Source organism: Salvelinus namaycush, chromosome 3 (genome assembly GCF_016432855.1).
Source record: "Salvelinus namaycush isolate Seneca chromosome 3, SaNama_1.0, whole genome shotgun sequence".
NCBI classification, from domain to species: Eukaryota; Metazoa; Chordata; class Actinopteri; order Salmoniformes; family Salmonidae; genus Salvelinus; species Salvelinus namaycush.
The window spans coordinates 85802980-85875068 of record NC_052309.1 but is presented as its reverse complement, the minus strand read 5'-3'; the positions used below and the strand labels follow the sequence as shown (position 1 = coordinate 85875068).

Here is a 72089-nt window from a genome sequence, read left to right as displayed (position 1 = left end):
GGTGCATACTGCCACATGCAGTGTGTGGTTTGAACAGATATAAAGGCAAGGTTGGCGATTCACTACCACCTGCAGTTATGGAATGTTCGCTCACAACTATAATTCATTGGCTGATCCCTCCTGGTGACCCGATTTGGAATTATGTGACCCTTCCTTAACCCATGTGAAGTACCACCCACCCAGTAGACAACTTCAAAATGGTGACAGTCTTCCATGGCAAACAGGCTTTTGGGCACAAGAGTCCTCTAGCTATTTCTATGGGAAGCACCAGCTGTCATTTGGGGGAAAAAACATAATCCACATCCCTGCATGTTCAAATGCCTTTATTCAAGTGCAAGCATAGATGTTATAGTTTTTGCTTAATACTTAAATAAGAACAGTGCTACATGTTGATATGCTTTCAGCAAATCAACAAAGGGTTATGATAAAATCAATCACATATATCTAAAACTACATTACCATAATTTCACACTCTTGAATAAAAGAAATTAGCAATTGATTGGGGGACATAATTATTAGATTTGTGGATGTGTGTTAGGAGCATTGTTGCATCTGTGCCAGGCAGTGCTATCAGATGTATTCTGGTCTCACCACAAAGCGAAATTCATACTGGCCTTCAGGACAGGGGTAGGACAGGGCCAGACTGATGTTAGAAGGGATCTGGGCCATGTCGTTCTTGAAGTCCTGGACGTGAAAGACATACCTGCCCTCGCATGTTAGGAGCAGTCGGTTGCTGAAGCGAACACTGTTGGTCTGGTTTTGGCTGAGGCTGCTTTGGAGAGAGAGCCTGGCAGTGGGGAAGGAAATACAGTTGGAACATTCTCGTTGGTTCTTAAAGACTCTTGCTGACCAACTGATGGGGTTGGTTTCCTTGGTCTGGTAAATCACACTATTGTGGTTTGGTGTTGTGAATGACTTGCTATATTCTGGCGTGGGGTAATAATGTTGGTAGTTATTGTAGCGACTGTTGTAATCATATCGCATATCTTGGCGTGGTGGCTCTTTGTTGGTTGAGTTGATGGTGACGCTCCATGGATCAGCAGTGTAGATCCTGGGATGGTAATCATGCTCTTCTTCACTCTCGCTGCTTTTGTGCTTCCTCAGAGTGTCGAAAGACAAGGCGTTGAACTGGAAGCCTCTGAGCATGCTGACACGATAGAGCTTCTCGTGGCTCCTGTAGAGGTCTGAGGTGAACTGCAGGTCGTAGAGCTTCTCGGCAGGGATCATCGGGAAGCGGATGTGGCCTAACAGGGCCGCCTGGCTCTCGGTGCCGGTGGAGTCACCCTTCTCTATGATCCAACTCTCCAGCGCTTGCAGAAGGAACCCCTCGTCCGGTACCACTAGGTCAGACCGCGCTAAGAGGGCCATCAGGAAGTCTGTGGAGAGGTCGCTCCAGGCCGGGGAGTTGATCAGAGCCTCGCAGTTCCAGGCCAGGTACTGGAGGCAGTTCTCCTGAAGCAGCAGGTCCCCGGTCTGGACGGAGTACTGGTACAGGGAGACCTGGGTGTAGAAGGAGGGGTCCTCAGGGAGGAGTACGGTGAAGAGCCTGCCGGTGTCCTGCATCAGCCGTTTAACCCCAAACATTGAGGCCAGCTTGTGGAGGCACTGGGCAGAGGAGACGGTCACGTCGATCTTGCGGGTGTAAAGGTACCTAGAGAACCAGAGCAAGGACATTTAAATAAATTCACTTGGATTCAAACATTTTCAGGAGATACCATAGATACAAAGGAACTTCAGCCGGTGGTGCTGGACCTCGAGAAAAACTGTATTTTAAGTAAGGCCCCATCACCCTGGATCTACACAGTTGATGCAAGGAGATGTAGATTCATCTCGACAGACTAAGTCTAAAATCATCTGACACATTTGGATTCTTGTGTATGTATTTAACCAATAAACATACAGTGTATCTAAATAGCACCTGTTAAGGGTCACAGAATAGTACCTGATGAAGCTGGTGACACAGGGGCTGCAGGCTTGGCTAATCTCTAGGGAGAGGTTACTGGACCCGTTGGTGATGTTGAAGTGTGGGTAGAGAGAGAGGATCAGTTTGTGGGTGCATATGTTCCTCTCCTCCACTTCCAACTTCCCCTCCCCATCTCCGTTCCCTGTGGGGCTCTGGATTGCAATGAGGAAGTCACAGTCGTCCCCACGGTCAAACAGCTCGCCCAGGTCATCTGACAGGCCCAGACTGTGGTCCAGGAAATGTGCTGTGTCACTGGTCAAATCTGTGCCTGTACAGTATGAGGAATACACGTGATTAGGACTGTACATGATTAGTAGGAATATGTAGGGCTGATTGTGTGTATTTTAGTTTCGGTGAAGTTTAAGAACATGTATTCATTCATTCATTCATCCCTTTATTTAACCAGGAAAAGAACCTTGTGTAGTTGTTATGGGTTAAAATGTCTGTTTCTTCCATAACCTTTGGTCAGACAGGGGCTGCAGACACACAGAGTGAATCTGAAATGTATTTTACTCAATTCCTTGCATCCTCTCCACTCACCTCCTAAGAACATCAGAGGGAATCAGGGAGAGCATTGGATCTTATCCACCAATGCTCTCCTCACTTCTCTCTGATGTTTGAGAAGGAGGCGTGGAGACTTTTCAGAAGGAGACGAGAAGAGAGGAGCCAAGGAATCAGGGGAAATACTATTGAGATTCACCCACAGTGTAGTAGCGTACCTCTCTCACAAACGACCCCTGCGTCCTCCTTGTGGGAACAGTCGGTCAACGCCCAGCCCTTGAAAGGACAGCTGGACAGGGACTTCTCGGTTCCTTTGCAGTCCATATCATCCAACCAGATTGGACCCGATCCTTGGATTGACAAAACAGAGGATAAACAAGGAGCAAGCAGAATCATGTGCAGAAATAAGCAAAATATTATATTGTGGTTTATTAAATTAAGTTAGTTGACTCTTTCTGTTGGTGCCGCCTGCCATTCCCACAAATCACTACCTATTTGAACTTGCTCTCTCCAAGATTCCCAAATTCCTTGTTGTCATATTGCTAACGCTTATTCAACCCTCTCATACTTTTACAAAGTCGCTAGGGGCTAGGGGGTTGCTGAGGTTTGATTTGGGATTCAGAGTTATTGACAATGCTATTAATACATATTTTTTCTACTGCGTCCTGGTGGCAAACTCATGCAATGAGTCATATTCATCAGGCAAACTGTAGCAAAAGGTTTCAAATTGTTTTGCTGACAGAACATGATGGACTGTGGGCCCACCTTCTCCGTGGCCGACGTGTGTAAAACATGTAAACGTGTTAACCCTCGCAAGGCTGCCGGTCCAGACTGTATCCCTAGTCGTGTCCTCAGAGCATGTGCAGACCAGTTGGCTGGTGCTTTTACGGGCATATTCAATCTCTCCCTATCCCAGTCTGTTGTCCCTACATGCTTCAAGATGGCCAACATTGTTCCAGTACCCAAGAAGGCAAAGGTAACTGAACTTAATGACCATCGCCCCGTAGCACTCACCTCTGTCATCATGAAGTGCTTTGAGAGACTAGTCAAGGATCATATCACCTCTACCTTACCTGCCACCCTAAACCCACTTAAAATGTGCTTACCTCCCCAATAGATCCACAGACGATGCAATCGCCATCACTCTGCACACTGCCCTATCCCATCTGGACAAGAGGAATACCTATGTAAGATTGCTGTTTATTGACTATAGCTCAGCATTCAACACCATAGTACCCTCCAAGCTCATCATTAAGCTTGAGGCCCTGGGTCTGAACCCCAACTTGTGCAACTGGGTCCTGGACTTCTTGACTGGCCGCCCCAAGGTGGTGAAGGTAGGAAACATCACCTCCACTCCGCTGATCCTCATCACTGGGGCCCCACAAGGGTTCATGCTCAGCCCCCCGCCCCGCCTGTCCTCCCTGTTCACCCATGACTGCGTGGCCAAGCATGTCTCCAACTCAATCATCAAGTTTTCAGATGACACAACAGTAGAAGGCTTGATTGCCAACGATGACGAGACAGCCTACAGGGAGGAGGTGAGGGCTCTGGGAGTGTGGTGCCTGGAAAACAACCTCTCACTCAACGTCAACAAAACAAAGGAGATGATTTTGGACTTCAAGAAACAGCAAAGGGTGCACCCCCCATATCTACAATTGAAAGCTTCCTGTCAGGCTGTATCACTGCCTGGTTCGGCAACTACATCGGGTGCTGTAGGCTCTCCAGAGGGTGGTGCGGTCTGCCCAACGCATTACCGGGGGCAAACTACCCACCCTCCAGGACACCTACAGCACCTGATGTCACAGGAAGGCTAAAAAGATCATCAAGGACATCAACCACCCGAACCACTGCCTGATCACCCCGCTATCATCCAGAAGGAGAGGTCAGTACAGGTGCATCAAAGCTGGGACCGAGAGACTGAAAAACAACTTCTATCTCAAGGCCATCAGACTGTTAAACAGCCATCACTAACACATTAGAGGCTGCTGCCTATAGCCATAGACTAGAAATCATTGGCCACTTTAAGGAATGGAACACTAGTCACTTTAATAATGGTTACATATCTTGCATTACTCATCTCATATGTATATACTGTATTCTATACTATTCTACGGTATCTTAGTCACCTAATGTTTACATATCTTACATTACTCATCTCATATGTATATACTGTATTCTATACTATTCTACGTTATCTCAATCACCTAATGTTTACATATCTTGCATTACTCATCTCATATGTATATACTGTTTTCTATACTATTCTACTGTATTTTAGTCCGTTCCGCTCTGATATCGCTTGTCCTTATGTATGTAGTCTTAATTCATTCCTACTTACATTTGTGTGTATTGGGTATATGTTGTGTAATTACTAGTTAAATATTACTGAACTGTCGGAGCTAGAAGCACAAGCATTTCGCCACACCCGCAATAACATCTACTAATAATGTGCATGTGACCAATAAAATTTGATCTGATTTGAAAATGAGCTTTCCTTATTGCACAAGATCTGATAGTGCCTACCCATTTGACTCTGTTTCGCACTGTTTTATTCTTCCATGTTGTGCCTAGTGAATACGACCCAGGTATTCCCTCCCTGTTTCAGTCCATTTTCTTCCATTTGGTGCCTAATGAACATGACCCTTGTAAGATACTCACCCTCTCCATAAGTCCCTCCAGTGACAGCAGATACAACACCAGGGAACTTCAGCTGACGACACACCACCTGAGCCTCGGCCAGGTCCCAGCCATCGTCACAGACGGTCCCCCATTTCCCCTCGTGGTACACCTCCACTCGACCCTCTGAGTCATGCTCACCCCCCACCAGCCTCACCTCGCCCTCCTGTGTGGGCTTTGTCGAGGACTTACCTGTGAGCACAGAGAGGGTGAGGATTTCAAGTTAGTCCGTTTAAAAATTGGACTGATGAGCTTCAACTGACAACGGATTTATGCAACTACGCAGTTAGCTTAAATTTCTATTAGGCTGCAGTACAAAGCACGAACCAACTTGTTCTTGTTTTGCAAACAGGAACTTGAGGAAAACACAAACATGATTGGCCTATTCCTGATTCATTGGAAAGTCTACTATAAAAACAACAGGTCATTGTCCTACTAACAGTGTCATTCACCAACAAACATGTGTAGCAGTAATTGTGACAGGTACTTGAGGAGTACACTGCGTGATTGGCCGATGCCTGATTCATTGGAAAGTCTACTATAAAAACATCAGATCATTGTCATTCTCAAACTAACATGACTTAATTGTGATGAAATGATAGGAGAATATCAGATTTCATTGTCCAACTGAACTTACCCTCATCCCAGATCTGTTTGTGCTGTATGGCCATGGCCTTTGGCATGACAATGACAGTAGGAGTTAACAACACAGTACAAACCAGGCTAAATGGAACTCACTGAATAGATTCCATGTTGCAGAGTCTAGTCCAGGGACATGGAGAAGCAACAGCATCCACAGAGTGATTCCACGATTCTGCATTTTCACCAGCCAGCTTGGAAAACTGACAAACAGATAAGCAATAGAAAAAGAGGAAAATGTGGCCTCCCGAGTGGCTCAGCGATCTAAAGCACTGCATCACAGTACTAGAGACATCACTACAGACCCGGGATCGATCCCGGGCTGTATCACAACCGGCCGTGATCAAGAGTCCCATAGGGCAGAGCACAATTGGCCCAGCGTTGTCCGGGTTAGGGGAGGGTTTGGCCAGGGGGGCTTTAGTTGGCTCATCGTGCTCTATCGACTTCTTGTGGCGGGCTGGGTGCCTGCAGGCTGACCTCTGTCATCAGGTGAACGGTGTTTCCTCTGACACATTGGTGCGGCTGGCTTCCGGGGTAAGTGGGCGGGTGTTAAGAATCGCGGTTTGGCGGAACATGTTTCGGGGGACGCATGACTTGTCCTTCGCCTCCCGAGCCCGTTGGGGTGTTGCAGCGATGAGACGAGATCGAAATTGGGGAGAAAAAGGTGTGAAAATAGGAAAATGGAAGAGGGATCATACAGTCCAGTTTTTGCCTTATGTTATTAACCATATGAAAGAGGCTAAACAGACATGTTGCCTCTGGGGGTCTCTTGAGGCAACAGGGGTCACCTAATTATAGCTCAGACACACCGGTAGGATTGTAAAACATTTGCCTGCCGATAGTACTCTGAGTGTTGGCTGGCAATCTCTTTTGTGTTCACACAGCAAAGACCTTGAAGTCGTCAGCGACTCCGTCTTATATTGCCCACCAGACGGTGGCAGTAGCATTGTTTGGCAATGCATGTTCGTGTGTGTTGCTTAGATTATGGTCTAGATTCCAATGTTAGCTAGCTAGCTAGCTGCGCTAATGTTGCTATTTTGTAGAAAGCCCTTGTTGATACTAGCAAGATTGCCACAGCTAGATAACTACCTAGCAAGATGACAAAAAACAATATAATTCACTCGCCATAAACCCATACTGCCAGTGCCAGCCCATAGCCAAATGTTTAACTAACTAGCTAAGCTAGTTAAAGTCCAGACCTAATCCCAATTGAAATGTTGTTGCAGGACTTGAAATGAGCAGTTCATGTTCAAAAACCTACAAATGTTGCTGTTACAACAGTTCTGCATGGAAGAGTGGCCAACATTCCTCCACAGCAACGTGAGAGACTGATCAACAACTACAGGAAGCATTTGGTTGGAGTCATTGCAGCTAAAGGTGGAACAACCAATTATTAAGTGTAAGGGAGCAATTACTTGTTCACACAGGGGCATTGGGTGTTGCATAATTTTGTTTATGAAATAAATTAAGTAAGTATGTAATTGTTGTGTTATTTGGTCACTCAGTTTCCCTTTATCTAATATTAGGTTTTGGTTGAAGACAAAAAATATTTTAAAAAGAAGAGAAACTTAGAAAAGGGGAAGAAAATGCTATCTTTTTCCTGCTTGTTGTCACTCCTGTTGGCTCACTCGTGTAGGGGTTTGTGCTCTCTGATTGGCTCAAAGTCAAGTTGATTGACACTGACAAGCATTGCGATTCGACAAGTAGAAACGTCAGGTTCGTCGCTACCGGGTCGGCACGGTAGGTATCGCTTTTGTTCTAGCAAGAGAAGGAACGGCCTCCCACTGTTATCCGCAGTGAGATTCTCAGTGTTTCATGGTGAAATATGCCCACCTCAACGTCCATGAGCAAAACCATTGGCATAAAGCTTTAATGTCTAACGTTATATATTATACCATCTTCCCCAACAATAACAACCACCATTAATTAATAGGTTAATAATTGCATATACTTTTTTTTGTACTAAAATAGCAAAAAATGTTTTCTACACAAAAATACAAGTAGATCTACAAGTAGACAAGTAGATCTGTATCTGCAAAAAATGATACCTTCATTCCTTGAATACCTTCATTCAATAAGGCAACTGAGTCATACAGTCTACAAGGCACTGTGCTATTTCCACTCCTTACATTTTATTGATACAATGTATGAAGTGGTCCAAACAATGTCAATTTTCTATACATTTTTTTTTCTATATATATTTTTTTTAACCTTTATTTAACTAGGCAAGTCAGTTAAGAACAAATTCTTATTTACAATGACAGCCTACCACGGTCAAACCCGGACGACGTTGGGCGCTGCCCAATGGGACTCCCAATCACGGACGGATGTGATACAGTAAATGTATGTGTACAAGAGACAATCAAGTATATCTTCTCAAATCAAACAGTATTGTTTATGCATCAATGAGGACAATAGTTAATTAGGCTTTTCCAGAGATAACATTCTGATTTTCAAATGTCTTACCTCGTGTCTGGCTGTGTGCGTTGTGGTTCTTTTACAACCCTTATTAAATTCCACTGCTTATATAGCCACAGGGGTGGAAGTAGTTGCTAATGTAATGAAAACTGCACTTCTGCAAATGGATTCTCTATGTTTCGTTTCTTGTGAAATCACAGGGGGTCTGGTTAGCATTTATTGTCATGAATCTTGCCCTGGAGGCAGCTAGGCAGAGTTGGCACTAGCTGGCACAGCCACAAAGTCCTTTGCCATGTTAATGATATCTGAGTGAGAGTGACTAACAAAATCAATGAGGTCCCCCTGCAAGTCAGTGCCTCTGGGCATGTTCCCTGCGTGCCTGGTCGGTATTCGGCCATGATTACTACAAGTTTAGACTAACTTACAAATCTACAAATTGTTAGCTGACATGGCTAATTGAGTGTAAGTGACTGAATAAAAAAGATTAAAACTGCTGATGCACAACCACATGTTCAACCTGGACCTGGTGTTTCTTTAAGTGACTGCTTTGGTCACTTATGCCTGGAGCTGGCTCTGCAATTTCCCAACCCCAATAGATAAAAGACTGACTGTACCAAGATACAGTGCCTTCAGAAAGTATTCACACCTCTTGACTTTTTCCACATTTTGTTGTGTAACAGCCTGAATTGAAAATTGATGCAATTTAGATTGTTTTGTCTCTGATCTACACACAATACCCCATTCTGTTTTTAGAAATGTTTACAAATTAATAAAAAATGAAAAGTCTGCAACCCCTTTGTTATGGCAAGCCTAAATAGCAATAATTAGTTCCATGGACTAACTCCGAATGCAATAATGGTGTTTAAAATGATTTTTGAATGACTACCCCATCTCTGTACCCCACACATACAATTCTGTAAGGTTCCTCAGTCAAGCAGGGAATTTCAAGCACAGATACAAAGACCAGGGAGATTTTCCAATTCCTTGCAAAGGGAACCTATTGGTGATGGATAAGCCCACAATGTCTGCTGTGTGGATCGAGCAGTCAACAAGTCGAGCAGTAATTTGAAAGAGTAACATGATTTTAGCGAGACAACTCAAAGGTCAAATCCATTAACGCCAAGATAATGGAATTCATTGCCCTTGACAATCAACCATTTTCTGACGCGGATGATGTTGGCTTTCGCCGACTGGTCGAGCACCGGTACACACTACCAAGTAGGTGCTATTTTACACTAAATAATGTGTGTAAATGACATACAGGTGTGTGAACAGGTGATCAGAATTCAGGTGATTGGGATCTGGAGAGTGAGCTGCATTCAGGGGATCTACGTGTTTGAGAGTGTGAGTTGGAAGCAGACGTTACATCACAGCTGTAATCACTACCAAAGGTGATTCTAACAGGGGGTAGAGTACTTATCTAATCAAAATATATTATTGATTTATTTTCCATTAATATTTGTTTCTTTGTTTCTTCCACTTTGACATTACACAGCATTTTGTGTAGATCGTTGACAAAAAATGACAACTAAATCCCCTGTTAATCCCACTTTGTAACACAACTAAATCTATGTTAATCCCACTTTGTAACACAACTAAATCCATGTTAATCCCACTTTGTAACACAACTAAATCCATGTTAATCCCACTTTGTAACACAACAAGATGTGGAAATATTCAAGGGATGTGAATACTTTCTGAAGGCACTGTATATCAAGGATTAGGTCAAACCTAATCTGGTCAAACTTTGACATGATAAAAACAATGGCTAACCCTCAATCCTAACCCTAATCTAAAAGTTAATGTGATAGTTACCTAATGCAGACAAATGCCCATCTTCTTTGAGGTTAATGTCTATGTTGATTTTGTATGATTCCCAAACGCACCAAATAAAAGACTCAGGGTGTATCAAAATAGATTTACTCAAAAACCACCAGTAAAACAAAACATTTGTTATAATAGGATGACATGAGATTCTGCTTTTGTTCTATATTCCTTCAAAAAACATTTTATTTTCAAAAAGGTTAGACGTAGGGTAAAGTGTTCTGGAGCATATGATTTAATGCAGTAAAACGTGAGGAAAACTGTTATACATTGGGGGGAAAAAACACATATCCATTATTTCCTGGATGTACCCTATCTGCATTTCATGAGTAAAATCACAGCACGTAACTGAAGATAAAGAAAAACCAGGCCGATAAACTTCTGTTGTACATCTGTAAAGAATCCTTTACTTAAATGGTCGTCTAACACTTTTTTGGTTAATACATGATTTTATATGTGTTATATCATAGTGTTGATGTCTTCACTATTATTCTACAATGTAGAAAATAGTAAAAATTAAGAAAAACCCTTGAATGTGTAGGTGTGTTCAAACTGGTACTCTATCTCTATGGTGTAGTCTTTTTTAAATTGTTAATACCATATAAGGCTAAAACATGTCGACTAGACTGAGAATCCTCTTTCATTTCCCTTTTATTCTATTGCATATCTGTTTGTCAGTTTTCCAAGCTGGCTGGTGAAAATGCTGATGCCTTGAATCACTCCTCTGTGGCTGCTGTTGATTCTCCATGTCCCTGGACTCTGCAACATGGAATCTATTCAGTGAGTTCCCTTTAGCCTGGTTTGTACTGTCTAGTCAACTCTTGTGGTCATTGTCATGCCAAAGGTCATTGCCATAGGGGAAGTTGAGCCACGTTTTATGTTCTGCATCACTCCATCAAGAGAAATATAGTTTTCCTTCTAACAACAATATCTACATATATTTCAGGATGTTGTGTATCCCTGAAAATAATCAGAATTCATGTAAACATTACAGTTTTGAAAACATAACTTTTTTTTAAACAAGCTATCGTGGCACAATTTACCACGGGTGTGGGGCAGTGTACAGGGTAAGTTAAGCCGCCTACAAATGTCTGTACTGAATGAAATATTACCACCACCTTTTTAAAACCACTTTTTTGGAGGGAACAAACTTTTTATTTAATGAGTCATTTTTTCAGGAGGGGTTTACAACTTACAGGTACAGCGATAAGTATAACATTCAAAGTCATTCATTCAGATATATTCATTTATTTATTTTTTATTTCACCTTTATTTAACCAGGTAGGCTAGTTGAGAACAAGTTGTCATTTACAACTGCGACCTGGCCAAGATAAAGAAAAGCAGTGCGACACAAACAACAACACAGACTTACACATGGATTAAACAAACATACAGTCAATAATACAATAGAAAAGTCTATATACAGTGTGCAAATGAGGTAGGATAAGGGAGGTAAGGCAATAAATAGGCCATAGTGGCGAAATGATTACAATATAGCAATTAAACATTGCAGTGATAAATGTGCAGAATATGAATGTGCAAGTAGAGATACTGGGGTGCAAAGGAGGAAAATAAATTATATAAATAACAGTATGGGGATGAGGTAGTTGGATGGGCTATTTATAGATGAGCTATGAACTGCAAAAATCTCTGAAGCTGGAGACTCATATCTCCCTCACTAACTTTAAGCACCAGCTGTCAGAGCAGCTCACAGATCACTGCACCTGTGCTTAAAGTTAGTGAGGGAGATATGAGTCTCCAGCTTCAGAGATTTTTGCAGTTCGTTCCAGTCATTGGCAGCAGAGAACTGTAAGGAAAGGCGGCCGAAGGAGGAGTTGGCTTTGGGGGTGACCAGTGAGATATACCTGCTGGAGCGCGTGCTACGGGTGGGTGCTGCTATGTTGACCAGTGAGCTGAGATAAGGCAGGGCTTTACCTAGCAAAGACTTATAGATGACCTGGAGCCAGTGGGTTTGGCGACAAATATGAAGTGAGCATATACATGGTTATATTTCCATTTCATATTTTCGCATATATTTTCTTGTATCTGTGAGCTGCCACTCAAAAGAAAAGAAAAATAATATCAATCAGAGAAATGCAATACAGATATAAAGAACAGTATCAACAGTTTAGTAATATTTTGTATGCAAGGAAAATAAAGAAAAAAGGCTCCCCCTCCCCAACCCATTCCACCCAACCCCTTCGGTCCCCATCCACCCAACCCCTTCAGTCCCCATCCACTCGGCCGTATCCTCCCTCACCACCTAGAAACCACCTCTTCCAGGACAATGGCAGCCACCATATTTCTCTCTATTCTTAGCCAGGGAGCAGAAGAGTTATGTCCATACCAGTTTATAATTGGGTGAAATGCTAGTGCTTGGAAACACAATTTAAAGTTTGGAACGGATACCTCTCCAGCATCATTCCCTCTCTGTAAATGTGTTCACTTAATCCAGGATCTCTTTCCATATAAAAACACACTGTGGATTTTATCCCAATAACTGAAAGGGGGACACATAGGAAGTATTGAGCTCACAAAATTCAACCAAGACAATATATTCATTTTCGCAATTGAAATTCTGCCAGTTAGAGCGACTGGGATGTTAATTTATCTACTGAGGTCTGATTTAATTGATTTGAGTGTTCTGTTTAAGTTTTTGGCAATGGTTTTATCTAAAGAAGGAAATATATCAATTCCTAAATATTGAAAATGGGAAACAATTAGGATTCCATAAGAAGAAATGGACATTTGTTGAGGGGGAGTAGGTCAGATTTGGTTAGATTTATTTTATAACTTGAGATGGAGCTGAATTTGTCTATGATCTTCAAAGTGTTTGGGAGAGATTGAGACACATTGTCTTTGAATAATTTTAATCATCTTTTAACACAGGCTTAACACCTAACAAATACTTCATACATTTAAAACACTTTTATCATAGGCCAGGCCCTGTTGCTACTTCATATCTCTGTGATAATGCTTTGCATTACACCTGGGAAGAAAACATTTCAATTTGCTCAACTTGCCATTGTCACGCCTGCTCCCTCTCCTCCCCCCTAGCGCTCGAGGGTGCCAGGCTGACCTGCATTACGCACTCCTGCCACCATCATTACACACGCCTGCCTTCCCTCGTCACGTGCTTTAGCGGTATTGGACTCACCTGGACTCACTCAATCACCTGTTTATTACCTCCCCTTTATTTGACAGTTCCCCAGCTCTGTTCCCCGCTGCTGCATTGATTGTCATATGTCCGTGTTACCCGTGTGCTGATGCTGTTCCTGTCTGGTTCTATGTCTGTTCCAGATGAAATGTTTGACTCCCTGTACCTGCTTCTCATCTCCAGCGTCATTCCTTACAGCCATTGGCTCAACTTACCCGGAGGAAAACATTTTGACTATATTAGCCCACAAAGCTACAAGGATACACTTTCATGCTAGGTTTACGACCTCATATTGAAGCTTATAGAGACCCCAACTGATGTATAGAACAATCTTAAAATTATCTACTTTGGTTTAGATACCACCATCAGGAAACCTCTAACACAATACATTCATTTGACTTGGTGAAAAGGGTTTGGACCTAACTTGCTTTCCCCATGTGGTTTCTTTCTTCACAGACTCCATGAAATTATGACCTCTTCCTAAATATTTGGTAAAATTATTAATTGTGTGTATGGTTTCTTAGAAACAAGGGTGGCTCAACTTACCCCATTGTCCCCTACAGCACAAACAGATCTGGGACCAGGATAATTTCAGTTGGGCAATGGCCCAATGAAATCTGATATTCCCCTTTCACCATTCATCACATTTAAGTCGTGTTAGTTTGTGAATGACACTGTTAGTAGGACAATGGCATGATTTATGTCTTTAAAGAAGTCTTTCCTATGAATCAAGCATCGGCCAATCATGTAGTGTTCTCCTCAAGTTCCTGTTTGCAAAACAAAAACAAGTTGGTTCATGCTTTGTACTGCAGCCTAATAGAAATGTAAGCTAACAGCGTAGCTGCATAAATCCCTTGTCAGTTGAAGCTCATCAGTCCAATTTTTAAACGGACTAACTTGAAATCCTCACCCTCTCTGTACTCACAGGTAAGTCCTCGACAGAGCCCACACGGGAGGGCGAGGTGAGGCTGGTGGGGGGTAAGCATGACTCAGAGGGTCGAGTGGAGGTGTACCACGAGGGGAAATGGGGGACCGTCTGTGATGATGGCTGGTACCTGGCCAAGGCTCAGGTGGTGTGTCGTCAGCAGAAGTTCTCTGGCGTTATATCTGCTGCACAGGAGGTTGGTGGGACCTTAATTTGGGAGGACAGGCTCGTGGTAATGACTGGAGCTGAATGAGTGGAATGGTATCAAATACATCAAACATATGGTTTCCATGTGTTTGATGCCATTCCATTTGCTCCATTCCAGCCATTACTTTGAGCCATCCTCCCCTCAGCAGCCTCCACTGATCTGCTGTAACTGGATGGACATATGGAGAGGGTAAGAATCTTATAATGGTCATGTTCATTAGGCCACAAATGGAAGAAAATGTACTGAAACAGGGAGGGACCACCTGGGTCATATTCACTAGTCACAAAATGGAAGAAAATTGACTAAAATGCAGTGAAATGTTGAGGTATCATCTGACCTTGCACAATAAAAAATCTTCCTTTTAATTTTCTGTTGCACAACATGTTGAAACATTTTACTACATTTTACTATCTAATGAATATGACCCTGGTGTGTCCTTACATGTGTTTGCCACCAGAAGGCAGTGGAAACAATAAGTAAGCCACTAACTCTGGATCCCAAATCATCCCTCTACCCCCTAGGGCCGTCAAACTCAACTCTGGACCTCGAAGCCAGTTCTACTGCTTTTATTCGTTGTTCAGGGACTGATTTAGACCTGGAACACCAGGTGGTGCAATTAATTATCAGGTAGAACAGAAACCAGCAGGCTCTGGACCTCATAGGGTAAGAGTTGAATACCCCTGCCCTAGGGACTAGATATGAGAGGATTGGATAGATGTTAGCAATATGATCACAAGAAATGTGGGATACTTGGAGGGAGCAAGTTCAAATAGGTAGTGATTTGTGGGAATGGCAGGCGGCACCAGCAGAAAGAGTCAATTAGTATTTTTTTGCATATTTCAAATCAAATGTGATTTGTCACATGAGTCGAATACAACAGGTGTAGACTTTACTATGACATGCTTGCTTACGAGCCCTCCCCAACCATGTAGGGTGGAGCTATATACAGGGAGTACCAGTACCAGATCAATGTGCAGGGGTACGAGGTATTTGAGGTAGATATGTAAATGAAGGCAGGGTAAAGTGACTAGGCATCAGGATAGATAATAATAAGGTATTTGAGGTAGATATGTAAATGAAGGCAGGGTAAAGTGACTAGGCATCAGGATAGATAATAAGGTATTTTAGGTAGATATGTACATGAAGGCAGGGTAAAGTGACTAGGCATCAGGATAGATAATAATAAGGTATTTTAGGCAGATATGTACATGAAGGCAGGGTAAAGTGACTAGGCATCAGGATAGATCATAACAAGAGTAAAATAAAGAACAGAGTAGCAGGAGCATATGATGAGTGTTAAAGTGTATGTGTATGTCATTGTGTGTGAATGAGTGTGTATATAATATATAGTCTTGTGAGTAGAGCCAGTGCAAGATAGGGTCTGTGCAGATAATCCAGGGAACCATTTAAATAACTATATTATTTAGCAGTCTTATGGGTTGGGGGTAGAAGCTGTCTCGGAGCCTGTTGATCCGAGAGGCGGTGCTCCGGTACCGTTTGCTGGATGGTAGAAGAGTGAACCGTCTATGGCTTGGGTGGCTGCAGTCTTTGGCATTTTCCGGGCCTTCCTCTGACACGCCTGATAGAGAGGTCCTGGATAGCAGGGAGCTCGTCCCCAGTGATGTACTGGGCTGTCCTCAACACCCTCTGTAACGCTTTGCAGTCGAGGGACGGTGCATTTGCCATACCAAGCAGTGATGCAGCCAGTCAAGATGCTCTCGATGGTGCAGCTGTAAAACCTTTTGAGGATCTGAGGGCCCATGCCAAATCTTTTCAGCCTCCTGTGGGGGAAAAGGTGCTGTCATGCCCTCTTCCCGACTGTGTGGTTATGTTAAGTCCTTAATGATTTCTGCACATGATTCCGCTTGCTCCTTGTTTATCCTCTGTTTTGTGTATCCAAGGATCGGGTTCAATCTGGTTGGATGATATGGACTGCAAAGGAACCGAGAAGTCCCTGTTCAGCTGTCCTTTCAAAGGCTGGGGGTTGACCGACTGTTCCCACAAGGAGGATGCAGGGGTCGTTTGTGAGAGACGTACGCTACTACACTTCGCTGTGGGTGGATCTCTAAAGTATTATCTGTGATTGCTTGTCTCCTCTTTCCCGTCACCTTCTCAAAATTCTACCTGTCTCATTCCCAAAACATCCGAGGGAAAAGGAGAGCGTTGGTGGAGAAGATCTGAGGTGCTCTCCTTGAGGTGCTCTCCTTGATGTTTTGAGAAGGAGGCAAAGTGAGAGGACTCAAGGAATCGAGGAAAATACCTTTGAGCCCTGTCTGACCAAGGCCTCTTTCTACCAATCTGGATTCCCTGTCTGATCAAGGCCTCTTTCTACCAATCTGGATTCCCTGTCTGACCAAGGCCTCTTTCTACCAGTCTGGATTCCCTGTCTGACCAAGGCCTCTTTCTACCAGTCTGGATTCCCTGTCTGATCAAGGCCTCTTTCTACCAATCTGGATTCCCTGTCTGATCAAGGCCTCTTTCTACCAGTCTGGATTCTCTGTCTGACCAAGGCCTCTTTCTACCAGTCTGGATTCCCTGTCTGATCAAGGCCTCTTTCTACCAGTCTGGATTTCCTGTCTGATCAAGGCCTCTTTCTACCAGTCTGGATTCCCTGTCTGACCAAGGCCTCTTTCTACCAGTCTGGATTCCCTGTCTGATCAAGGCCTCTTTCTACCAGTCTGGATTCCCTGTCTGACCAAGGCCTCTTTCTACCAGTCTGCATTCCCTGTCTGATCAAGGCCTCTTTCTACCAGTCTGGATTCCCTGTCTGATCAAGGCCTCTTTCTGCCACAAATCTGTGTAACACTGATACTCAGGGAGAAACAGACATTTTGAACCAATAAAAACTAGGCACAATGTTATTTTACTGGTTAAATGAAGGTTAAATGAATGAATAAATGAATGAATGAATACATGTCGCTAAACTACACTGAAACTAAAATACACTCTATCAGCCCAACAGGGAACGGAGATGTGAAGGGGAAGTTGGAAGTGGAGGAGAGGAACATATGCACCCACAAACTGATCCTCTCTCTCTACCCACACTTCAACATCACCAACGGGTCCAGTAACCTCTCCCTAGAGATTAGCCAAGCCTGCAGCCCCTGTGTCACCAGCTTCATCAGGTACTATTCTGTGACCCTTAACAGGTGCTATTTAGATATGTTTATTGGGTCAATACATGATCCAGAATGTTGTACAGTATGTCTTAAAGGGGAAGTTCAGTATTTTACAATGTAATGTATGTGGGCGGCAGGTAGCCTAGCGGTTCAGTGCTGGGCCAGTTACAAAAAGGTTGCTGATTCAGAATCCTCGAGCCGACTATGTGAAAAATCTGTCGATGTGCCCTCGAGCAAGGCACTTAACCATAATTGCTCCAGTAAGTCGCTCTGGATAATAGCATCTGTTAAATGACTGAAATGTAAAATGTGTGAAGGATACTCCTATGACTCCCATTGACTTTTAACTAGCGGTGGTTAAAGTATAGCTGACATTTGTAGTGGCTGTTTAAAGGAAACCGAACCAGGGATTATAGTTCATCCTGGCCCATGGACTACTTTTCACCCTTAAATTGTAAAATACAGAATTTACCCTTTAAATGGACCTTAATCCCCAAAATCCAAATGTGTCAGATGATTTTAGACGTCAAAAGTAGTCTGTCGAGATGAACCCACATCTCCTCGTATCAACTGTGTAGATCCAGGGTGATGGTGCCTTACTTAAAATACAGTTTTTCTCTAGGTCCACCACCACTGGCTGAAGTTCCTTTTTACCTATGGTATCTCCTCATTTATTTATTTTTAATACAAGTGAATTTATTTAAATGTCCTTGCTCTGGCTCTCGAGGTACTGTTGCTTTACACCCTACTAACATCAGTCTGGCCCTGTCCTGCCCCTGTCCTGAAGGCCAGTATCACTTCTGCTTCCTGGTGAGACCAGAGTATATCAGACAGCACTAGCTGGCACAGATGCAACAATGCTCACATTTTTAAATTACGGTACTGTAGTTTTGGAAATGTTTGATTAATTTGCATGTGAATCTTAATTTCATCAAATAATATCAAAATGTATAACTATTCTTACTTTAGAATTATGAACATAACAATATCAACTATAAAATGTATGCTTGCACTTGAATAAAGGCGTTTCAACATACAGTGATGTGGATTATGCTTTTTCCTTGATCACGGCTGGTGCTTCTCTGTATAGTACTTACCCTCCTCTAAAAGCCCACATGAACCATGTCTATCTAGGTCTACTGTGCTTCTCTGTATAGTACTTACCCTCCTCTAAAAGCCCACATGAACCATGTCTATCTAGGTCTACTGTGCTTCTCTGTATAGTACTTACCCTCCTCTAAAAGCCCACATGAACCATGTCTATCTGGGTCTACTGTGCTTCTCTGTATAGTACTTACCCTCCTCTAAAAGCCCACATGAACCATGTCTATTATTCCTCCACTAGATGGGGTCATTCCTTCAATCATATTCAGTTGTAAATACTCCTTATGGAGGCTGAAAGAGGAATTGGGTAAAAAAGCATCTTTCCTCTTTGACCAAACTACTCTTTGACCCTATATGAGACTTTCAGGTTCTAGGAGCACAGAATTAGCACAGTACTGGATGCCTGGATACTCTAAAAGATTAGAACCATAGAAATATAACCACTAGAACAGACCTGTCAAATTTCCATGGTTTGAGGAGCTTTATCCATTCTGGTAATTATATTTCTATTATTGTAACCTTGTCCACTCCAGCAGCTGTGATCAGTCCAGACTGACTGTGATCGCTGCAGGTCAAGCAAACATCTGTCAATATGACGTCAGCCGTAGATGCTGTTCAGTGCTCCAGCAGGGTTGGTTAGCTCAGCATCACAGAGCCACTCTGATGTATTTTTAACTGTCGTGGGAACAAAGTTCAATAGTATCTCTGTTTATTACAGAACCAATGAATAAGGGTGGAGGCTTGACCACTTCACAGCATGTCTGTGGAGAGAGACAGACAGAGAGAGAGAACAGCTCTGCTATAACAGTATTGTTATAATGGGAAAAAGGTTGTTGTTTTTGTAGACATTGATGAAAACACTTTAACTTGTATTCAGAGGTTGGCAGTTTGAAAACGGGGTCATCTTAAGGTCAATACCCTTCTAGAGGATTCTGACTTAAATAAGGCCACATAAACCTAGTTTCAAACTCTTTGTCATCATGGAATTTTTTTATTTAACCTTTATTTAACTAAGCAAGTCAGTTAAGAACAAATTCTTATTTACAATGACGGCCTAGGAACAGTGGGTTAACTGCCTTGTTCAGGGGCAGAACGACAGGTTTTTCCATTGTCAGCTCGGGCAACCTTTTGGTTACTGGCCCAACGCTCTAACCACTTGTCTACCTGCCGCCCCTATTTCAGTTACCGTCATGAGTGAGTAGTATCTCTCTCTATTTCTATCAGTCACTGTCCTCTAGTTAGTATCTCTCTCTATTTCTATCAGTCACTGTCTTCTAGTTAGTATCTCTCTCTATTTCTATCAGTCACTGTCCTCTAGTTAGTATCTCTCTCTATTTCTATCAGTCACTGTCCTCTAGTTAGTATCTCTATTTCTATCAGTCACTGTCTTCTAGTTAGTATCTCTCTCTATTTCTATCAGTCACTGTCCTCTAGTTAGTATCTCTCTCTATCAGTCACTGTCTTCTAGTTAGTATCTCTCTCTATTTCTATCAGTCACTGTCCTCTAGTTAGTATCTCTCTCTATTTCTATCAGTCACTGTCTTCTAGTTAGTATCTCTCTCTATTTCTATCAGTCACTGTCCTCTAGTTAGTATCTCTCTCTATCAGTCACTGTCTTCTAGTTAGTATCTCTCTCTATTTCTATCAGTCACTGTCTTCTAGTTAGTATCTCTATTTCTATCAGTCACTGTCTTCTAGTTAGTATCTCTCTCTATTTCTATCAGTCACTGTCCTCTAGTTAGTATCTCTCTCTATTTCTATCAGTCACTGTCTTCTAGTTAGTATCTCTCTCTATTTCTATCAGTCACTGTCCTCTAGTTAGTATCACTCTCTATTTCTATCAGTCACTGTCTTCTAGTTAGTATCTCTCTCTATTTCTATCAGTCACTGTCCTCTGGTTAGTATCTCTCTCTATTTCTATCAGTCACTGTCCTCTAGTTAGTATCTCTCTCTATTTCTATCAGTCACTGTCCTCTGGTTAGTATCTCTCTCTATTTCTATCAGTCACTGTCCTCTGGTTAGTATCTCTCTCTATTTCTATCAGTCACTGTCCTCTAGTTAGTATCTCTCTCTATTTCTATCAGTCACTGTCTTCTAGTTAGTATCTCTCTCTATTTCTATCAGTCACTGTCTTCTAGTTAGTATCTCTCTCTATTTCTATCAGTCACTGTCTTCTAGTTAGTATCTCTCTCTATTTCTATCAGTCACTGTCTTCTAGTTAGTATCTCTCTCTATTTCTATCAGTCACTGTCTTCTAGTTAGTATCTCTCTCTATTTCTATCAGTCACTGTCCTCTGGTTAGTATCTCTCTCTATTTCTATCAGTCACTGTCTTCTAGTTAGTATCTCTCTCTATTTCTATCAGTCACTGTCTTCTAGTTAGTATCTCTATTTCTATCAGTCACTGTCTTCTAGTTAGTATCTCTATTTCTATCAGTCACTGTCCTCTAGTTAGTATCTCTATTTCTATCAGTCACTGTCCTCTAGTTAGTATCTCTATTTCTATCAGTCACTGTCTTCTAGTTAGTATCTCTCTCTATTTCTATCAGTCACTGTCTTCTAGTTAGTATCTCTATTTCTATCAGTCACTGTCTTCTAGTTAGTATCTCTATTTCTATCAGTCACTGTCCTCTAGTTAGTATCTCTATTTCTATCAGTCACTGTCCTCTAGTTAGTATCTCTATTTCTATCAGTCACTGTCCTCTAGTTAGTATCTCTATTTCTATCAGTCACTGTCCTCTAGTTAGTATCTCTATTTCTATCAGTCACTGTCCTCTAGTTAGTATCTCTCTCTATTTCTATCAGTCACTGTCCTCTAGTTAGTATCTCTATTTCTATCAGTCACTGTCCTCTGGTTAGTATCTCTCTCTATTTCTATCAGTCATATATTGAATCTTAAGACATCAGTCAGGAAGTTAAAGCTTGGTCGCAAATGGTTCTTCCAAATGGACAATGACCCCAAGCACACTTCCAAAGTTGTGGCAAAATGGCCTAAGGACAACAGAGTCAAGTTATTGGAGTGGCCATCACAAAGCCCTTGCCTCAATCCTATAGAAAATTTGTGGGCAGAACTGAAAAAGCGTGTGCGAGCAAAGAGGCCTACAAACCTGACTCAGTTACACCAGCTCTGTCATGAGGAATGGGCCAAAAGTCACCCAACTTATTGTGGGAAGCTTGTGGAAGGTTACCCGGAACGTTTGACCCAAGTTAAACAATTTAAAGGCAATGCTACCAAATACTTATTGAGTGTATGTAAACTTCTGACCCACTGGGAATGTGATGAAAGAAATAAAAGCTGAAATAAATCATTCTCTCTACTATTATTCTGACATTTCACATTCTTAAATTAAAATGGTGATCCTAACTGACCTAAGACAGGGAATTTTTACTAGGATTAAATGTCAGGAATTGTGAAAAACTGAGTTTAAATGTATTTGGCTAAGGTGTATGTAAACTTCCGACTTTAACTGTATATCAGTCACTATCCTATAGTTAGTATATCTCTGTATTTCTATCAGTCACTGTCTTCTATTTGGTATATCTCTGTATTTCTATCAGTCACTGTCTTCTATTTGGTATATCTCTGTATTTATATGTCACTGTACACTAGTTAGTATCTCTCTGTATTTATATCAGTTACCGTACACTAGTTAGTATCTCTCTGTATATCTATCAGTCAGAAGTGTTCAATGACGTTACTTGGCAACATGCAAGCCCCGACAGTCCTGGGAAGGGGGTTCACCTCTTACATCACTGACACGTAATTACATCTTACATTACACCCGCGTTATCGAGAGTGAGTCACATAGAAACCTGAGGGGTGGGATTGTCAGGTGGTGTCACGGCCGTCGTAGGGAGGAGACCAAGGCGCAGCATGCATACATTCTCTTTATTTTAACAATGAATACTGAACAAAACTAACAAAAACAAACTGTGCCACTATACAAAGATTGCTAACAGGCAACTACACATAGACAAGAACCCACAAAACCAAAAGGGAAAATGGCAACCTAAATAGGATTCCCAATCAGAGACGACGATAAACAGCTGCCTCTGATTGGGAACCAATTCAGGCCACCATAGACCTACAATTACCTAGACATACAAAACCCTTAGATCTACAAAAACCCTAGACAAGACAAACAAGCATACCCACCCTCGTCACACCCTGACCTAAACAAAATAATACAGAAAACATAGATAACTAAGGTCAGGGCGTGACAGGTGGAGGAACGGGTCGTGTTCAGTTGCCAAACGTTGTTGAATGCTGCACATAGAAATACCATGAATAGAGCCTACTCTATTCCTTGTTCTACATGTCGGAGAGGCATGTTTGTTCTACATAACATATTTCTAACTAAAAGTTCCAAAACGTGTCCTACTGAAAAAGGCAATGTTTTAAATGTCATGCCCATATCAAATCATATAAAAAAGGTAATCTTACTAAACTATTCCTGTAAGAGATCCTGTGTGTAATAATGAATATGACACATCTAAATTCTCCTAATCCATAATCCAGAAAGTAGACATGATGGTTTAGTCTGGGGAAGTCCGTGGAGTGCGTGAGCTGGTAAGAATTATTATTACAGCTCATGTTTACAAACATCTGTCATATACTGTGCAGTGCATCTCTGTTGAAACATGCCGACTCTTTGAAGAAGAGGCGTTGTAAGACTGTTTTGATAGGAGTAATCCCATGTATTTTGTCTCTGGAGGAGGGAAATGCATTGCTGTGTCACAGCCCAGTGGCGTCTGGTTGAAAAGGCCAGACAGGTTTGAAGTTCTGCGTTAGTATCACTGATGACATAATTCCACCTCACTCTCACAGTATTGCATAATACTGGTCATGATCTCGTACACTTACAATGCCTACACACACGTACAGTCATAAATGACGCATACAGACATTTGAGGGGTGGAATTGAGTTAGGAGATAACCTGTGAAGAACTAACTCTGCTCCCTGTATTCTACTGTATGAAATGTCATTTTTCTCCCGGGAACACTTTCCCGGCCATGTCTGTGTCATATCCGGGGTCTGCCGGAGGAAATGAGTGTGCTCTTATAAAATCTCACAGTAAACTTCAATTTAGAAAAAGTTCCACCATGAGTAAGTAGCTATGAATGTTACCTCACACACCTACGACAATTCCAAAACAACTCTCTTCTGTCTCCACAGTCTCTGTTTACTGTAGACGCACTGTTGAAATTCATGTGAATCATTGTGATTCATTGTGTGAACACGCAGTCACACCGTAGGCAGAGTGGTCCACTGTGGTGCATTGTGGTCCACTTGACCAGAGTCCCTGACGTGAATCATATGCAATCAGACATTATGTCCAGGCCACAAGAGGACATTTTCAAGACATTTAAAGGGATATTCATACCTTACCACAGCTGTTCAGTTAAGCCTCATCATCGCCCCAAAGGAGGAGACATCCAACACAGATCATTCAGTGTTTCAGGGTGTCTTCAATACTAAGATATTAATAGATCTGCTGATCAATGGAAGACCATGGGAATTGTCCAGTGGGATCAAATGAAAGAGGAGGAACTGGGATTAAATGAAAGACAGCAGGAATGGAAAGAGTTGGAGGAGTAAGAGGCCTGGGGGGGGGGAGCCATGTGTGTGTGCGCACACTTGTCTGTGCGTGTATGTGCGCACACCTGTCGGTGTGTATTTGTTGTGTGCATGTGTGTGTGTGTGTGTGTGTGTGTGTGTGTGTGTGTGTGTGTGTGTGTGTGTGTGTGTGTGTGTGTGTGTGTGTGTGTGTGTGTGTGTGTGTGTGTGTGTCTGTGTGTGTCGGTGTGTGTGTGTCGTGTGCATGTGTCTGTGTGTGTATGTGCGCGCGTGTGTGTATGTGTGTGTCGGTGTGTATGTGCACGCGTGTGTGTATGTGGTGGGGGGTGAGCAGAGGATGTGGGTCACTGACATGACGCCCACTAATTCCCACAATGAGACCCTCTTTTTTGGTCTCACTGGGCAATTCCTTTGAGAGGGAGTATTTCTGTCCCTGCAAGTGTATAATTTGGGCTGGCGAGGTTGGCCCATTCCCCCCAGCCTCAGTGGGTATTTGCAGTGTGCTACATGCGTTCAGAAGGGGGCTGCTTGCTTACGTTGCACTTTGACAAATCCCACCTCATTGTGCAAATGAAAACCTTCTGTCTGTATATTTTATAATGCAGACCGATCCACAGTGGTGAACAATGGCCTGTTGAAGTCAGTGGAACCTGAAGCAGGTCTGTTTTAACAGCTTGTCTCATTGAGGTCAAAGAAGAAGGGATACCTGCACTGTCTGCAGAGCAATACAGTTGTGTTCAATTAATTAAAGGGACATAACACTCCAAAATCTAAGTTTGTCAGATGTTTAAGACCTTAAAAGTGGTCTTCTGATGTGATAGGTCTAATGTACCAGAGAAGTATACACCATGAAACCAATATTCAAGTTACATTTTTACATAACAATTTGTTTACAACTCAATTCAAGTCCATATTGATTTGAGTTGTAAACAATTAGAAACTAAACTTCCAGAGTGTATCTTTGAATCACAATGACCACTTTCAGGACACCATAACTGACGTACTGGGAATCATATCTTGTCATATCAATGTTGTCACATTAATGTTCCCAAGAAATGAGAGAAAAGTTTACAATAATGTGTGCCAATAATTTTAACAGTGTAACGATCGTCTACTTCGTCCTCCTCCTCAGACGAGGAGAGGCGAGAAGGATCAGATGACCAATATGCAGCGTGGTAGTTTGACATAATGAAATTTATTTACAAAACAGACGAAGACGAAAAACTCTTAAACAAACTACAAAACAAATAAACGATGTAGACAGACCTGGACTTGATTGCTTACAAATAAACGAAGAACGCACGAACAGGAACAGACTACATACACGAACGACAAAACGAAACAGTCCCGTGTGGTAAACATACAGACACAGGAGACAACCACCCACAACAAACAATGTGAAACAACCTACCTTAATATGGTTCTCAATCAGAGGAAACGTGAACCACCTGCCTCTAATTGAGAACCTTATCAGGTAACCCATTAACCAACATAGATACACATAACATAGAATGCCCACCCAAACTCACGCCCTGACCGACTAACACATACAAAAACAACAGAAAACAGGTCAGGAACGTGACATAACCCCCCCCTCAAGGTGCGCACTCCGGACGCACCACCAAAAGTCTAGGGGAGGGTCTGGGTGGGCATCTGACCACGGTGGTGGCTCAGGCTCTGGGCGTGGTCCCCACCCCACCATAGTCAATCCCAGCTTCCGTATCCCCCTCCCAATGACCACCCTCCTATTAAACCCACCTAATTTAAGGGGCAACACCGAGATAAGGGCCAGCACCGGGATAAGGGGCAGCACCGGGATAAGGGGCATCACCGGGATAAGGGGCAGCACCGGGGTAAGGGGCAGCACCGGGGTAAGGGGCAGCACCAGGATAAGGGACAGCACCAGGATAAGGGACAGCACCGGACTGAGGGACTGCAGCTCCGGACTGAAGGAAGGCAGCTCCGGACTGAAGGAAGGCAGCTCCGGACTGAAGGACGGCAGCTCCGGACTGAAGGACGGCAGCTCCGGACTGAGGGGCAGCTCCGGACTGAAGGACGGCAGCTCCGGACTGAGGGGCAGCTCCGGACTGAGGGGCAGCTCCGGACTGAGGGGCAGCTCCGGACTGGCTGACGGCTCTGGCTGCTCATGGCTCGCTGACGGCTCTGGCTGCTCATGGCTCACTGACGGCTCTGGCTGCTCATGGCTCACTGACGGCTCTGGCTGCTCATGGCTCACTGACGGCTCTGGCAGATCCTGGCTGACTGGCGGCTCTGGCAGATCCTGGCTGACTGGCGGCTCTGGCAGATCCAGGCTGACTGGCGGCTCTGGCAGATCCAGGCTGACTGGCGGCTCTGGCAGATCCTGGCTGACTGGCGGCTCTGGCAGATCCTGGCTGACTGGCGGCTCTGGCAGATCCTGGCTGACTGGCGGCTCTGGCAGATCCTGGCTGACTGGCGGCTCTTGCAGATCCTGGCTGACTGGCGGCTCTGGCAGATCCTGGCTGACTGGCGGCTCTGGCAGATCCTGTCTGGTTGGCGGCTCTGGCAGATCCTGTCTGGTTGGCGGCTCTGGCAGATCCTGTCTGGTTGGCGGCTCTGGCAGATCCTGTCTGGTTGGCGGCTCTGGCAGATCCTGACTGACGAACGGCTCTAGCGGCTCCTGACTGACGAACGGCTCTGACGGCTCGGGACAGACGGGCGGCTCTAATGGCTCGGGACAGACGGATGGCTCAGATGGCGCTGTGCAGACGGATGGCTCAGATGGCGCTGTGCAGACGGATGGCTCAGATGGCGCTGGGTAGACGGATGGCTCAGATGGCGCTGGGCAGACGGATGGCTCAGATGGCGCTGGGCAGACGGATGGCTCAGATGGCGCTGGGCAGACGGATGGCTCAGATGGCGCTGGGCAGACGGATGGCTCAGATGGCGCTGGGCAGACGGATGGCTCAGATGGCACTGGGCAGACGGATGGCTCAGATGGCGCTTGGCAGACGGGTAGCTCTAGCCGGATGAGGCGCACTGTAGGCCTGGTGCGTGGTGCCGGAACTGGAGGCACCGGGCTAAGGACACGCCCCTTCAGGCTAGTGCGGGGAGCAGGAACAGGGCACACTGAACTCTCGAAGCGCACTATAGGCCTGGTGCGTGGTGCCGGAACTGGAGGTACTGGGCTGGAGACACGCACCATAGGGAGAGTGCGTGGAGGAGGAACAGGGCTCTGGAGACGCACTGGTGGCTTGGTGCGTGGTGCCGGAGCTGGAGGTACCGGGCTGGAGACACGCACCATAGGGAGAGTGCGTGGAGGAGGAACAGGGCTCTGGAGACGCACTGGAAGCCTGGTGCGTGGTGTTGGCACTGGTGGTACTGGGCTGGGGCGGGAAGGTGGCGCCGGATATACCGGACCGTGCAGGCGTACTGGCTCCCTTGAGCACCGAGCCTGCCCAACCTTACCTGGTTGTATGCTCCCCATAGCCCGACCAGTGCGGGGAGGTGGAATAACCCGCACCGGGCTATGTAGGCGAACCGGGGACACCATGCGTAAGGCTGGTGCCATGTAAGCCGGCCCAAGGAGACTTACTGGAGGCCATATATGTAGAGCCGGCTTCATGGCACTTGGCTCAATGCTCAATCTAGCCCTACCAGTGCGGGGAGGTGGAATAACCCGCACCGGGCTATGAACACATACAGGAGACACCGTGCGCTCTACTGCGTAACACGGTGTCTGCCCGTACTCCCGCTCTCCACGGTAAGCCTGGGAAGTGGGCGCAGGTCTCCTACCTGCCCTCGCCACACTACCTTTTAGCCCCCCCCCCCCAATACATTTTTGGGGTTTCTTCACGGGCTTCCAGCCACGTCTCCGTGCTGCCTCCTCATACCACCTATCTTGGGCTCTCGCTGCCTCCATCTCCTCACGAGCGCGGCGATATTCCCCAATGTGAGCCCAGTGTCCTCTTCCCTCCATTATTTCTTCCCATGTCCAGGATTCCTGTGTAGTGGGCCACTGCTCGTACTCACGCTGCTTGGTCCGGGTTTGGTGGGTGGTTCTGTAACGATCGTCTACTTCGTCCTCCTCCTCAGACGAGGAGAGGCGAGAAGGATCAGATGACCAATATGCAGCGTGGTAGTTTGACATAATGAAATTTATTTACAAAACAGACGAAGACGAAAAACTCTTAAACAAACTACAAAACAAATAAACGATGTAGACAGACCTGGACTTGATTGCTTACAAATAAACGAAGAACGCACGAACAGGAACAGACTACATACACGAACAACAAAACGAAACAGTCCCGTGTGGTAAACATACAGACACAGGAGACAACCACCCACAACAAACAATGTGAAACAACCTACCTTAATATGGTTCTCAATCAGAGGAAACGTAAACCACCTGCCTCTAATTGAGAACCTTATCAGGTAACCCATTAACCAACATAGATACACATAACATAGAATGCCCACCCAAACTCACGCCCTGACCGACTAACACATACAAAAACAACAGAAAACAGGTCAGGAACGTGACAAACAGACTATTCTCACCCACTGTACAAACACATAGAGCTAACACAATAAAATCTACAAGAGCAATGTCACGCCCTGACCTTGGTTATCTATGTTTTCTTTATTATTTTGGTTAGGTCAGGGTGTGACGAGGGTGGGTATGCTTGTTTTGTATTGTCTAGGGTTTTTGTATGTCTAGGGGTGTTTGTAAGTCTAGGCATATGTAGGTCTATGGTGGCCTGAATTGGTTCCCAATCAGAGAAAGCTGTTTATCGTTGTCTCTGATTGGGGATCATATTTAGGTTGCCATTTTCCCTTGGGTTTTGTGGGTTCTTATTCTATGTTTAGTTGCCTGTATGCACTTGCCATATTAGCGTCACGGTTTGTTGTTTTGTTCAGTGTTCATTCTTTAATAAAGCAGAATGTATGCTTATCACGCTGCGCCTTGGTCTCCTCCTTACGACGGCCGTGGCAAGCAAACTCTCCCTCACTGAATCAAAGGTTATTAAAATAAAAAATGTTTAGCATCACTGTCCAAATACATATGGAGAGCCCTTTATATTTGCAAAAAGTGCTAATCAGGATTTCTTCTTTGGTTAGCTAGCATCTGCCTCTTCCTTGTATGCTGCTGTAGACCAGTCCTCAGTTACCTCTCCCACCAAACCCCCCAACATCCTTGGACACGTTCTGGCTCAGCTGCATCTTCTTGATGCAAGGTCGTCACTGCCTAAAGGTCAGGTTCACTGTCCACCTCCAGGGAAAGCTGTCACAATCCTCATTCTTTGATTGTGAAAGTAAAGGCCTATTACACCCAGCCACCAAGCAGCTTGTGGCCAGTAAAAGAGGAAATGGTAATTTGAACGTCTAACCCACCCTTACCATAACAGGATGATAAAGACGTCAATAGGCAGATGTAACGCAATAAGAGAAAGCTGGTTATGACATCCCAGTGCTTAATGGGATGTGAACAGGGTGGAGCTGTGTTGTCTCATGAGAAATGTCCTTTTGAAACAAAGATCTTAATGAAATGTGATATGATTCAGTTCTTAGTAGGTGGGGATTGACGTTTTTGGTTACAAAACGTTTCTGTGAAAAGCAACCAAGGAGAGCAGTCAGTTTCCAATAGATTAGAACAGAAGGGAAAAGCTTCCATTCCCACTGAAAGGTGACTTCCAAACTTTCCAAGATGTTCCAAAAATCTGCTATTTCAGTGTGTTTAAGGCAAACACTTATAGCCCACATAATCCAATATGGTATCATCTGTTTTTAAGACTGTAATTGTAATCTGATTACACATTTTTCAAAAGTAATCTAGGTTGATTACAGTTACTTCATTTTTTATATCTGATTACATAATCCCTGTTACATGTAATCCGTTACTACCCAACCCTGGTGCTAATACACAGTAGTCATTATCATTTAAAGATACACTATGGAAGTTTAGTTGTTCATCGTTTATGTCATATTAATGATATACTTACCTTAAAATAAAGTGTTTATACCACTATCTGAAATGAATGGAAAAGATAAGCACCATTTAATTCCCAGTTTTTCTGTGTTTATCTTTTCCATTTATTTGGGGTAGGCACATATCTGTATACAACCGATGGCATGGGATGTGGACTCGTCTTTACATTAGACTACTTTTGAGGTCTTATGTCCCTATAAATTGCACTTGGCCCTTTTCAACTCAGTCAAGCTTCTTCACCAATGCCGTCCTATTAGTAAATTGCAGAAAACTCATTGCTAATTTAGAAATTAGCATTAATGGGAGCTGGATGGTTTGTTTTGTTTGTTTGTTGATGACATACATTTGACCTCCTCAAACCACAGATACCAATTTTAAAGCTAATTCCTGGAATTCTTTCCCAGAAGAGGTGTGGAAATATTGCTGGAATATTCAGCAAAAACAAATTCCCCACTCCTACACACGCACTGTATCACAGTATGTGTCTAGACTATAGGATCAAGGCCCATATTCATAAAGCATCTCAGAGAGGAAGTGCTGATCTAGTATCAGTTTTGTCTTTTTAGATGGTAGCGAAATAGATTACAGTGACTGGGGAATCTGATCCTAGATCAGCATTCCTACTCTGAGATGTTGAATGAATACTGGCCAAGGGCTATAGCGGAATTCGGGTAGAATTGCGTTGTAAAAAATTTGCAAATAAACTTCCATCGTTTTTTTCGAAATTAGAATGATCTCTTTCAGGACACAAATGACCATAACTGACTTATTGGGAATCATATCTTGTCACATTAATGTTCCCAGGAAGTGAGAGAGAAGTTTACAATAATGTGTGTCAATAATCTTAACTGGCTATTCGCACCCACTGTACAAACACATATAACTAACACAACTAAATCTACATCAGCAAACTCTCCCTCACAGAATCATAGGCTGTTCATGTACAAACAAACATTTTTGGCTTCACTGTCCAAATACATATAGAGACCACAGTACACTTTCAGCAAGTACTAATCAGGGCTGGACAGATTACTTGTTTAAATGTAATCAGTTACTGATCGCAGATTATATGACAATAAAAGTCATTGGTAACGTAATCCATTGGATTACTCTAAATGTGTAACATAATGATTACTTTTGGATTTCTTCTTTGGGTAGCCAGCATCTGCCTCGTCACTTTAAGCTGGTGTAGACTAAACCGTGTTCTATATAACTCCGCCCATATCAGGGCTCAGGCTAAGACCCAGATGCCGTCACAGGAGGCACATAGAACAAGTCTCGGAGTTTATTATAGTTCAAAGGGCAGGCAAAAGTTAAGTCAAGGCAGGCGAAGGGGCGTAATCCAAATCAGAGTCAGGCAGGTACAGGACAGCAGGCAGGATCAGTGTCAGGACAGGCAGAAAGGTCAGAACTGGGAAGTCTAAGAAAAACTAGAGCACAGGAAACACAGGAACATGCTGGTAGGACCTGACGGGACAAGACGAACTGGCAACAGACAAACATAAAGCGCAGGTATAAATACACAGGAGATAACGGGAACAAATGGGAGACACCTGGAGGGGGGTGGAGACAAGCACAAGACATGTGAAACAGGTCAGGGTGTGTTAGTACCCCCCCCCCCCCCCCTTAGGGGCTCCACCTGGCGTCCCACCCGCACACATACCTGGTTGAACGGGGTGCCGGCGGCAGAACTCAGCGATGAGGGCTGGGTCCAGGAAGTTCCTAGCGGGGACCCAGCAACTCTCCTCCGGGCCATAACGCTCCCAGTCAACCAGGTACTGGAATCCCCTGCCCTGAGGTCGAACACTCAGGAGAGCCTCACCGTGTATGCCGGATGTCCGTCAATGAGACGGGGGGGAGAGGGGTGGGCCTGGAAACAGGAGACAAAGGGCTGTGAGACAGAGGTTTAATTCCAGATACATGGAAAGTGGGATGTATACGGAGAGTGCGGGGCAACAGAAGACGAACAGCAGAGGGGCTAAGGACCTTAGAGATGGGGAAAGGTCCAATAAAACGGGGGGAAAGTTTATGGGACTCCACCCGGAAGGAGAGATTCCGAGTGGACAGCCATACCCTCTGCTCAAGACGGTAGCGGGGAGCAGGGGTCCGGTGGTGTTCCGCCTGTCGTCGATACCTGGAGGTGGTCTTGAGAAGAGCGGCCCGGGCTCTCTTCCAGGTACTGCAACAGCGTTGGACAAACATCTGGGATGAACATCGGCAGAGGCCGGGACAAACATCCGGTTCGCCGGGCTCCCCCGGGGTCCGGCTGGGAACACTGTGCCTTGCGGACCAGACTCTTGATTCCCCAGGTGATAGCAGCCCCTAGACAGGAGGTAGGGAGGATGGTTTCAGGGTCCGATGGTGTAGTAGCAGGGCTGTACCGATGTGAGAGTGCGTCAGGCTTCACATTCTTGGACCCCAGGTGGAAGGAGATAGTGAAATGAAAACGAGTGAATAACAGGGCCCATCTCGCCTGCCTGGAGTTGAAACTCTTGGCGTTGCAGAGATATTCCAGGTTCGTATGGTCCATCCACACCAAGAATAGCTGTTCCGCCCCTTCTAACCAGTGCCTCCACTCCTCCAACGCCATCTTGAAAGCAAGTATTTCGCGATTTATCACATTGTAGTTCCTCTCAGCGGGGTTAAGACGATGGGAAAGGAAGGTGCAGGGATGCAGCTTCTGGTCCTGGACAGAACACAGGGACAGGACAGCCCCCACTCTGACGTCTGGTCCTGGGCAGAACACAGGGACAGGACAGCCCCCACTCTGACGTCTGGTCCTGGGCAGAACACAGGGACAGGACAGCCCCCACTCTGACGTCTGGTCCTGGGCAGAACACAGGGACAGGACAGCCCCCACTCTGACGTCTGGTCCTGGGCAGAACACAGGGACAGGACAGCCCCCACTCTGACGTCTGGTCCTGGGCAGAACACAGGGACAGGACAGCCCCCACTCTGACGTCTGGTCCTGGGCAGAACACAGGGACAGGACAGCCCCCACTCTGACGTCTGGTCCTGGGCAGAACACAGGGACAGGACAGCCCCCCACTCTGACGTCTGGTCCTGGGCAGAACACAGGGACAGGACAGCCCCCACTCTGACGTCTGGTCCTGGGCAGAACACAGGGACAGGACAGCCCCCACTCTGACGTCTGGTCCTGGACAGAACACAGGGACAGGACAGCCCCCACTCTGACGTCTGGTCCTGGGCAGAACACAGGGACAGGACAGCCCCCACTCTGACGTCTGGTCCTGGGCAGAACACAGGGACAGGACAGCCCCCACTCTGACGTCTGGTCCTGGACAGAACACTGGGACAGGACAGCCCCCACTCTGACGTCTGGTCCTGGGCAGAACACAGGGACAGGACAGCCCCCACTCTGACGTCTGGTCCTGGACAGAACACAGGGACAGCCCCCACTCTGACGCCTGGTCCTGGGCAGAACACAGGGACAGGACAGCCCCCACTCTGACGTCTGGTCCTGGGCAGAACACAGGGACAGGACAGCCCCCACTCTGACGTCTGGTCCTGGGCAGAACACAGGGACAGGACAGCCCCCACTCTGACGTCTGGTCCTGGGCAGAACACAGGGACAGGACAGCCCCCACTCTGACGTCTGGTCCTGGGCAGAACACAGGGACAGGACAGCCCCCACTCTGACGTCTGATGCATCTACTTCCACCACGAACTGACGGGACAGGTCCAGATGGATATAGATGGGGGCTGTAGTGAATCGCTGCTTGAGGTCTTAGAACACCCGGTCAGCTGCTGGAGACCATATGAACGGAACCTTGGGAGAGGTGAGTGAAGAGAGGGGGAAGCAAGGGTTCTGTAACCCCGAACGAAACAACGGATTCAATTGTCAAACCCCAGGAAACATTACAGCTGGACTCTGGATGTGGGTTGAGGCCAATCCACCACCGCTCTCACCTTGTCAGGGTCCATCTGAATATTCCCTGCAGCGATGACATATCCTAGGAAGGAGAAGGTGGAGCGATGGAACTCACATTTCTCCACCTTTCTCGAAAAGCTGGTTCTCCAGGAGATGCCGGGAATAAATGAGGATGTTGTTGAGCTAGATAAACACAAATCGGTTCAACATGTCTCGGAGCACATCATTGACCAGAGCCTGGAACGGGAGCGTTGGTCAAACCGAACGGCATCACCAGGGAACACGTCGTGCCAGCTAGCCGTGTTAAAGGCAGTCTTCCCCTCATCTCCTTCCCGTATCCGAACCAGATGGTAGGTGTTCCGAAGGTCCAACTTGGAGAAGATGAGAGGCTCTAAAGCTGAGGAGATGAGTGGTAGCGGGTAACGGTTTTTAAGCGTAATGTCATTGAGATCCCAGTAGTCAACACACGGACGCTTCTCCACAAAGAAGAACCCAGCACCGGCGGGGGAGGAAGATGGACGCATAATCCCTGCAGTGAGAGAGTCCTCAAAACACCCTTCCATCACTTTCGTCGCCGGACCCGACAGGGAATAAAGCCGCCCCCGTGGCATGCAGAGTTGAAAACCTCCCGTAAGTCCTGGTACTCAGAGGGAACGGTGGAGAGATCCAAGGTTTTTCCCAAGCCAGCAGGGAGACGTCCCGGGGCAGCCTGCGCCGATTTAAGACAATTCACATGGCAAAATGGGCTCCAACCCCAACCCCCTAACATCCTTGGCACGTTCTGACTCAGCTGCATCTTCTTGATGCAAGGTCATCACTGCCTAAAGGTCAGGTTCACTGCCTAAAGGTCAGGTTCACTGCCTAAAGGTCAGGTTCACTGTCCACCTCCAGGGAAAGCTGTCACAATCCTCATTCTTTGATTGTGAAAGTAAAGGCCTATTACACCCAGCCACCAAGCAGCTTGTGGCCAGTAAAAGAGGAAATGGTCATTTGAACGTCTAACCCACCCTTACCATAACAGGATGATAAAGACGTCAATAGGCAGATGTAACGCATTAAGAGAAAGCTGGTTATGACATCCCAGTGCTTGATGGGAAGTGAACAGGGTGGAGCTGTGTTGTCTCATGAGAAATGTCCTTTTGAAACAAAGATCTTAATGAAATGTGATATGATTCAGTTCTTAGTAGGTTGGGATTGACGTTTTTGGTTACCAAACGTTTCTGTGAAAAGCAACCAAGGAGAGCAGTCAGTTTCCAATAGATTAGAACAGAAGGGAAAAGCTTCCATTCCCACTGAAAGGTGACTTCCAAACTTTCCAAGATGTTCCAAAAATCTGCTATTTCAGTGTGTTTAAGGCAAACACTTATAGCACACATAATCCAATATGTCATCATCTGTTTTTAAGACTGTAATTGTAATCTGATTACACATTTTTCAAAAGTAATCTAGGTTGATTACAGTTACTTCATTTTTTATATCTGATTACGTAATCCCTGTTATATGTAATCCGTTACTACCCAACCCTGGTGCTAATACACAGTAGTCATTATAATTTAAAGATAAACGATTAACAACTAAACTTCCACAGTGTATGTCAAATTAATGATATATTTACCTTAAAATAAAGTGTTTATACCACTATCTGAAATGAATGAATCACTATGCCTGAGATTTAAACAAATCAAAAACAGGGTGTATGAACTATGAATCACAATGGTCAAAATATGAGATGAAATCTTTCCACTGATATAGTTTTCCTGTGCTAATGACCATGACCAGAGATGATATATTTGTGGCTAAAGCTGAAATTCTATGTTAACTGTTGCTTCATAGTGAACTACTGAAGTACCACATATATTCTCGATCTCATGGGTGAGGCCTTTAGCCTGATCCCAGATCTGTGTGTACTGTAGGAGTTGGCAATGGCAAGGCAGTACAAACATATATGGGACTAGGCTGTGAAGCAAGTGTGTAGTGGCAACTGACTGGAAGACAGTTAATTTAGGAGGCTGGGAGCTGTCCTCTCTCTCTTTCTCTTTTTTATAAGGGCATGGGGTAGCCGGCAGGCAGCACAGAGCTGTGGAAAAGCAACCAAGCAAAAATGTTCAATGCGCAAAAGAGTGGAAATATAGAACCCAGAGGAACAGCGGACGGACGCCAAAGATGATGTCAGAGAGAGAGAGAGAGAGAGAGAGAGAGAGAGAGAGAGAGAGAGAGAGAGAGAGAGAGAGAGAGAGAGAGAGAGAGAGAGAGAGAGAGAGAGAGAGAGAGAGAGAGAGAGAGAGAGAGAGAGAGAGAGAGAGAGAGAGAGAGAGAGAGAGAGAGAGAGAGAGAGAGAGAGAGAGAGAGAGAGAGAGAGAGAGAGAGAGAGAGAGAGAGAGAGAGAGAGAGAGAGAGAGAGAGAGAGAGAGAGAGAGAGAGAGAGAGAGAGAGAGAGAGAGCACAAAACACAGTCTGGAGGCCACAAACCCCAATTCTCCAAGTCCACTCAACTTCCCGAGCTGTTGTTACAAGCAGCCAGTGGTGAATAAGTTTTTCCAACAAAGGAACTGGCCATTTTTGTGCATGGGAGTAGGGGGATGCTAAATGCCTGAATATATCTGCCTATAGCATTATGTTTCATTTAGCAGGAAGCCAGGGAGCAGGGAAAGAAGCAGGGGTTTGGGTAGCTTACGTTAGGGGAATTGCCACCAGATTGAATCTATTACGTTTAATGGGATGATGTCATCCCTCCTCCCCCTACGCCTCTATTCTCTCTCTCTCTCTCTCTCTCTCTCTCTCTCTCTCTCTATCTTTATTTCTTAATTCAATTAAATTCAAAGGGCTTTATGGGCATGGGAAACATATGTTTACATTGCCAAAGCAAGTGCTATAGATAATAAACAAATGTGAAATAATCAATCAAAAATGAACAGTAAACATTACACTCACAATTTTCAAAGGAATTGACACATTTCAAATGTCATATTATGGCTATGTACAGTTTTATAATGATCTGCAAATAGTACAAATAGTACAAAAGGGAAAATAAATAAACATAAATATCTCTCTCTCTCTTTCTCTCTGTGTACTGGTATTTCCTTGTGTGCTGTGATGTCTTGGGTTTCCTGTTAGCTACTGAAATTGCTCCCAGACACACAAGGTCCACATTGCACTCACTATACAGTAACAACACAGGGCTGTGGAAGCACACTGAGAGATATTTGAACTTGGGAAAAAGTACAGCAAAGTAGGCCATCGGTTGTGGATAAATGCTTACAGGAAATCACACGACAAGAGCAGGCGCTATTTTAAAAGGATGTAGACATCAGATAGTACATGTTTGGAATTAGTGACTTGTTATTTCGGAGTAGCCTAGGCCTACATCCAACCTTTACTCAAGTCACATATTTAGATAATGTCATGAGGATACATAAGGTATGGAAACGGAGACTTCCTAGCCTACATATAAAGATATACATAATGTAGGCTAGACTCTTAGACACATTATGTAAGCCTAGCCTATTGATGAAAAGCAACCTCGTTGTTACTAGAGCTCATTCAACATGAATCTGCTGTTTTATAGAATGCTCAGCCTGCCTGCCACTGGTTTGGTCCTGACTGGGGGAGGAGCTCACAGCCCTCCATAAAAGGCAAGGAAAACACATTGCTAGGTGTCTGTCAGTCTGGAACAGTCTAGAAGGGAAAGGGCAATGTTCTAGTGTAGTTTACATGTCACACTTTCATTAGTGCGATCTTTTTGTGATATTTGGCGAAACAATCGACTTCACGACCTGAAAAGCTTGGGACTGAATATATATTTGCGTTTCTGTTCTTTAGCTGTCGTGGGGTAAACATTTTCCCTCCACGCGATAGATTGATAGATTTTTCCATAGAGTCGACAGTACAATAATTCGTTTCCAAAATGACTTGGTCCATAAGCAGTTGTTTCATTACTCTGTTCGTTCTCTTCCTTTGGCGGGTCGAAGACATCGCAGAAGCTTGTAGTTGTTCCCCTGCGCATCCTCAACAGGCTTTTTGCAATGCAGACGTCGGTAAGACATTTTGACAACATTTGTTTCTCTTCACATGTTGATAGATATGCTACTACACTGTATCAAGATTGGCTACCACACATTTTTTTGCGCATCATGCAGAATTGTCTGTGGTCGTTGTAACTTTGTATAATTTTCATGCCATGATCATTAGGCCTATATTTACGTTTTCTCACAATTATTTACATAATTAAGTAGGCAACAGTAAAATGTTGTCAAACCCTGTTCCTGGATAGCTGGATGGGTTTTCTACACCAAGTGTTCTGTTTTGCTACAGGCCTAAAGTATGCCTTCAGATGAATTGTTATTTGTCCAAAAGCTAAATGATATACACCAAAATGTAAAATTAATATTTTCCTACATGTAGCCCAAGGCACTCAGTTGTAGTGTAGACTTCTTGGTGTAGACTATTATGAAAATCAAATAATAGTGGTAGGTTATATCACTTATCTTTGACAGTTCATCTGTTTCACTATTTGAGATGGATGGCCTGCTTTATTTGCAACATACTGGGAATACAAGAGGGAATGGTGATGGCTGGAATAGAGGCTGCCAATGAACACCACTCTTTTCCGTCTCTCACACCACACACACGTACACACACAGCACTTTGCTTCAAAATGTTCAATTCAACATGAAATGATCCAATACTTCACATACTTTACATTTTACAGAGCGAACCCATCAACCCCCCCTCTCTCCCCCTCTCTCTGTCACACTGATGGTCTAGAGTAGTCTTATAGCAGCAGCTACTGTACCAGACACTGTACCCTCTATAGAGTAGTCTTATAGCAGCAGCTACTGTACCAGACACTGTACCCTCTATAGAGTAGTCTTATAGCAGCAGCTACTGTACCAGACACTGTACCCTCTATAGAGTAGTCTTATAGCAGCAGCTACTGTACCAGACACTGTACCCTCTATAGAGTAGTCTTATAGCAGCAGCTACTGTACCAGACACTGTACCCTCTATAGAGTAGTCTTATAGCAGCAGCTACTGTACCAGACACTGTACCCTCTATAGAGTAGTCTTATAGCAGCAGCTACTGTACCAGACACTGTACCCTCTATAGAGTAGTCTTATAGCAGCAGCTACTGTACCAGACACTGTGCCCTCTATAGATTAGTCTTATAGCAGCAGCTACTGTACCAGACACTGTACCCTCTATAGAGTAGTCTTATAGCAGCAGCTACTGTACCAGACACTGTGCCCTCTATAGAGTAGTCTTATAGCAGCAGCTACTGTACCAGACACTGTACCCTCTATAGAGTAGTCTTATAGCAGCAGCTACTGTACCAGACACTGTACCCTCTATAGAGTAGTCTTATAGCAGCAGCTACTGTACCAGACACTGTACCCTCTATAGAGTAGTCTTATAGCAGCAGCTACTGTACCAGACACTGTGCCCTCTATAGAGTAGTCATATAGCAGCAGCTACTGTACCAGACACTGTACCCTCTATAGAGTAGTCTTATAGCAGCAGCTACTGTACCAGACACTGTACCCTCTATAGAGTAGTCTTATAGCAGCAGCTACTGTACCAGACACTGTACCCTCTATAGAGTAGTCTTATAGCAGCAGCTACTGTACCAGACACTGTACCCTCTATAGAGTAGTCTTATAGCAGCAGCTACTGTACCAGACACTGTGCCCTCTATAGAGTAGTCTTATAGCAGCAGCTACTGTACCAGACACTGTACCCTCTATAGAGTAGTCATATAGCAGCAGTTACTGTACCAGACACTGTACCCTCTATAGAGTAGTCTTATAGCAGCAGCTACTGTACCCTCTATAGAGTAGTCTTATAGCAGCAGCTACTGTACCAGACACTGTACCCTCTATAGAGTAGTCTTATAGCAGCAGTTACTGTACCAGACACTGTACCCTCTATAGAGTAGTCATATAGCAGCAGCTACTGTACCAGACACTGTACCCTCTATAGAGTAGTCTTATAGCAGCAGCTACTGTACCAGACACTGTACCCTCTATAGAGTAGTCTTATAGCAGCAGCTACTGTACCAGACACTGTGCCCTCTATAGAGTAGTCTTATAGCAGCAGCTACTGTACCAGACACTGTACCCTCTATAGAGTAGTCTTATAGCAGCAGTTACTGTACCAGACACTGTACCCTCTATAGAGTAGTCTTATAGCAGCAGCTACTGTACCAGACACTGTACCCTCTATAGAGTAGTCATATAGCAGCAGTTACTGTACCAGACACTGTGCCCTCTATAGAGTAGTCTTATAGCAGCAGCTACTGTACCAGACACTGTACCCTCTATAGAGTAGTCTTATAGCAGCAGCTACTGTACCAGACACTGTACCCTCTATAGAGTAGTCTTATAGCAGCAGCTACTGTACCAGACACTGTACCCTCTATAGAGTAGTCTTATAGCAGCAGCTACTGTACCAGACACTGTACCCTCTATAGAGTAGTCTTATAGCAGCAGCTACTGTACCAGACACTGTACCCTCTATAGAGTAGTCTTATAGCAGCAGTTACTGTACCAGACACTGTACCCTCTATAGAGTAGTCATATAGCAGCAGCTACTGTACCAGACACTGTACCCTCTATAGAGTAGTCTTATAGCAGCAGCTACTGTACCAGACACTGTACCCTCTATAGAGTAGTCTTATAGCAGCAGCTACTGTACCAGACACTGTACCCTCTATAGAGTAGTCATATAGCAGCAGCTACTGTACCAGACACTGTACCCTCTATAGAGTAGTCTTATAGCAGCAGCTACTGTACCAGACACTGTACCCTCTATAGAGTAGTCATATAGCAGCAGTTACTGTACCAGACACTGTACCCTCTATAGAGTAGTCTTATAGCAGCAGCTACTGTACCAGACACTGTGCCCTCTATAGAGTAGTCATATAGCAGCAGCTACTGTACCAGACACTGTACCCTCTATAGAGTAGTCTTATAGCAGCAGCTACTGTACCAGACACTGTGCCCTCTATAGAGTAGTCTTATAGCAGCAGCTACTGTACCAGACACTGTACCCTCTATAGAGTAGTCTTATAGCAGCAGTTACTGTACCAGACACTGTACCCTCTATAGAGTAGTCATATAGCAGCAGCTACTGTACCAGACACTGTACCCTCTATAGAGTAGTCATATAGCAGCAGCTACTGTACCAGACACTGTACCCTCTATAGAGTAGTCTTATAGCAGCAGCTACTGTACCAGACACTGTACCCTCTATAGAGTAGTCTTATAGCAGCAGCTACTGTACCAGACACTGTACCCTCTATAGAGTAGTCTTATAGCAGCAGCTACTGTACCAGACACTGTACCCTCTATAGAGTAGTCTTATAGCAGCAGCTACTGTACCAGAGACTGTACCCTCTATAGAGTAGTCTTATAGCAGCAGCTACTGTACCAGACACTGTACCCTCTATAGAGTAGTCTTATAGCAGCAGCTACTGTACCAGACACTGTACCCTCTATAGAGTAGTCTTATAGCAGCAGCTACTGTACCAGACACTGTACCCTCTATAGAGTAGTCATATAGCAGCAGTTACTGTACCAGACACTGTACCCTCTATAGAGTAGTCTTATAGCAGCAGCTACTGTACCAGACACTGTGCCCTCTATAGAGTAGTCATATAGCAGCAGCTACTGTACCAGACACTGTACCCTCTATAGAGTAGTCTTATAGCAGCAGCTACTGTACCAGACACTGTGCCCTCTATAGAGTAGTCTTATAGCAGCAGCTACTGTACCAGACACTGTACCCTCTATAGAGTAGTCTTATAGCAGCAGTTACTGTACCAGACACTGTACCCTCTATAGAGTAGTCATATAGCAGCAGCTACTGTACCAGACACTGTACCCTCTATAGAGTAGTCATATAGCAGCAGCTACTGTACCAGACACTGTACCCTCTATAGAGTAGTCTTATAGCAGCAGCTACTGTACCAGACACTGTACCCTCTATAGAGTAGTCTTATAGCAGCAGCTACTGTACCAGACACTGTACCCTCTATAGAGTAGTCTTATAGCAGCAGCTACTGTACCAGACACTGTACCCTCTATAGAGTAGTCTTATAGCAGCAGCTACTGTACCAGAGACTGTACCCTCTATAGAGTAGTCTTATAGCAGCAGCTACTGTACCAGACACTGTACCCTCTATAGAGTAGTCTTATAGCAGCAGCTACTGTACCAGACACTGTACCCTCTATAGAGTAGTCTTATAGCAGCAGCTACTGTACCAGACACTGTACCCTCTATAGAGTAGTCATATAGCAGCAGTTACTGTACCAGACACTGTACCCTCTATAGAGTAGTCTTATAGCAGCAGCTACTGTACCAGACACTGTACCCTCTATAGAATAGTCATATAGCAGCAGCTACTGTACCAGACACTGTACCCTCTATAGAGTAGTCTTATAGCAGCAGCTACTGTACCAGACACTGTACCCTCTATAGAGTAGTCTTATAGCAGCAGCTACTGTACCAGACACTGTACCCTCTATAGAGTAGTCTTATAGCAGCAGCTACTGTACCAGACACTGTACCCTCTATAGAGTAGTCTTATAGCAGCAGCTACTGTACCAGACACTGTACCCTCTATAGAGTAGTCTTATAGCAGCAGTTACTGTACCAGACACTGTACCCTCTATAGAGTAGTCATATAGCAGCAGCTACTGTACCAGACACTGTACCCTCTATAGAGTAGTCTTATAGCAGCAGCTACTGTGCCAGACACTGTACCCTCTATAGAGTAGTCATATAGCAGCAGCTACTGTACCAGACACTGTACCCTCTATAGAGTAGTCATATAGCAGCAGTTACTGTACCAGACAGTGTACCCTCTATAGAGTAGTCTTATAGCAGCAGCTACTGTACCAGACACTGTGCCCTCTATAGAGTAGTCTTATAGCAGCAGCTACTGTACCAGACACTGTACCCTCTATAGAGTAGTCTTATAGCAGCAGCTACTGTACCAGACACTGTACCCTCTATAGAGTAGTCTTATAGCAGCAGCTACTGTACCAGACACTGTACCCTCTATAGAGTAGTCTTATAGCAGCAGCTACTGTACCAAACAGACTCATGTTCTTCTCCAGATCATTTAAATCACCTTGGGGTCACATGAAGGGAGATATTCTCAAACACAACCAACTAAGAATATTCCAGCGTCTTCTTCCTTCATGTCCTTGTGAAATATACACAGGATCGTTGTTAATTCTGTGGAATGTGACTGACCTATGCCTGGCTCAGAGTGGATTTGACAAGGTCAAAATATGATTGAAATGTATCCATTTAAAAATAATCTGTCCCTTCAAAGGTGCTGTCATTGCTGTTGTGCTGTTATGTTAACATCCATCCAGGCAGATACAAATAAAAAAAGCTTGTGTACTGCATTGTGGGTAAATACTGTTTGTTGTGAGCTCTACTATGGGTGGTTCTCTGGCCAGATCCTTGTGTTGGTCATCAAAGTGTACCATGAACAGGCAAGATGCTGGGAGTCGAGTAGCACATCCACTGTGTTGTGACTGAGAACTGTTATTCTGGGACCTTCTTCTCTATCACATGTTATTGGTCGCATACACATGTTTAGCAGATGTCATTGTGGGTGTAGCGAAATGCTTGTGTTCCCAGCTCCAACAGTGCAGTAATATCTAACAATTCACAACAATACACACAGATCTAAAGGTAAAAGAGTGGAATTAAGAAATCTAGAACCCTGGACGGGTTCTACCCTGGTCAAGCCTAAACCACCAGAACAACAACTACAGATGATATATGCCTTCTACTGCAGCCACTATTACTACTGTATAGTTACTACTGCTAGCCTGTGTGGCAAATGGAATCTGGGAAACATGGGCTTTGGTGTGAGATCCAGGCAGGGTCGCTCATGTTCATTGGGCCACCTTGGCGAAACGTTGTGCAATGGAAAAAGAAAATGAGTGTTTCTTATTTGACAAGTTTAGGTAGTAGGCCTACCTCCCCATTTCAGAAAAGTTTTCTTCAGTTTCATGACTTGTGAACACGACCCAGTACCCTCTTAGAGAAAAGGATTCCAAAATGTTTCTTCGGTTGTCCCCATAGGAGAACCCTTTTTTGTTCCAGGTTGAACCCTTTTGGGTTCCATGTAAAACTCTCTGTGGAAAGGGTTCTACCTGGAACCAAAAGGGGTTCTTCAAAGGGTTCTCCTATGGGGACAGCCGAAGAACCCTTTTAGGTTCTAGATAGCACTTTTCTTTTTCTAAGCATGTACTACAGCATCCACGTCTGGCCTGAAGGCTAATGACTGTATATGTACTTTAAAGAACCAGGGAATCCCACTAGTTCTACTGTATTTTAATCACTTCCACTCCGACATTGCTCATCCTAATATTTCTTTTACCTTTAGATTTGTGTGTATTGTTGTGAATTGTTAGATATTACTACACTGTTGGAGCTAGGAACACAAACCTTTCAGTACACCCACAATAACATCTGCTAAACATGTGTATGTGACCAATAAAATTGTATTTGATTTAGTCGCATTAGTCCAAACCTTTGGTTTCCCCCGACGAGGATCTGTATCTGGGCCTCTTTCTCTTCTGGTTTGACCAGGTACAGACCACTGCCTGTTTGGGTTACTTGTTTTTACATAACTAACTTATGCTAACGAGAATCTCTAAACACTGACCGGCTTGTCTTGATGTTTAAATACAGTTTTCTTTAGGGACTTTCTTCATGGTTGTTAGCTGGCTCAGCCTGTGGTGTGTATATATATACAGCAGGTTACCTATTCCACAGTTTCTCTGCTATAGGTTGCAATGGCACCAGAGCTCGTAGAGTTTCACATTTTAATAGCATGTGCACAAGGACAGTGAAATGCCTTTCTAAACCCAACAATGCAGTATTCAGTATCAATGTAGGACTAAAAATAACATAAGGTAGAACAAAAACACACAAGAAATAAGATGAACATGAGAAAGTAAGAAGCTGCAGTACAGTATATACAGAGTCCGTTCCAATACCATATGTCCAATGTGCAGGGATACTGGAGCGATAGAGGTAGATATGTATAGGGGTCAGGTGACTAGGCATCAGGATGTATCATAAACAGAGTAGCAACAGCATAAATTAAGTGTGTGTGTGTGTGTGTGTGTGCAGTCTGTATAAATATGTGTGCATGTTATGTGTGTGTTGGTGTGAGTGAGTTTGTAGAGTCCTGTGCCATACCATGCAGCCAGTCAAGATGCTCTCAATGGTGCCGCTGGATAATGTTTTGAGGATTTGAGGGCCCATACCAAACTTTTTCAACCTCCTGAGGGGGAAGATGCCCTGTCACTCCTTCTTCATGACTGTGCGCATGTGTGGACCATTTTAAGTTCTTAGTGATTTGGACATTGAGGAACTTGAAGTTCTTGACCCCCTCCACTGCAGCCCCGTCGATGTGGATGGGGGCGTGCTCGCCCCCCTGTTTCCAGTAGTCCACAATCAGCTCCTTGGTCTTACTGATGTTGAGGAAAAGGCTGTTGTCCTGGCACCACACCGCCAAGGTCACTGACCTTCTCCTTGTAGGTTGTCTCATCGTCGCCGGTGGTCAGGCCTACCACCGTCGGCTTGTCAGCAAACTTGATGAGGGTGTTGGAGTCGGACACGGCCACGCAATCGTGGGTGAACAGAGAGTACAAGAGAGGACTAAGCACACACCCCTGTGGGGCTACTGTGTTGAGGGTCAGGGTAACGGAGGTGATGTTGCCTACCCTCATTACCTGGGTTCGAACCATCAGGAAGTCCAGGATCCAGTTGTTCAGTCCCAGAGTCCTAAGCTTGGTGACGGCAATGGTGGTAGTCAATGAACAGCATTCTCACATACAGTACCAATCAAAAGTTTGGACACATCTACTCATTCAAGGATTTTTCTTTATTTGTACTATTTTCTGTTATTATGTCAAGAGTGTGCAAAGCTGTCATCAAGGCAAAGGGTGGCTACTTTGAAGTATCTCAAATATTAAATATATTTTGATTTGTTTAACACTTTTTTTGGTTACTACATGATTCCATATGTGTTATTTCATAGTTTTGATGTCTTCACTCTTATTCTACAATGTAGAAAATAGTAAAAATAAAGAAACCCTTGAATGAGTAGATGTGTCCAAACTTTTGACTGGTACAGTAGGTATTCCTCTTGTCAAGGTGGGTGAGGGCAGTGTGCAGTGCAAATGAGATTGTATCGTTTATGACTTTGTTGGGGGGCGGTATGCGTATTGGAGTGGGTCTGGGATGATGGAGTTGATGTGTGCCATAACCAGCCTGTTAAAGCACTTGATGATTAGATGATGGAGTTGATGTGTGCCATAACCAGCCTGTTAAAGCACTTGATGATTAGATGATGGAGTTGATGTGTGCCATAACCAGCCTGTTAAAACACTTGATGATTAGATGATGGAGTTGATGTGTGCCATAACCAGCCTGTTAAAGCACTTGATGATTAGATGTGAGGGCTACAGGGTGGTAGTTGTTGTAGCATGAAGCCTTAGAGTTCTTGGGAACAGGAATGATGGAACAGCAATGATGGAACAGGAATGATAGAACAGGAATGATAGAACAGGAATGATGGAACAGGAATGATAGAACAGGAATGATGGAACAGCAATGATGGAACAGGAATGATGGAACAGGAATGATGGAACAGGAATGATGGAACAGGAATGATAGAACAGGAATGATAGAACAGGAATGATGGAACAGGAATGATGGAACAGGAATGATGGAACAGGAATGATGGAACAGGAATGATAGAACAGGAATGATAGAACAGGAATGATAGAACAGGAATGATGGAACAGGAATGATGGAACAGGAATGATGGAACAGGAATGATAGAACAGGAATGATAGAACAGGAATGATGGAACAGGAATGATAGAACAGGAATGATGGAACAGGAATGGGGAGGTTGAAAATTAGTGAATATGCCTGCCTGCTGATCTGCTCATGCTCTGAGAACGCACCTTGGAAAACCATCCCACTGCCTTGCGAGTGTGGAGCTGATTAAAGACCTTATTCAAGTCGACCTCGGAGAGCGAGATCCCCCAGTCCTCTGGGGCCTCACGCATGGCATGGTGTGGTTATTGTCGAAGCGTGCGTTAAATGCGTTGAGTTAGTCTGGTAGAGAGGCATAGTTGGGCAGATCACTCCTGGGTCTTCCTTTGTAATCCGTAATGGACTGTAGCCCCTGTAGCCCCTGGGCTCGCGATGTCTAGCGGTCTGAGGCACTGCATCTCAGTGCAAGAGGCATCATTACAGTCTCTGGTTCAAATCCAGGCTGTATCACATCCAGTCGTGATTGGGAGTCCCATAGGGCGGCACACAATTGGCCCAGCGTTGTCTGGGTTTAGCTGGGGTAGGCCGTCATTGTAAATAAGAATTTGTTCTTAAATGACTTGCCTAGTTAAATTAAGGTTACATTTAAAAAATAAAAAAAACATGCGAGGGGCGTAGAACCTGTGTAATATGATTCCACTTTATTCCTATGTTGTCCTTTAGCTCGTTTGATGTAGAAACACAATCCTGTTTATGAGATTAGTGCAGCAGAATAAGGTTTAGGTTTAAGGTCAAAAGCGGAACAGTCTTTTCATTGCACTTTAATTTCATTTACTCTAAAAGGCTGTGAATCAGGGTTGGAGTCAATCCAATTTCCATTCAGTCAATTCAGAAAGTAAACTGAAATTCCAATTTGAGGAAGATTAGGGCTTTTAGTTTACTTCCTGAATTGACTGGATTGAAACGGAATTGACCCCAACTATGCTGTGAAATGCACAAACCATGGTCAGAATGGGTTATTTTACTGTCAACGGTTTCTAGTATGTGAACACTGGACACTGTTTGTTTTTCTATTGCACAACGATGCCTTGAAGTTGGCAACGTGGTCACGTTGCAATGACATTGTCATCCCGTCTGATGGAAATGAGGAAATAGAGGGTCAATGAAGAGCCTGACCAAGCATCTGAACCTGTTGGGAAAGTCCCTGCCACACACTGCCTTTTAAAATACAGCTGTGTAAACCCATAACCTCTGGAAGGATTTTTACTCTCTGTCAATTCCTTGGTCGATTTTCACCACTGAAAATCAGACAATATTCTTTGTAATTTTCCCAATGCCATTAACGGGCTAAGCTATGTTGAAGGCGTATTTTTATACACAAACCATTCTGATGAAATAAATCCTTGGCCTGCTTTAGAGGTGACCTCATTAGGCCTGGTGTACTAGTTTGGTGCTGGTCCCTATTTTCAGGATACATCGCATTTCTTAACGCAAGAGGTTCAATTTGGGACCTCCTGCCCTCTCAGCAAAGGTGACTGGCACGAATGACAGTGTCAACCTAGTTTTCGTGTGGTCCATTGTAGGTTGGTGGGGTGGCAGGCAAGAGGAGGGACGGCGCCTTCGGTCACTTTCTTTAAAGGAGCTTCAGTATTTTGTACTGGACAGAGGACAGAGAGTACGAAAGACGGGAAGCGAGTGTGTCGTACAGGGCTGGGAATTGCCAGGGACCTCGTGATACAATATTATCACCATACTTAGGTGTCGATCCGATATGTTTTGCGATTTTCACAATTCTTTATGTATTGCAATTCGATACTGTGATTTTATTGTGTTTTGATGCTCCAAAAATATTGCTCACCATTTGTCTTCTGCAGAGGGACAAGAGAAATCAGTCATGGAAATTAAAGTGCTGAAAACACTGGTGTTTTGGTGCAAGTACAGCCAACTAGCGCAAAAATAATATTGCGATATAGTCAAAACGATACAATATATCATAAAAAAATAGTATCCCGATATGTAACTGTATCGACCCCGCCCATCACTAATGTCACAGGCAGCAGGTGACATTTGAACCCATGCTGACACTGGTAGGTGTATGTTCTGTAGGTGGTAGCACATCAAGCTAGACCACCAAGGCCACTTGGTTCCTTTTTTTGTCTTTAGGCAGAGGTGTACAGTCAATTCCAGGAGTGGAGTATTTCATTGTCTGTCTGACATGTACTGAAACATGTGAACTTGATATCCTCTTCGCTCCTTGTGGAATACTGCGATAACAACGCCATGTACTGAAACATATGAACTTGATATCCTCTTCGCTCCTTGTGGACTACTGCGATAACAACGCCATGTACTGAAACATATGAACTTGGTATCATCTTCGCTCCTTGTGGACTACTGCGATAACAACGCCATGTACTGAAACATATGAACTTGATATCCTCTTCGCTCCTTGTGGACTACTGCGATAACAACACCATGTACTGAAACATATGAACTTGATATCCTCTTCGCTCCTTGTGGACTACTGCGATAACAACGCCATGTACTGAAACATATGAACTTGATATCCTCTTCGCTCCTTGTGGACTACTGCGATAACAACGCCATGTACTGAAACATATGAACTTGATATCCTCTTCGCTCCTTGTGGACTACTGCGATAACAACACCATGTACTGAAACATATGAACTTGATATCCTCTTCGCTCCTTGTGGACTACTGCGATAACAACTCCATGTACTGAAACATATGAACTTGATATCCTCTTCGCTCCTTGTGGACTACTGCGATAACAACTCCATGTACTGAAACATGTGAACTTGATATCCTCTTCGCTCCTTGTGGACTACTGCGATAACAACTCCATGTACTGAAACATATGAACTTGATATCCTCTTCGCTCCTTGTGGACTACTGCGATAACAACTCCATGTACTGAAACATGTGAACTTGATATCCTCTTCGCTCCTTGTGGACTACTGCGATAACAACTCCATGTACTGAAACATATGAACTTGATATCCTCTTCGCTCCTTGTGGACTACTGCGATAACAACTCCATGTACTGAAACATATGAACTTGATATCCTCTTCGCTCCTTGTGGAATACTGCGATAACAACACCATGTACTGAAACATATGAACTTGATATCCTCTTCGCTCCTTGTGGACTACTGCGATAACAACTCCATGTACTGAAACATATGAACTTGATATCCTCTTCGCTCCTTGTGGAATACTGCGATAACAACACCATGTACTGAAACATATGAACTTGATATCCTCTTCGCTCCTTGTGGACTACTGCGATAACAACTCCATGTACTGAAACATATGAACTTGATATCCTCTTCGCTCCTTGTGGACTACTGCGATAACAACTCCATGTACTGAAACATATGAACTTGATATCCTCTTCGCTCCTTGTGGACTACTGCGATAACAACTCCATGTACTGAAACATATGAACTTGATATCCTCTTCGCTCCTTGTGGACTACTGCGATAACAACTCCATGTACTGAAACATATGAACTTGATATCCTCTTCGCTCCTTGTGGACTACTGCGATAACAACTCCATGTACTGAAACATATGAACTTGATATCCTCTTCGCTCCTTGTGGACTACTGCGATAACAACTCCATGTACTGAAACATATGAACTTGATATCCTCTTCGCTCCTTGTGGACTACTGCGATAACAACTCCATGTACTGAAACATATGAACTTGATATCCTCTTCGCTCCTTGTGGACTACTGCGATAACAACTCCATGTACTGAAACATATGAACTTGATATCCTCTTCGCTCCTTGTGGACTACTGCGATAACAACGCCATGTACTGAATATACTGGAAGTCTTCTTCTAATTGGCATCTCCAGACAGTTTATTCAATCATGAGAAGGGATTGAACAGAAGCAAATCCATTTCCATCCACATCAATTGAAATCCTCCCGTCAGGGCTGACCGGTTACGGAGCCCTTCGATGCCGCTCGACGGTCAGATGTTATGCCAGTCATGCATTTGACCAAGCAGTCCGCTGCCCCGTATTGCTTCTAGTTGGAGGGGTGTGTACCTATGGAGAGATTTGGGGAAAAGGAATGCAAATGGAATCTGGAAAAAGTAGGCTGACTGGTTTCTGCTCTGAAGACAGGCCCTGCTGCAAGCTGTGTCAACAGACGATACCATTAAAACCACATCCTTTTCTGTCCAAAGCAAAACCTGCGCCAGCTTTGAGATCACAACAGCTCCTTATGTACTCAGGGTTTGGCTGGGCTGTTTGTTTATCACGCGGATAGGTTGGCTAACGGTTGTTCATTCTACTAAGTGAGATGATATTTCCATGCTTTTGAAGTCTTGAGTGGATAGCTAACACAGACGAGTGCTTGAATTGGGCCATTGTTCATCAGGCTTACCAGCACTTTAACAGAATTTAACTGTGTTCATCAGGCTTACCAGCACTTTACCAGAATTTAACTGTGTTCATCAGGCTTACCAGCACTTTACCAGAATTTAACTGTGTTCATCAGGCTTACCAGCACTTTACCAGTATTTAACTGTGTTCATCAGGCTTACCAGCACTTTACCAGAATTTAACAGTGTTCATCAGGCTTACCAGCACTTTACCAGAATTTAACAGTGTTCATCAGGCTTACCAGCACTTTACCAGAATTTAACTGCTTGAGTATCGACACCTCTAGGTTAGTCGCTGTAAAACATGAATACCGGCATTGTGAAATTAAAGCAGGCCGGCACCTTTTTCATTTTATTTCATGCACTTGTACAGTCTGTCCTGTGCGGTATGGTACGACAGGACGGTTGAGGATGGATGCATCTGTACTGTGTAGTATGGTAAGACAGGACAGTTGAGTACTGATGTAGTCTGTCCTGTGTAGTATGGTAAGACAGGACAGTTGAGTACTGATGCAGTCTGTCCTGTGTAGTATGGTAAGACAGGATGGTTGAGTACTGATGCAGTCTGTCCTGTGTAGTATGGTAAGACAGGACAGTTGAGTACTGATGTAGTCTGTCCTGTGTAGTATGGTAAGACAGGACAGTTGAGTACTGATGCAGTCTGTCCTGTGTAGTATGGTAAGACAGGACAGTTGAGTACTGATGTAGTCTGTCCTGTGTAGTATGGTAAGACAGGACAGTTGAGTACTGATGTAGTCTGTCCTGTGTAGTATGGTAAGACAGGACAGTTGAGTACTGATGCAGTCTGTCCTGTGTAGTATGGTAAGACAGGACAGTTGAGTACTGATGTAGTCTGTCCTGTGTAGTATGGTAAGACAGGACAGTTGAGTACTGATGCAGTCTGTCCTGTGTAGTATGGTACGACAGGACAGTTGAGTACTGATGTAGTCTGTCCTGTGTAGTATGGTAAGACAGGACAGTTGAGTACTGATGCAGTCTGTCCTGTGTAGTATGGTACGACAGGACAGTTGAGTACTGATGCAGTCTGTCCTGTGTAGTATCGTACGACAGGACAGTTGAGTACTGATGTAGTCTGTCCTGTGTAGTATGGTAAGACAGGATGGTTGAGTACTGATGCAGTCTGTCCTGTGTAGTATGGTAAGACAGGACAGTTGAGTACTGATGTAGTCTGTCCTGTGTAGTATGGTAAGACAGGATGGTTGAGTACTGATGCAGTCTGTCCTGTGTAGTATGGTAAGACAGGATGGTTGAGTACTGATGTAGTCTGTCCTGTGTAGTATGGTACGACAGGACAGTTGAGTACTGATGTAGTCTGTCCTGTGTAGTATGGTAAGACAGGATGGTTGAGTACTGATGTAGTCTGTCCTGTGTAGTATGGTAAGACAGGATGGTTGAGTACTGATGCAGTGTGTCCTGTGTAGTATGGTAAGACAGGATGGTTGAGTACTGATGCAGTCTGTCCTGTGCAGTATGGTAAGACAGGACGGTTGAGGACTGGTACAGTCTGTACTGTGTAGTATGGTAAAACAGGATGGTTGAGGACTGATGCAGTCTGTACTGTGCAGTATGGTAAGACAGGACGGTTGAGGATTGATAGTCTGTACTGTGCAGTATGGTAAGACAGGACGGTTGAGGACTAATGCAGTCTGTACTGTGCAGTATGGTAAGACAGGACGGTTGAGGACTGATGTAGTCTGTCCTGTGCAGTATGGTAAGACAGGACGGTTGAGGACTGATGTAGTCTGTCCTGTGCAGTATGGTAAGACAGGACGGTTGAGTACTAGTACAGTCTGTACTGTGCAGTATGGTAAGACAGGACGGTTGAGTACTGGTACAGTCTGTCCTGTGCAGTATGGTAAGACAGGACGGTTGAGGGTCTTTGGCAGCACTACAACATGAGCAGCTATACTTGACGTTTCAGAGAAATGTACCATAAACCAGATTGCTGTTTCAGTTAGTGAAGAGGTGGGATGACATGCAACACACAGTTCCCTGAGGACAGTTCCTGTTGAGTTTATGGACAACCATTAGATTTAATTCCTAGTAGATTCTCCAAAATGATTGAGGGACACAATGGGGAACACTTGACGTGAGAGCTAATTGTTTGGTTTGAGTGGATTGATGAATTTGGCATTGCTGCGGAGGCAGCAAGCTCAGTTGGTAGAGCATAGCGATTGCAACATCAGGATAGTGGGTTCGATTATCAGAACCACCCATACGTAATAAATAATATTACGTATGGGGACATGACTGAGTCGCTTTGGATAAAAGCATCTGCTAAATGGTACTGTATATGAAATGAGGATTAGATTGGATTAAATCGTCTGCTAAATGGTATACTGTATATGGAATGAGGATTAGATTGGATAAAAGCATCTGCTAAATGGTACTGTATATGGAAGGAGGATTAGATTGGATAAAAGCATCTGCGAAATGGTATACTGTATATGGAATGAGGATTAGATTGGATAAAAGCATCTGCTAAATGGTATACTGTATATGGAATGAGGATTAGATTGGATAAAAGCATCTGCTAAATGGTATACTGTATATGGAATGAGGATTAGATTGGATAAAAGCATCTGCTAAATGGTATACTGTATATGGAATGAGGATTAGATTGGATAAAAGCATCTGCTAAATGGTATACTGTATATGGAATGAGGATTAGATTGGATAAAAGCGTATGCTAAATGGTATACTGTATATGGAATGAGGATTAGATTGAATAAAAGCATCTGCTAAATGGTATACTGTATATGGAATGAGGATTAGATTGGATAAAAGCGTATGCTAAATGGTATACTGTATATGGAATGAGGATTAGATTGAATAAAAGCATCTGCTAAATGGTATACTGTATATGGAATAAGGATTAGATTGGATCAAAGCATCTGCTAAATGGTAATTTACTGTCTTTCTTTTGATTTTACTTAATCATTTTAGCCCCTAGTGGAGCAAAGAGCCTCAACAGTGTATCTCCAGCAAACCCAGTTCAGAGCAGTTTTCTTAACTTCATTCCAGGTGAATCCTAGTTCCTACCCTCTTCATCCCTTCTTCATTGGTTCTTCTCAATGTCTTCCTCGATGTCCAACCCTGTGGATCCCACTCCAGTGCCTGTCTTGTTAGTCTTTAGAGGGCAGGAATAGAGGGCAGGAATTGTCAGCCACTGGCTGAACCAGAACCCTTCTCCTCCTCTACAATTAAATGACAAGCATGGACATTTTTCCCATCTGCATATTGTTATAAAATGTTTGCTTATGACCAAGCAACTATCCCAAATAGTCTGTTGTTTGTGAAAGAGGACAATTAGAACGTACACTCTGTTCCACAACCACTCCTGATCTTGTGCCAGCCTGCCAGATAATTCTTCTTGTCTTTTTCACAGCCTTTGGCCATCTTGTTTCCAGTAAACATTGTCATTTCCTATAATGATTTTATCTATGGTCAACTGTTTTCAGGTAACATTGTCATTTCCTACAATGATTTTATCTATGGTTTTATCTATGGTCAACTGTTTCCAGTTAACATTGTCATTTCCTACAATGATTTTATCTTGAGACCGAGCGCAAATCAACTGGTGTGCAACTCTGGTTAGAATTGGACACACACCACACACTCCATGTTAGTCATAATCATCATTCAGTGGACTCTCCCAGGTTTCACCTCTGCACGGTGGAGTTGCGTAGTAGTCTGAGAAAGTTACTAGGATGAGTCATTTAGCCTTCCCATAGATTAGAAATGAACTTGAAATTGAAAGTTTTTGGGAAATGCTGTTTTACAATGTAAGACTGAATGGGTACCTGGAATCTTAAAACAAATGTCAGATTTTTCCAGAGCCGTAATTGAGTGCTCCCTTTGTGTTCCTTTTTTTGAATGATTGTCTCACAATTTTAATCAATGAGTTCTAACTTTTTAATGACTTGTAAAATGTTTAATTGACTGTCAACAATTAATTTGATTATAAATCCTTTATAAACCTGTAACCTTATTGTAAAGTGTTACCCTTTAATTCAGTTTAGGGGGGGCAGTCAGAGTGAACAAGAAGGAGTTGGTTTATGATGAGCCACTTCCTGGTAAATCTACCCTCTTTGAACATCTTGTCAACAGGCTTTATCAATGCCTTGTTTAAGTCATATTTTTTGAGTGCCCTTTTCAGTGTCCATCCATACTGTGCTGCCTGTACCCCCCCCCCCCCCCCCCCTTTCCAGCACGGTGGTACCTCATTTCTGCTCACCTTGGGGGCCAGGCAAAGCATGGTGTTTGACTAAACAGTGCACACTGTTGTTAAGGCACAGGGCCAATGAGAGCAGACTGCGTAACATGCATCACATCTCCCATCCAATTACACTGATGTAGTGTGTCAACCAAATACAGCCTCAAATGGCCCCAAGGGACACATAAAACCACTGTGAGACTTCCAATAGCAGCCCCACTGTTCCAGCAGCTCTATAGTGTAATGAATCTGATGGATGGCTACTGGTAACCATCCGGTCATTCAGACAGGAGGTGCATTTTTATCCCCGCTGTTAGACATAAATGTGGCAGCTAGAGGTTAAACCTTTTGGATTTAAACCTGAGGAAGATTAAATGTATTACTTTGTTTCTGGACTTTCTCAGTTAATTCTTTGTAGGTTTGGTGATTGGAAAATCGGATGGTGTTAGGAGTTGGAATTTGGAAATGGTAGGACTCATGATCTGCTCAGGTTCAATGGAGAGGGAGATTACATGTCACAATCCAATCATGTTAGTGTATTTTCAAAAGGAAATACCAAATTGACAAAATTATATTACATGAGGAGAGTACTGTATTAGCCATGTACACAGAACCCAGCTCTCATTTCCAAGAGCAGACTAGTTTCACAGTACATTTCAGACCGACAGCATTGTCCACCAATCCAAGTGAGGCAGCACAACTGTGTCACTCCACAGTCCAGTCAATCAATATATCCTTGCTTGGTGCCTTTGGAACATTCCACCTGACTTACTTTACCATAGGAGGGAAAAGTGTCCGGTGTCTGATTCCTGCTCAGCCAGTGAGGATTCTTTCTGCACACTCCGGTCAAGGGGATGACCACCAATCCCCATGGACCTGGAGGAGCAGGAGGGTTTCCCTACACTGGTTGTCCATGGGGCTGTAACACTAGCAACTGTGTGTTTCAGAATGGCAGAGTGTGGAACACAGAGGGAAAGAGGGAGTGTGTGTGCGTGAGTCGATCATTCTGCAAGGATCACTCAGTGCAGAACTGTGGGGTTCCCTGGGCATGTTTGGTGTCGTGTGTGTGTGTGGCCTCAGAGAAAAGGTGCTCTGTGCTTCCGTCTGAGACTGTTTGTAGACTATAGTGAGACTGTGTGCAGACAGTTGTGTAAAGTACATAAGTAAAAATACTTTAAAGTAATACTTATGTAGTTTTCTTTGTTGTCTGTACTTTACTATTTATATTTTTGACTACTTTTACTTGTATTTCACTACATTCCTAAAGACAATAATGTACTTTTTACTCAAGTAGTGTTTTACTTAGCGACTTTCACTTTTACTTGAGTCATTTTCTTTTAAGTTATCTTTACTTATACTCAATTATGACAATTTCGTACTTTTTCCACCACTGTGTGTCGACTATAGTGAGACTGTGTGTAGACCTTACCCACTGGGCCCAGACGTCAATTCCATCTCTATTCCACGTTGGTTCAATGTAATTTCATTGAAAGGACGAGGAAACCACGTTGATTTAAACAGTGTGTGCCCTGTGGTTAGAGTCTGTATGACTGCAAGGGCTGCCCTCTCAGAGCTGTTCTGATGCACACAGCAAACCATGCAGCCTTAGTTTAGTGCTTTTTCCTGGCTATGAACTTGATCTTAGTTGACTCTTCTCCCTCTGTCGATCCTGTTGACGTCTCTCTCTCGCGCTCTCTCTCTCTCTCTTCCCCTGTCTCTCTCTTCCCCTGTCTCTCTCTTCCCCTGTCTCTCTCTTCCCCTGTCTCTCTCTTCCCCTGTCTCTCTCTCGCCCTGTCTCTCTCTCGCCCTGTCTCTCCTCTCTCTCTCTGAATATCACTGCTAGCATATGGTATTGGTATTGCTGTCCTGTCTCTTTCTAAACACATGAAATGGTGATGAGGATGATTCCACAACTGCAGCATGATAGCTATTGAAGCCACTCCTTAACTCTGTTTCCCTGCCTGGAGATATTCTACATTCCTCCATCACTCTCACATCCTATCTCCTAGTATTCTCTCTCTCTCGTTCTCTTTTGTCCCTCCCTCTCCGTTCTCCCTGTCAACAGTTTGACTCTGTAAAACCTTAAAAGGAAATGTTATTCTCGGTCCGTATTGTAATCCAATTAAGGCACATGCTTCATACTTCTTAGACAAAGTATAAATTCCCTAAAAGACTGGTCTTAGCCGTACCTGCGGTCGCCACCTTGGGAAATTGGACGACTGAACTCAAAGTAAACATCTGTTTGACATTAGTCTCCAGTCTGATTCACAGCTGAAGGCAGCTAGGGCTGGACTGCACTGAGGTGAACCTCATCTTTCATTCATAGCAGCGTTTTCCACACTGCCCTTTGTTTGTTGCTAGGCAGTGGTACAATTATGGTTTTAAAAACCAATAGAAGAGATGTTCATATTAAAGGGATATTACACTCTAAAGTCAAAGTTTGTCAAATGTATTTATTTTTATCTCAAAAGTGATCTTGTGTTGAGGAAAGTCCATATCCCAGGCTATGTATTGTGTAGATCCATAAATACACATCCCAGGCTATGTATTGTGTAGATCCATAAATACACATCCCGGGCTATCAATCAATTTTATTTTATATAGCCCTTCGTACATCAGCTAATATCTCGAAGTGCTGTACAGAAACCCAGCCTAAAACCCCAAACAGCTAGTAATGCAGGTGTAGAAGCACGGTGGCTAGGAAAAACTCCCTAGAAAGGCCAAAACCTAGGAAGAAACCTAGAGAGGAACCAGGCTATGAGGGGTGGCCAGTCCTCTTCTGGCTGTGCCGGGTGGAGATTATAACAGAACTATGCCAAGATGTTCAAAAATGTTCATAAGTGACAAGCATGGTCAAATAATAATCATGAATAATTTTCAGTTGGCTTTTCATAGCTGATCATTAAGAGTTGAAAAACAACAGGTCTGGGACAGGTGGCGGTTCCATAACCGCAGGCAGAACAGCTGAAACTGGAATAGCAGCAAGGCCAGGCGGACTGGGGACAGCAAGGAGTCACCACGGGCGGCCCGACGCATGGTCCTAGGGCCCAGGTCCTCCGAGAGAAAGAAAGAGAGAAGGAGAAAATTAGAGAGAGCCAAGATTTTCAAAATGTTCATAAATGACAAGCATGGTCAAATAATAATCAGGAATAAATCTCAGTTGGCTTTTCATAGCCGATCATTAAGAGTTGAAAACAGCAGGTCTGGGACAGGTAGGGGTTCCATAACCGCAGGCAGAACAGTTGAAACTGGAATAGCAGCAAGGCCAGGCGGACTGGGGACAGCAAGGAGTCACCACGGCCGGTAGTCCCGACGTATGGTCCTAGGGCTCAGGTCCTCCGAGAGAAAGAAAGAGAGAAGGAGAAAATTAGAGAGAGCCAAGATTTTCAAAATGTTCATAAATGACAAGCATGGTCAAATAATAATCAGGAATAAATCTCAGTTGGCTTTTCATAGCCGATCATTAAGAGTTGAAAACAGCAGGTCTGGGACAGGTAGGGGTTTCGTAACCGCAGGCAGAACAGTTGAAACTGGAATAGCAGCAAGGCCAGGCGGACTGGGGACAGCAAGGTGTCAGCATGCCCGGTAGTCCTGACGTATGGTCCTAGGGCTCAGGTTCTCAGAGAGAAAGAGAGAACGAGAGAATTAGAGAGAGCATACTTAAATTCACACAGGACACTGGATAAGACAGGAGAAGTACTCCAGGTATAACCAACTGACCCTAGCCCCCCGACACATAAACTACTGCAGCATAAATACTGGAGGCTGAGACAGGAGCGGTCAGGAGACACTGTGGCCCCATCCGAAGAAACCCCCGGACAGGGCCAAACAGGAAGGATATAACCCCACCCACTTTGCCAAAGCACAGCCCCCGCACCACTAGAGGGATATCCTCAACCACCAACTTACAATCCTGAGACAAGGCCGAGTAAAGCCCACAAAGGTCTCCACCACAGCACAAACCAAGGGGGGGCGCCAACCCAGACAGGAAGATCACGTCAGTAACTCAACCCACTCAAGTGACGCACCCCTCCTAGGGACGGCATGAAAGAGCACCAGCAAGCCAGTGACTCAGCCCCTGTAACAGGGTTAGAGGCAGAGAATCCCAGTGGAGAGAGGGGAACCGGCCTGGCAGAGACAGCAAGGGCGGTTCGTTGCTCCAGAGCCTTTCCGTTCACCTTCACACTCCTGGGCCAGACTACACTCAATCATATGACCTACTGAAGAGATAAGTCTTCAGTAAAGACTTAAAGGTTGAGACCGAGTCTGCGTCTCTCACATGGGTAGGCAGACTGTTCCATAAAAATGGAGATCTATAGGAGAAAGCCCTGCCTCCCGCTGTTTGCTTAGAAATTCTAGGGACAATTAGGAGGCCTGCGTCTTGTGACCGTAGCGTACGTATTGGTATGTACGGCAGGACCAACTCGGAAAGATAGGTAGGAGCAAGCCCATGTAACGCTTTATAGGTTAACAGTAAAACCTTGAAATTAGCCCTTGCCTTAACAGGAAGCCAGTGTAGGGAAGCTAGCACTGGAGTAATATGATCAAATTTCTTGGTTCTAGTCAGGATTCTAGCAGCCGTATTTAGCACTAACTGAAGTTTATTTAGTGCTTTATCCGGGTAGCCGGAAAGTAGAGCATTGCAGTAGTCTAACCTAGAAGTAACAAATGCATGGATTAATTTTTCTGCATCATTTTTGGACAGAAAATTTCTGATTTTTGCAATGTTACGTAGATGGAAAAAAGCTGTCCTTGAAACAGTCTTGATATGTTCGTCAAAAGAGAGATCAGGGTCAAGAGTAACGCCGAGGTCCTTCACAGTTTTATTTGAGACGACTTTACAACCATCAAGATGAATTGTCAGATTTAACAGAAGATCTCTTTGTTTCTTGGGACCTAGAACAAGCATCTCTGTTTTGTCCGAGTTTAAAAGTAGAAAGTTTTCAGCCATCCACTTCCTTATGTCTGAAACACAGGCTTCTAGCGAGGGCAATTTTGGGGCTTCACCATGTTTCATTGAAATGTACAGCTGTGTGTCATCCGCATAGCAGTGAAAGTTAACATTATGTTTTCGAATAACATCCCCAAGAGGTAAAATATATAGTGAAAACAATAGTGGTCCTAAAACGGAACCTTGAGGAAGACCGAAATGTACAGTTGATTTGTCAGAGGACAGACCATTCACAGAGACAAACTGATATCTTTCCGACAGGTAAGATCTAAACCAGGCCAGAACTTGTCCGTGTAGACCAATTTGGGTTTCCAGTCTCTCCAAAAGAATGTGGTGATCGATGGTGTCAAAGGCAGCACTAAGGTCTAGTAGCACGAGGACAGATGCAGAGCCTCGGTCTGACGCCATTAAAAGGTCATTTACCACCTTCACAAGTGCAGTCTCAGTGCTATGATGGGGTCTAAAACCAGACTGAAGCATTTCGTATACATTGTTTGTCTTCAGGAAGGCAGTGAGTTGCTGCGCAACAGCTTTTTCTAAAATTTTTGAGAGGAATGGAAGATTCGATATAGGCCGATAGTTTTTTATATTTTCCGGGTCAAGGTTTGGCTTTTTCAAGAGAGGCTTTATCACTGCCACTTTTAGTGAGTTTGGTACACATCCGGTGGATAGAGAGCCGTTTATTATGTTCAACATAGGAGGGCCAAGCACAGGAAGCAGCTCCTTCAGCAGTTTAGTAGGAATAGGATCCAGTATGCAGCTTGAAGGTTTAGAGGCCATGATTATTTTCATCATTGTGTCAAGAGATATAGTACTAAAACACTTAAGTGTCTCTCCCGATCCCAGGCCCTCGCAGAGCTGTGCAGATCCAGGACAGCTAAGCCCTGGAGGAATACGCAGATTCAAAGAGGAGTCCGTAATTTGCTTTCTAATGGTCATGATCTTTTCCTCAAAGAAGTTCATGAATTTATTACTGCTGAAGTGAAAGCCATCCTCTCTTGGGGAATGCTGCTTTTTAGTTAGCTTTGCAACAGTATCAAAAATAAATTTTGGATTGTTCTTATTTTCCTCGATTAAGTTGGAAAAGTAGGATGATCGAGCAGCAGTGAGGGCTCTTCGGTACTGCACGGTACTGTCTTTCCAAGCTAGTCGGAAGACTTCCAGTTTGGTGTGGCGCCATTTCCGTTCCAATTTCCTGGAAGCTTGCTTCAAAGCTCGGGTATTTTCTGTATACCAGGGAGCTAGTTTCTTATGACAAATGTTTTTCGTTTTTAGGGGTGCAACTGCATCTAGGGTATTGCGCAAGGTTAAATTGAGTTCCTCAGTTAAGTGGTTAACTGATTTTTGTCCTCTGACGTCCTTGGGTAGGCAGAAGGAGTCTGGAAGGGCATCAAGGAATTTTTGTGTTGTCTGAGAATTTATAGCACGACTTTTGATGCTCCTTGGTTGGGGTCTGAGCAGATTATTTGTTGCGATTGCAAACGTAATAAAATGGTGGTCCGATAGTCCAGGATTATGTGGAAAAACATTAAGATCTACAACATTTATTCCATGGGACAAAACTAGGTCCAGAGTATGACTGTGGCAGTGAGTAGGTCCAGAGACATGTTGGACAAAACCCACTGAGTCGATGATGGCTCCGAAAGACTTTTGGAGTGGGTCTGTGGACTTCTCCATGTGAATATTAAAATCACCAAAAATTAGAATATGATCTGCTATGACTACAAGGTCTGATAGGAATTCAGGAAACTCAGAGAGGAACGCTGTATATGGCCCAGGAGGCCTGTAAACAGTAGCTATAAAAAGTGATTGAGTAGGCTGCATAGATTTCATGACTAGAAGCTCAAAAGACGAAAACGCCATTTTTTTTTTTGTAAATTGAAATTTGCTATCGTAAATGTTAGCAACACCTCCGCCTTTGCGGGATGCACGGGGGATATGGTCACTAGTGTAACCAGGAGGTGAGGCCTCATTTAACACAGTAAATTCATCAGGCTTAAGCCATGTTTCAGTCAGGCCAATCACATCAAGATTTTGATCAGTGATTAGTTCATTGACTATGACTGCCTTTGAAGTGAGGGATCTAACATTAAGTAACCCTATTTTGAGATGTGAGGTATCACGATCTCTTTCAATAATGGCAGGAATGGAGGAGGTCTTTATCCTAATAAGATTGCTAAGGCGAACACCGCCATGTTTAGTTTTGCCCAACCTAGGTCGAGGCACAGACACAGTCTCAATGGGTATGGCTGAGCTGACTACACTGACTGTGCTATTGGCAGACTCCACTAAGCTGGCAGGTTGGCTAACAGCCTGCTGCCTGGCCTGCACCCTATTTCATTGTGGGGCTAGAGGAGTTAGAGCCCTATCTATGTTGGTAGATAAGATGAGAGCACCCCTCCAGCTAGGATGGAGTCCGTCACTCCTCAGCAGGTCAGGCTTGGTCCTGTTTGTGGGTGAGTCCCAGAAAGAGGGCCAATTATCTACAAATTCTATCTTTTGGGAGGGGCAGAAAACAGTTTTCAACCAGCGATTGAGTGCTGAGACTCTGCTGTAGAGCTCGTCACTCCCCCTAACTGGGAGGGGGCCAGAGACAATTACTCGATGCCGACACATCTTTCTAGCTGATTTACACGCTGAAGCTATGTTGCACTTGGCTATGTATTGTGTAGATCCATAAATACACATCCCAGGCTATGTATTGTGTAGATCCATAAATACACATCCCAGGCTATGTATTGTGTAGATCCAAAAATACACATCCCAGGCTATGTATTGTGTAGATCCATAAATACACATCCCAGGCTATGTATTGTGTAGATACAGCTACATGCCGCAATCCCTAATGAATGGAAAAGATGAGCACCATATAATTTCCGTATTTGTGGTGCTTATCTTTTCAATTCATTTTTGGTTGAGGCATAGTTGGCTCTGCACAACCGATGGCAGGGGATGTGGAGCCATCTTGAGGTCTGTAAACCTCTGACCAATTCTGACAATGGAGTGTAATGTCCCCTTTAAGTAGCTGGTACAGCTATTAGTAAAAACCCAGTCTACTGTAGTTTCATTAGATCAGGATGTCTGCAAAACAAAAACAAACCTTAATTCCAGTGATGAAGCAACAAGTACATATATGTGGTGTACTGGTCCTAATGATGATAGACAGCTGTGGAATAGAGGGAACTTAACATCGTTACAGAGGAAGTTCAACTGTTTGGCAAGGACCATGTTTTTCCACTCCAACCTTTCTGCCTATTTCTTCCTTCCTTGTCCAACAACAAATCCTTTAAAAATCTCCTGAATCAGACTGAAATGAGGAGAAAGAAGAAAAGAGAGGCTGGTTTGTGTCGCTGTCAGCACCTTCTACCGGGAGGAGGGGCCTGGGTCCGACAGTGTGTGACAATGTCTAGTGTGTGACTGATTTCCTGTGCGCATGTGTGCATTCTGGTTAAATTTTCCAAAAGATTGCTGACTAGCTTCCTCAGAGCAGGCCAGGCAGGCACATTCCTCTCTCAGATTACAGCTGATGAAACGTGCCTCAGTCTTCCTACCAGCACCTGGTTGGCACCTGAACATCTGTAGACCAGACAGGGCAGCATAGTTAAACCAGGCGTGTTGAATTAAAGACAGGGCAGCATAGTTAAACCAGGCGTGTTGAATTAAAGACAGGGCAGCATAGTTAAACCAGGCGTGTTGAATTAAAGGCAGGGCAGCATAGTTAAACCAGGCGTGTTGAATTAAAGACAGGGCAGCATAGTTAAACCAGGCGTGTTGAATTAAAGGCAGGGCAGCATAGTTAAACCAGGCGTGTTGAATTAAAGACAGGGCAGCATAGTTAAACCAGGCGTGTTGAATTAAAGGCAGGGCAGCATAGTTAAACCAGGCGTGTTTAATTAAAGACAGGGCAGCATAGTTAAACCAGGCGTGTTGAATTAAAGACAGGGCAGCATAGTTAAACCAGGCGTGTTGAATTAAAGACAGGGTAGCATAGTTAAACCAGGCGTGTTGAATTAAAGACAGGGCAGCATAGTTAAACCAGGCGTGTTGAATTAAAAGGCAGGGCAGCATAGTTAAACCAGGCGTGTTGAATTAAAAGGCAGGGCAGCATAGTTAAACCAGGCGTGTTGAATTAAAGGAGAAACAAACGACCAGAGCGAGGAATCTAGGACCAGGAGGGAAAATGGACTTTCATCTGTTTTGGAGCAAACCTAGCCAAAATGTTACACCCAGACAGTCTACACTTATGCACAGTCTGAACAGACGGTAAAAACGTGGGTCTATAAAGCATTTTACTGTTGTTCTCTTAATCCCATAACATCCATAAACTGTCAGTGTCTGACTGACCAGTAAAACGGAAATAGATTATTTCAGTAGAGTTAAACCATGTCTCCCTCTCTTTCGCTCTTCTAGTGATCAGGGCAAAGGTGGTTGGAAAGAAAGTGGTTGAGGCTGGTAATGACGTCTATGGCAACACCATCAAGAGGATCAAGTACGACATCAAACAGATCAAGGTATGATCAGCCTTTTTATTAAGTGGTTTCTGCAATCAGTGAAGTTCAGACCTGCATATGGACATGTTTGATAGATCCTTCTCTTCCTCTCCTTGTGATTGGATAGATGTTCAAAGGTCCTGACCGGGATATCGACGCCATCTTCACTGCACCCTCCTCAGCCGTTTGTGGCGTTACTCTGGAAACCAACGGCAACAAGGAGTATCTCTTCACAGGTGCGGTTCTCACTATGTTACCAAGATCTATTGCCAACACTGGTTCAACTGCCAAGAAATGCTTACAGCATTATGACCATCCCACTGACTGCATGCTGTATGAGAAAACAAGTGCTTTAGAACAATACATTTTTGGTACAACTTCAGGTTTTCAATTTATAATAACTTTTTTTAAATTAATGATGTATACCCATTGATTCTTGAAGAATATAGCTTGTAAATTAGTAATGTCCTTAGTTCAACTGTTGTACCCTATCAGACCCCAAAATACAAGCTTGTTTTCATTTTAATCACATGGTCAGTGTTTGCATCCATAGCTCTGTCTATGAATTTGAGTGGTTACGTTTCTTCAGCCCCATCCCTCAGCTTTTTACCAAACCAGGGACGGGGAGTCTGCTTTGTTATTGTTTGAACTGCAGATTTCTAAATGAATCATGACAAATGTTATACATGCTTATGAATTAACCATTTTATAATTCTTATAAATGTTTATAAATATTGAAATACTAATTGATTTGAAGTATTTATGTACACTACTTTATGAATGCTTATTCAAATTATTATAAAGTGTTACCCACTCGAAGAGTTCCAGTGTTCCTGTCTGTATCAGTATGTTTTCTCTATGGGACATAGACTCACTATCTCCTCTCTGTCTGCAGGCAAGCTGGAGACTGATGGAACCATGCATGTAACACTGTGTGACTTTATTGAGTCTTGGGAGGCCATGAGTGCCACACAAAAGAAGAGTTTGACTCAACGCTATGAGAGTGGCTGCAAGTGCAAGGTGTGTGTGGGTGTGTTTGATGAAAATTATAGGAATATTACAGTACACCAGTTTTGTTCAATATTTACACAGCACATTTTCTTAATAAAAGGAGTACTCTGGTCACATTGGCAAACGCTAGAGAATTGGGGTAATGATCAGTCGGTGATCTATGTCTTTCTCTCTTTCTGCTCCGATCCACAGATCATCCGCTGCACTTCCATCCCCTGTACGATCAGCGCCCCAGAGGAGTGTCTGTGGACGGACTGGGTGATGGAAAAGAGCCACAGCGGTCCCCAGGCCCAACACTTTGCCTGTATCAATAGGAGCGATGGGTCCTGTGCCTGGTACAGGGGAATAGCACCACCCAAGAAGGAGTTTCTGGATATTGAAGACCCCTAAACTCTACAGGCCTTCCACTCACTGTTTAGAGTGACTAAAGATGTCTGCAATTAATACATGGAGAAAATAAAAGTACACAAAGCTACAAATCCAAATAATTATGATTAAGTGAATCAGTAAAGTAGTTAATAAAAATGAATTACAAGACCCATATTGACTTGTCCAGTTGTGATGTCACATAGAGAGGTCAGGTGACAGGTTGCAGGAAATAGTCAGTGTGCAAGAGAGCAACAATCTGGAGAAAATGGCACTTTCTGACCCCCCACCTCTCTAAAAGCTCTTACTGGTCACTTCTTGTACAAGTGCAATAAAAATAAACTACAAATCAAATATAGAGCTTCAAGTATTAATTGATCTTGTGCCGTTCATTTGTCGCTCGCTTTTAAACTGGAACCAAAGGTGTTATTGAAACCCAAAAGGGTGATATCAAAGTGTTGTTGGCCAATGTGGTCGTGTTTCTAAATAGAACATTATTCCTGAAAAATACCATTCCTAAAGCCTGGGGCATATTCAGCTGGGCACAATATTGTAGAACGTTCAGATCGTATGTTATATACATGAAGAACAAACATGTTTCTCTGACATAAAGGAAGGAATCATGTAAGCTCTATTCATGGCATTTCTATCTGCAACATTCAACCTTTGCCTACAACATTCAACACTTGCCTACGGAACGTAGCCCTGAAGTAGTTTGGGTCGAAACCAGGGCTTCAGTTTTGTAATGTCATTGACCAAATTAAACATGACTCAGATTCAGTGGAGGCTAGTGGGAGGAGCTATAGGAGGATGGGCTCATTATAATAGCTGGTATTGAATAAATTGAACGAGTCAAACGTCTGGTTTGATACCGTTCCATTTATTCCATTCCAGCCATTACAATGAGCCCGTCCTCCCACCAGCCTCCCACCAGCCTCCACTGCTCAGATTATTTCTTCCTTGCTTTAAGTCTGATAATATTATTCTTGGTGTATATTCTTCGGTGGGATAAATATTCTGTTAATTTTAATGTACTAGACAGGAGTGGTCTAAAAAAAAAAAAAGTGCCACTGTCTGAAGGCACTGTGTCGTATAACTACAACTGCTTCATCATTCGTATTATAATATTAACTGGCTTATCTGAGGTCTTACTATGGACAAAACCCTTTGTTGATTTCTCTGCAACGGAGACTGTAAACCTGGCTGCTTTGGTTCACACAGTGCTATGTTTATATAACTACACTGCACATGCCACACAGTACAGTCTGAAAACAAAGTCATTGAATCTTCCATTTGTTTGTTATGTACGTATTTTATATTTGTTTAGTTCTGGTATAATTATAATATTTTGCTTTGGTTGTTTTGTATGTCTCTTGGTGTAATGCCTCGGTGTAATGCCTCTGTGTAAGAACATATTTCATTCGAGAAATTGGGAGATTCGTTATGCCTTTTTGCAAATTACATGTGTTCTTTGTAGAAAACACAAACTTTTTTTGTGTGTGAATATTCTCGAATTGTGATTGGGGTAAAGGGAATATGTTTTGTGCAGTTTTCTGTTCACTTTACAGTACACGTAGTTACTTCACAAAACAGATCCATATTGTAGCATGCCATAATCTCCACTGAAGACTTGCATTAGCTCCCCAAGCTATTGCCAAGGTTTTAGCTTAGCGGGCTAACATAGTCTTGTGGTGCATTGGACACCTGGGTTTGAACCCAGCCTGTCAGAGTAGCTTGTTGGTTACCTGTTCTCTGCTTCATCATGACCCGTCCTCTACAAGAGGTTCATCTACCATTACTGTTGTATTACTTCAGTGAAAACTGAACACAATGTTGTACTGCTATAATAACTGATCAATCATTTGCCTACAGGACAGGGATACTGTATCATATAACTCAAAACGTGTATATCCACGTAAAACATATTAAATTCTCCTGTAATGTACATGGTATCAATTCTGTATTAGTAAGTGTCTCTTTATGTAATACTAGCAGAAAAGTAGAAGGAAAATGGACAACTCGTGCTAGATCCACATGAGACTGGTGTGTAGAGAAGCAACACAATTTTTTGCATGCATATGACTCCTTGTATCATTCGAACTGTATGGTATCTTCAGACAATGGACAAATGATACAAATAAAAGTTTAGATATACATCTGTGTTTATTTACTTGTTCAGCAATTGTGCAGCACAATTTATATGACACAATATTTCACCCATTATTATAATTATTATTATGCCCATATTTGAGTTGTTAGTCATGCTGAATTTTTATGGTGGTACAATGGCTCCTCCTGCTGACAGATCTGTGCCTGCCCGTGTTGACTGTATTTGATTACAGAGTGCCCTCTTCTGGAATACACTGGAAATTTACAATTATTACTACATTCCACATGAAGAAAAGCAGTCAAAATCACGGGATGGAATAAACTTTAGTGTAGGGGTCATTGAAAATGGTAGAGGTCCATTAATGTTTATGTGACAGTTCAAGGCTATGTTAGATTCAAAAGTGCACATTCTTAATTGAGGACATCTCATATTTGAGATTGGACATGCACAATAAGTGATTCATATTCTTATATTCATTTTGTTTAAATTGGGGGGTATGATACATTTATTGCGAAATGATAAACAAGAAATACAGAAAACAAGGAAGGCTTATGTCTTGTGGTGTGCCAGACATGCCATAATAATATGCCATCATTCATGTTGTTACATAACAGCCAAGCACTGGGTTTTCAATTATATCAATCAATGAAATCCTCTGGATTTCCAGCATGTTACCACAGATAGAACAATGAGCCATATGTTTCACCGGATGTATGAATCTGAAGCATCCGTTTGGCGTTTCCACTCACCACCAAATATGATGATGAGAGGAAGCCCAGTGGCCGGCAGTGGGACAAGACGGAGCGAGATGGATTTTGGCCGGCTCTGAGCACTTGTTGGCTGCTTTTCCTTCACTTTGCAGTCCAACTCATCCCAAACCATCTCAATTGGGTTGAAGTCGGGTGATTGTGGAGGCCAGGTCATCTGATGCAGCACTCCACTCTCCTTCTTGGTCAATTAGCACTTACACAGCCTGGAGGTTTGTTGGGTCAATGTCCTGTTGAAAAAGAAATGATAGTCCCACTAAGCGCAAACCAGATGGGATGGCGTATCGCTGCAGAATTCTGTGGTAGCCATGCTGATTAAGAGTGCCTTGAATTCTAAATCAATCACTGACGGTGTCACCAGCAAAGCACCCACACACCACCACACCTCCTCCTTCATGCTTCACGGTGGGAACCACAAATGCGGAGATCATCATTTCACCTACGCTGCATCTCACAAATACACAGCGGTTGGAAACAAAAATCTCAAATTTGGACTCATCAGACCAAAGGACAAATTTCCACCAGTCTAATGTCCATTGCTTGTGTTTCTTGGCCCAAGTATGTCTCTTATTATTGGTGTCCTTTAGTAGTGGTTTCTTTGCAGCAATTCAACCATGAAGGCCTGATTCACGCAGTCTCCTCTGAACAGTTGATGTTGAGATATGCTGTTACTTGTACTCTGAAGCTGTAACGGCTGATTTCCTCCTCTTCGTCTAAAGAGGAGAGGTAGCAGGGATTGGACCAAGACGCAGAGTGGTAAGTGTCCATGTTTTAATATAATTAACTGAACATGACAAAAATTACAAAATAACAAAGAAACCTAACCGAAACAGTCCCGTGTGGCACGAACACAGACACAGGAAACAAACACCCACAAACCAACAGTGAAAACAGGCAACCTAAATATGGTTCCCAATCAGAGACAATGCAAAACACCTGTCTCTGATTGAGAACCATATCAGGCCAATTGACAAACCTAAACATAGAAACACATAACATAGACTGCCCACCCCAACTCACGCCCTAACCATACTAACTAAAGACAAAACAAAGGAAAATAAAGGTCAGAACGTGACAGAAGCATTTATTTGGGCTATAATTTCTGAGGCTGGTAACTCTAATGAACTTATCCTCTGCAGCAGAGGTAACTCTGGGTCTTCCTTTCCTGTGGCGGTCCTCAGTTTCATCATAGCGCTTTAAGGTTTTTGCGACTGCACTTAAGTAACTTTCAAAGTTGTTGAAATTTTCCGGATTGACTGATCTTCGTGTCTGTTGTTTCTCTTTGCTTATTTGAGCTGTTTCTTGCCATAATATGGACTTACCAAATATGTCTATCTTCTGTATACAACCCCTATCTTGTTACAACACAACTGATTGGCTTAAGAAGGAAATCAATTCCACAAATGAACTTTTAAGAAGACACACCTGTTAATTGAAATGCATTCCAGGTGACTACCTCATGAAGCTGGTTGAGAGAATGCAAAGAGTGTGCAAAGCTGTTATCAAGGCAAAAGGTTGTTACTTTGAAGAATCTCAAATATAAAATATATTTTGATTTGTTTAACACTTTTTTGGTTACTACATGATTCCATATCTGTTATTTCTTAGTTTTGATGTCTTCATTATTATTCTACAATGTAGAAAATATTAAAAATAAAGAAAAACCCTTGAATGAGTAGGTGTGTCCAAACTTTTGACTGTACTGTATATACTAGGCGGTGTCAGAGGAAGGCCCAACAAATTCACCCAAGTCACTGTTCTCTCTACTACCGCACAGCAAGCGGTACCGGAGCACCAAGTCTAGGTCCAAAAGGCTCCTTAACAGCTTCTACCCCCAAGCCATAAGACTGCTAAACAATTAACCAAATGGCCACCCAGACTATTGACATTGACCCCCCCCCCCCCCCCCCCCCCCCCCCCAACACACACACACACACACACACACACACACACACACACACACACACACACACACACACACACACACACACACACACACACACACACACACAGTTTTTACACTGTGGCTACTTGCTGTTTATTATCTATGCATTGTCACTACCCCTACCTACATGTACAAATTAACTTTCGGTACCGGAACCCCCTGCATATAGCCTCGTTATTGTTCTTTTATTGGGTTACTTTTTATTGAATGTTTTACTTTAGTTTTTTTAGTAAATATTTTCATAAATTTATTTATTGAACTGCATTGTTAGGGGCTTGTAAGTAAGCATTTCACGGTAAGGTCTACTACACATGATGTATTCCGCACATGTGACAAATACAATTTGATTTGATTTGCTAACCTGCATTTTCATTGGCTTCACAAATCTGTCAGTCATGCTTGCCCACACCCTCTCAGAATGCAGCATGGGGGAAAGAATGTAACACAATTAAGGAACTGTAGCCAGGCAGAGTGTCTTTATCGCCAAAAAGTCGTCGTTTTCGGATGATTGAACTTAAGGTGAGTGTTACTAATGATCAGTCTATCGATCTGTTTTTATAACGACTAAACATCTGACGGATATTGTGAGGAGGTTGGGGGGTAGCTAGCTAACCACATTGCAGCATCGAGACGCCACGTTAGTCGTTAGCAAAGTTGCTAACCAGAAAGCTAGCAGTAAACAGTTAGCTTACTGATGTTACGTGGTTATTTTTGTTAGCTAGCTATCCATTCAGTGACAGTTTTCAGTTGTTACAAATAGATACATGTAACGAATAACGCTAACTGTTATCCCTCATCTAAAGCATGTTTGTTTATCGGCTAGCGTAGTAACTAAAGTTACGTGTTTCCAACTCAGATGCTAGCTAACATTTGCCTCTCGTGACCCACAGTACTCCGCGTGGAGACATTTTGACCAAACCAGGTTCGACTAGCTAGCGACGATAGACGAGCTAGCTAATTACACTGCCTTGGTCAAGTTGGCTAGTTAAATATCAAGTTAGATA

General features: G+C 43.7%; 3 protein-coding genes across 3 annotated transcripts in view; 2 read left to right on the top strand and 1 right to left on the bottom strand.

The window, feature by feature from the left end:
* Positions 1-306: 306 nt before the first annotated feature.
* Positions 307-8376, bottom strand: LOC120041589 (galectin-3-binding protein A-like). Its single transcript, XM_038986461.1, has 6 exons — positions 8246-8376; positions 5879-5982; positions 5123-5332; positions 2683-2814; positions 1943-2231; positions 307-1651 (listed from the first exon to the last, which is right to left on the bottom strand). The coding sequence occupies exons 2-6, from the start codon at positions 5958-5960 to the stop codon at positions 571-573; spliced, it is 1794 nt and encodes a 597-aa protein (XP_038842389.1). The 5' UTR covers positions 5961-5982; positions 8246-8376; the 3' UTR covers positions 307-570.
* A 29253-nt stretch (positions 8377-37629) lies between these two features.
* Positions 37630-68417, top strand: LOC120041549 (metalloproteinase inhibitor 2-like). The gene is made up of 5 exons (XM_038986427.1): positions 37630-38009; positions 64807-64907; positions 65014-65122; positions 65782-65906; positions 66090-68417. The coding sequence occupies exons 1-5, from the start codon at positions 37880-37882 to the stop codon at positions 66285-66287; spliced, it is 663 nt and encodes a 220-aa protein (XP_038842355.1). The 5' UTR covers positions 37630-37879; the 3' UTR covers positions 66288-68417.
* A 3078-nt stretch (positions 68418-71495) lies between these two features.
* LOC120044091 (ubiquitin carboxyl-terminal hydrolase 36-like) overlaps positions 71496-72089 on the top strand; it is a 10710-nt gene continuing 10116 nt past the window's right edge. Inside the window, exon 1 of the mRNA XM_038988680.1 lies at positions 71496-71604. The gene's annotated coding sequence lies outside the window, so the exon portion shown is untranslated. The remainder of the gene's footprint in view (positions 71605-72089) is intronic.

What these genes read in the sequence shown, in the direction of transcription:
- LOC120041549 (XM_038986427.1), top strand. Translation starts at nt 37,880, where the DNA reads ATGACTTGGTCCATAAGCAGTTGTTTCATTACTCTGTTCGTTCTCTTC. An exon ending in TTTTTGCAATGCAGACGTCG is followed by an intron (nt 38,010 to 64,806) that starts GTAAGACATTTT and finishes TCGCTCTTCTAG; the next exon opens with TGATCAGGGCAAAGGTGGTT. An exon ending in AGAGTGGCTGCAAGTGCAAG is followed by an intron (nt 65,907 to 66,089) that starts GTGTGTGTGGGT and finishes TCCGATCCACAG; the next exon opens with ATCATCCGCTGCACTTCCAT.
- LOC120041589 (XM_038986461.1), bottom strand. Translation starts at nt 5,960, where the DNA reads ATGCAGAATCGTGGAATCACTCTGTGGATGCTGTTGCTTCTCCATGTC. An exon ending in TGCAACATGGAATCTATTCA is followed by an intron (nt 5,333 to 5,878) that starts GTGAGTTCCATT and finishes CTGTGCTCACAG; the next exon opens with GTAAGTCCTCGACAAAGCCC. An exon ending in AGGGGTCGTTTGTGAGAGAG is followed by an intron (nt 2,232 to 2,682) that starts GTACGCTACTAC and finishes CATACTGTACAG; the next exon opens with GCACAGATTTGACCAGTGAC.